At 43.5% G+C, this 60,948-nt stretch overlaps 1 protein-coding gene across 1 annotated transcript; it reads right to left on the bottom strand.

Annotated features, from left to right (window-relative positions):
* Positions 1–16,928: 16,928 nt before the first annotated feature.
* Positions 16,929–27,924, bottom strand: LOC135517065 (S-antigen protein-like). Its single transcript, XM_064941088.1, has 3 exons — positions 26,894–27,924; positions 19,559–20,590; positions 16,929–16,944 (listed from the first exon to the last, which is right to left on the bottom strand). The coding sequence occupies exons 1-3, from the start codon at positions 27,922–27,924 to the stop codon at positions 16,929–16,931; spliced, it is 2,079 nt and encodes a 692-aa protein (XP_064797160.1).
* Positions 27,925–60,948: the final 33,024 nt, after the last annotated feature.

Here is a 60,948-nt window from a genome sequence, read left to right as displayed (position 1 = left end):
GAAAGGAGATGAGGAGAGAAAGCCACCTTAGAGTTAAGAACATACCCACTAAAAAGGCTGACAATGGATGAGGCGTTTACAGTATTTCCCTTCAGTTCTAAACACTTTGACTTTAACAAGTCCTTCTATCCGATCAGTGCTCTTGCAAAAGCATTGCATAATGCTTAGATGATGAGAAATGAACTGACACTCAGTTTGTACACTCATCGGTATGACAGTCCCCAGATCCAGAACAGAGGCTGGGAAACAGACAGTGTTAAATAGTGTCATGACTACATGGAACTCTCTGGTAACCCAGGTAACTCAAGCTAGCTATAAAACCAGATTTAAAAACCATAAAAATACCACCCTATGGCAGGATGGGGACTGTGAAGAGCCACACAGAAATGTTGAACCTTTTTTTATTGTATTTTTCATTGTATTATTATGTCACTTTTGATGGGAGTGTCTGCTGAATGGCTAAATTTCAATGTAAATGTGTGTGTATTTATTTATATTATTTATTTGATTTGTTATGTTGTTTCCTGTTTGGACTCCAGGAAGAGTAGCCATTGCCTCAGCAGCAGCAAATTGGGGATCCTAATAAATATCAAAATACAAAATGCTAAACTGTACAGAAATCCGACTTAGAATAACTCTGAAATGATCTAGGCATTTCCCATGGCTGAAAGACTCTAGGTATTGTACAGAAATCAGACTGATACTTGACTGCATACCTGGAACACCCTGACCTGCCCAATCATGTTGTTTGGCACACAGAGGTAAATAGCACTTCCTTTTAACTGATACTGATGCCGCACCCTTACAGAACATTCCAGAACACGTCTTGCCGCTTTCTGTCTTCATCTTTCTTTCTTAATGCTGTCATTAAGTTACTTGACATTTGCAGAATAAAGGACAAACGCTCACATAGGGTATTTATTGGTTTTGCTGAGTTATGGACCTTTAAAGGCTCATACATTGCCTTCAGAAAGTATTCATACCTCTTGACTTATTCCACATTTTGTTGTGTTAGAGCCTGAATTCAAAATGGATTAAATAGATGTTTCTTCTCATCAATTTGAACATAATGTCCCATAATGACAAAGTGAAAACGTGTTTTAAGAAAGTTTTGCAAATTTATTTAAAATGAAATACAGAAATAGCTCATTTACATAAGTATTCACACCCCTGAGTCAATACATGTTAGAATCACTTTTGGCAGCGATTGCAGCAGTGAATCTTTCTGGGTAAATCTCGAAAAGCTTTGCGAACATGAATTGTACAATATTTGCATATTATTATTTTTTTAATTCTTCAAGCTCTCAGTTAGTTTTTGATCATTGCTAGACAGCCATTTTCAAGTCTTGTCATTGATTTTCAAGTCAATTTAAGTCAAAATGTAACTAGGTCATACAGGAACATTCAATGTTGTCTTGGTAACCAACTCCACTGTATATTTGGCCTTGTGTCTTAGGTAATTGTCCTGCTGAAAGGTACATTTGTCTCACTGTGTCTCATGGAAAGCAGACTGAACCAGGTTTTCCTCTAGGATTTTGCCTGTGCTTAGCTCTATTCCGTTTATTTTTAAAGAAAATCTAAATCCCTAGTCCTTGCAGATGACAAGTATACCCATGCGTGATGCAGCCACCACAACGCTAGAAAATATGAAGAGTGGTACTTAGTGATGTGTTGTGTTGGATTTTCCCCAAACATAATACTTGGTATTCAGGACATAAAGCATTTACAAGCATTTCGCTATGCCCACAATAACATCTGCTAAATATGCATATGTGACCAATAACATTTTATTTGATTTAAAGTGAATTTCTTTGCCACATTTTCAGCTGCTTTACTTTAGTGCCTTATTGCAAACAGGATCCATGTTTTGGAATATTTTAATTCTTTACAGGCTTTCTTCTTTTCACTCTGTCATTTAGGTTAGTATTGTTTAGTAACTACAATGTCGTTGATCCATCCTCAGTTTTCTTCTATTACAGCTACTAGACTCTGTAACTAATCACTGAGCAGTTTCCTTCCTCTCTGGCAACTGAGTTAGGAAGGACACCTGTATATTTGTAGTGACTGGGTGTATTGATACACCATCCAATGTGTAATTAATGACTTCACCATGCTCAAAGGGATATTCATTCTCTGTGGGGTTTTTTGTTGACCAATCTACCAATAGGTGCCTTTGCGAGGCCTTGGAAAACCTCCCTGGTATTTGTGGTTGAATCTGTGTTTTGAAATTCATTGTTCGGCTGAGGGACCTTACAGATAATTGTATGTGTGGGGTACAGAGATGAGATAGTCATTCAAAAATCATGTTAAACACTATTGCACACAGAAAGAATCCATGCAACCTATGTCTTGTTAAGAAAAGTTTTACTCCTGAACTTATTTAGGTTTGCCGTAACGAAGAGGTTAAAAGCGTATTGATTCAAGACATTTCAGCTTTTCAAAAAACATAATTCAACTTTGACATTATAGAGTATTGTGTGACACAACATTTTTAATCCATTTTAAATCAGAATGTAACACAACAAAATGTGGAAAAAGTAAAGGGGTGTGAGTGAATAGATAGACACTGTAAGTATTGCTCTGGTTGTGTACAGAACAACCATATGTCTGAGCCAGCTAATGGAATGTCCGGATTTGCCACTCTAGCACTCTGCTCCGCAATGGATGGAACCGGAAACTTTGTTGCAGAAACAATGGGCTTGACTGGGCGTCTTGCCCTGCACTGCGTTGCACAGGACTTTGTGGTTTATGGGATATCTCTCTCTCTCTCTCTCTCTCTCTCTCTCTCTCTCTCTCTCTCTCTCTCTCTCTCTCTCTCTCTCTCTCTCTCTCTCTCTCTCTCTCTCTCTCTCTCTCTCTCTCTCTCGTACCAATGGACGTCGGCTTTTAATTTGCATCTCTCAAACCCAGCAGATTTAATGAAGTTAAAAAATATTTTCCTTAAGAAGACACACTCCTTTACATTGGGGACCCGTGAGGTCCCCTTTGAACATGGAAAGGGGGATACCGATGCCTCTCTCTCCCTGAGTAGTGTGTGTACCAATGGACACCAGCTTTTAATTTGTATCTGAAATGTGTCTGCCACATTTAACCCAACCCATCTGAATTTTAACCCAACCACATCTTCATCAACCAAGGAACAGTGGGTTAACCGCCTTGCTCAGGGGTAGTTCAACATATTTTTACCTTGTCAGCTCAGGGAATCAATCCAGCAACCTTTCGGTTACTGGCACAACACTCTAACCACTAGGCTACCTGTTGGTTCAATTGGAACCCATTGAACTGAGCTGTGGAACATGTAGGATCTAAATTTGATCGCCATGTTATTGCAGGACTTGATTTGCCGTAAATAAAATATATCAACCCCTACAAAAACGTCCATTAATTATAATCCACTCAATAATTCACATTTCCTGTTGCTGCAGGATTATTTTCCTGCTGTGAGAAACTGGTCAAATGAAGATCCTAAATCTGTTAGAAGTGTGTAACATGGGTGCATCAGCAGACGTTGACATATTGTTCCATCTAAATCACCTAATGTGAACCTATCCATAGGTTCATCCGCCATTGCAGCCAATCATGATGATGTATGTTTGGTTTTATATCTACAAGGCAATAAGTATAATATGATCATTAAAGATAATTGTTGGCAAGGATTAATTTGATCTCTGATAGAATGATTACATTTACATTACATTTAAGTCATTTGGCAGACGCTCTTATCCAGAGCGACTTACAAATTGGTGAATTCACCTTATGACATCCAGTGGAACAGCCACTTTACAATAGTGCATCTAAATCATTTAAGGGGGGGTGAGAAGGATTACTTTATCCTATCCTAGGTATTCCTTAAAGAGGTGGGGTTTCAGGTGTCTCCGGAAGGTGGTGATTGACTCCGCTGTCCTGGCGTCGTGAGGGAGTTTGTTCCACCATTGGGGGGCCAGAGCAGCGAACAGTTTTGACTGGGCTGAGCGGGAACTGTACTTCCTCAGTGGTAGGGAGGCGAGCAGGCCAGAGGTGGATGAACGCAGTGCCCTTGTTTGGGTGTAGGGCCTGATCAGAGCCTGGAGGTACTGCGGTGCCGTTCCCCTCACAGCTCCGTAGGCAAGCACCAAGGTCTTGTAGCGGATGCGAGCTTCAACTGGAAGCCAGTGGAGAGAGCGGAGGAGCGGGGTGACGTGAGAGAACTTGGGAAGGTTGAACACTAGACGGGCTGCGGCGTTCTGGATGAGTTGTAGGGGTTTAATGGCACAGGCAGGGAGCCCAGCCAACAGCGAGTTGCAGTAATCCAGACGGGAGATGACAAGTGCCTGGATTAGGACCTGCGCCGCTTCCTGTGTGAGGCAGGGTCGTACTCTGCGGATGTTGTAGAGCATGAACCTACAGGAACGGGCCACCGCCTTGATGTTAGTTGAGAACGACAGGGTGTTGTCCAGGATCACGCCAAGGTTCTTAGCGCTCTGGGAGGAGGACACAATGGAGTTGTCAACCGTGATGGCGAGATCATGGAACGGGCAGTCCTTCCCCGGGAGGAAGAGCAGCTCCGTCTTGCCGAGGTTCAGCTTGAGGAGGTGATCCGTCATCCACACTGATATGTCTGCCAGACATGCAGAGATGCGATTCGCCACCTGGTCATCAGAAAGGGGAAAGGAGAAGATTAATTGTGTGTCGTCTGCATAGCAATGATAGGAGAGACCATGTGAGGTTATGACAGAGCCAAGTGACTTGGTGTATAGCGAGAATAGGAGAGGGCCTAGAACAGAGCCCTGGGGGACACCAGTGGTGAGAGCGCGTGGCGAGGAGACAGATTCTCGCCACGCCACCTGGTAGGAGCGACCTGTCAGGTAGGACGCAATCCAAGCGTGGGCCGCGCCGGAGATGCCCAACTCGGAGAGGGTGGAGAGGAGGATCTGATGGTTCACAGTATCGAAGGCATCCGATAGGTCTAGAAGGATGAGAGCAGAGGAGAGAGAGTTAGCTTTAGCAGTGCGGAGTGCCTCCGTGATACAGAGAAGAGCAGTCTCAGTTGAATGACTAGTCTTGAAACCTGACTGATTTGGATCAAGAAGGTCATTCTGAGAGAGATAGCGGGAGAGCTGGCCAAGGACGGCACGTTCAAGAGTTTTGGAGAGAAAAGAATGAAGGGATACTGGTCTGTAGTTGTTGACATCGGAGGGATCGAGTGTAGGTTTTTTCAGAAGGGGTGCAACTCTCGCTCTCTTGAAGACGGAAGGGACTTAGCCAGCGGTCAGGGATGAGTTGATGAGCGAGGTGAGGTAAGGGAGAAGGTCTCCGGAAATGGTTTGGAGAAGAGAGGAGGGGATAGGGTCAAGCGGGCAGGTTGTTGGGCGGCCGGCCCCCGTCACAAGAAGCGAGATTTCAGTTGCATGGCAGTTGCAAAATCTCTATTATAGCATTGACTATCTCTTCATCATTCTCATCTGTTGTTATTGTCTCAGACATAGCACACAACGTAATTATCAACGCAGAGCAACAGAGTATTGATTTTGGCTGTGTCCCCAAAAGAACACCTTGCAACACCTTGGTAACACCCTTGATAAGCAGAGAGAGGAAGGGAGCAAACATTGTGGTTGAGAACAAATACAAAGTTCTGTTTATTTCCGGCGGCTGCACCCTGGTTGAAAAGGGCTCCACTCAAACTCTATCTAGCCTCACATTTCACCACCTTAATGAAGTCACAGGGCATTCGTCAAAGTGGGGACAGGAGGAGAGGAGGAGAGGGCAGACGTGTGACCGCCAAAGGGAAACGCAGAAACAGAAAGTATGGATGGAGTCCCCGAACTCCAAACAACTTCTATAACAAGTTCTAAACACCGTATGTAGGTGGCATTGGGAGTGGTTCTACTGCTAACAACATTGTATCACATATCACAAGTTTTTCAAAAACATTTGGAGATATAGGTCATAGTTCATTTTAATGGACACACACACACATCATTGCAAATCTCTATCATTGCAGGTCTACGATCCAAGTGAAAATGTATATATTTTTTTAGCTTGATTGAGTAATTGATCCATATGGGGAAGCTTTGAATCAGAATTGACACATTTATTCACGTTCAAATTCATCCACTAACTACGCACCGTTGCATTCCACACTGTTGTGGGCAGGATGCAGCATGTGTCTCTCACGAGATCCTGCACACTCAGCTCTGACACCACCCTTGTTTAACTAATGTAACATTTACAGAGGGATTGGGAGTTCTTGCGCTAAATGCCATGAATCATATAAATAGTGGCAGCGGTTATCCGAGGAGTGAAAGGATCACAAGGCCTAGCTTACAGTGCGAATGCATAATAACATCAGTTCTCACCGAAAGTAATTAGTCATTCATTGGTAAGCTTTATATTTTGTTGATGTGCCCATATTTGTACTGTATCAGTGAACCCATTTGAACCCTTAATTACCATCAGAACTATTTAACACTGTTAAACTTCGTGTTTAACCTTTGAATGCATCAGCTCTCACAGAAAATAGTAACTCGGAAATTGTAATAATTTAGATTCTACGGTATATGTCCCCCTAGCTGTACTGTATGAACTGTCACTGAACATAAAACACTAATTCATTCTCACCCGGACCTGCTAAGCACTGGTATGCTTCCTGTTACCGAGGAGGGAAGCTTTCTAGACTACATTACATATCCACGTGACAAACTGGTTAACAAATTACATTTTCACAACACAGCTGCAATGCAGTTTTATCAAGGTTTTAAAGCACTATGTAAAAATCCTGCTGGATAGTTAAAAGGACAGTTCACCCAAGTTACAATATGACAAATTGGTTTCCTTACCCTGTATACAGTCTATAGACAAGGAATGACAGCAATTCATGCTTTGGTTCAGTTTCCCTGGCACTGTTTCCACATGCTTGCGTTGTAGCATGTTTTGAGCATCATGTCCTAATCATCCTAAAGTATCTCAAATTGATTGTGAAGCCCAACAAACTCACTTATAGATGATTTGAAGATGATGCGCGGAAATTACTCAAATCAGCCGCATTATTTGAATGGGATTTGTGCCACAAACCAAAGCATGGATTACTGTCATACCTTGTCTATAGACTGCTTACAGGGTAATGAAACCAATATGCCATTTTGTAATTTGGGTGAACTATCCCTTTAAGAGCTCTGTGGGAACATACATCTTAGGTTAATGGATGCATGATGAATATACAACATTGTCATCGGTATATGTGGAGTTTATACTTATTCACAGCTGTCATTTATATAAATGGTGAAGAGAGCAGGCCTTTGAATAGTACCTTGTGGTACTCCTTTCTAAACAAATTACACTTTGTTATCCAGAACCTGCACAAAAGCATTAGCTAGCCCTCCATTGTGTGTCTACACACCAACATCAGGGAAAGGATTACATACAGTATGTACTATTGTAGAACACTCAGCTTTAACATCATTAGGCCTATTGCTATAGATCAAACTCTATACTAAATGTACAATATTTAGTTGTTGTACCAGTCCTGTAATTTAACCCTCCCTAAATTAAAAGTAATTTCTCGTGATTATAATGTTTTCAATGAGCCAAATAACACATTGAAAGAAAGAATGGGTCTTTTAACGCTCGGCCTAAGATTACCCGCGTCACAAGGAGGATGCTCACTGACAGTAAGTAACAGAGACTGTGGTAGACTGCAGCTGAGCGACTAAAGCTGGCATGCGGAAATTTGCATCCCCCCACGTCTGACAGAGAGGGAGAATGTCACACAGAGTCCGGATGGAACTGAGAAGCTGACTGTGGGTGAGAGACGTGTTTATGTAGGGCTCCTGCTTGGTGAGTAAAGCTTGGCTGTGTTAGAATACAGTCGAAGAAGGCTTACGCTGTGGGCAAAGCTGGTTGAGATGACGTCGTAGTGAAGGTGTCACAATGTAATGACGCCATTACTTCATGTTAGTATTCACAATGTGTTTTTGTTTAGAGAACTGTGTTTCTCTAAAATATCACATTTATAATGAATTGATTTATAACATATTCTAACAGATAATGTTTGTTTAATAGAGGGCATGATTCTGGAACTTATGAAATTAAAGGTAGAATCAAAGACAAGTGTAATTCATTTGACCTTGAAGTCAAAAAGCAATGGAGTGACTCAAAAATCATGTTAAAACATTTTTTTAAACCACAATGTAAACAGCTACCAACCCTTTCAAAGAACCCTTCTGTGTAATCAGAAAGTTAAGGCCTGTGATAATTTTATCAACACCCTGAGTCCACGGCCAAGGCCTCAGTGCCCAAGCCTTTAATCTCTGTGTATACGGTGTATTGATCGCCAGAGCTTTTTTAAAGTGTGTGTTCAGTCACACATTGATCTGGTTAATGACCACAGACCTGCCTCTGATGAGAACTGAAGACTTGGGTTACGATCCAAAGGGGCCATAGGGTTCTGGTCAAACGTAGTACATAGGGAACAGGGTGCCGTTTGGGATTCATCCCAAGGCCTCAAACATTGAAGATCAAACCGAGGTCAGCAAACGTAGAGCCAATGGGTTAACTAAGGTGATAGAAGTAGCAGGCCGATAATTTGCATTGAGCTATTCATGTATTCAAAAGTATCCAAGAAGCGATTCATGTTTCACAATGGGTCCTGTTCAAATTATATCCGTGGTCAAATAAAGCATGCCCTGCTGCAAAAACTTGTGGTAGGAAATGGATTGTTTGACCAAGTGCACTTCATAGGAAGAGTGAGGAAGCGGGGGAGGGAGGGAAAAAGACAGAGAACAGATAGAAGGACAGAGAATAGTGAGAAATAGAGATGCTTAACAACTTGAAATGATCTGCCATAGTGGACCTCTAAAGTAGATAGTGAGTCTTTATCTGAAATGTCCTGACACTACCCCGACATAAACCCTGTTACAATGATAACAACCATGTGACAACTAATTCTAAAGTGGCATGACAACATGTTTTTGAATCAGCTTGTGTGAGAACCCTGCAGCAACAACACTAAACAACAACAACAAAAAATAGTTTTTTTTGGCGTGCAACTATTCCCTTTCTCAAAGAGATGTTTTTCAGCTTACCTCTAAAAGGTAGGATGTGTGTCATTCAGAGGGTTACAGAAATAGAAACAGCGTGACCGTCAGTAGATAAGGCAAATAAGCCACAGACCTCTTACAATTGAAAGTAAAAGAAAACAAGCAGATAGGCCTGGTAAAATGCAAACATTCACGCAGAGTCATTAGGAGAGAGCCCAGCTAGCACATTTGGTTCCTTGGAAGTTGTGGGAACATATGTTTTTGGATTACCATTGGTTGTGGAGTGAAGCCATACGTTTCCTACATTTTAAATACATTCCAACAGTATTTAAAAAGTATATATAAAAAATATGTAAAATTCATCAAAACCTATTATTCAATCTATTTCAAAATAGATTATTTTAGAATGCATTTTCGCATGTGTTTATCAATATATTTTAAAATGTATTGTATAAATATATTCCAACATGCATTTGTTAATAAATAAAATTATTAAAATGTATGGCAAATACACAACATTGGACAAATCATATCATAATGAAATGGTGACTGGCTGAACAATGAAACTTTAGTAGGCAGTTTGGCATCACATGCACTTATGTCAGTGTCATTAAGACTGCAGAACTGGCAGAGTAGGAACTCAACCTCCAATCACAGAACACAACATAACACATGACAATCCGTCTCATTGCAGGCCTAAGAGCACTAAAACAAAGCCACATACCAAAAGCACTAACATGCATTTAAATGCATTTAAATGATTACAAACATACATTATATTGCAGCCTACGTCCAGCGGGCAGAAGTTGTTCCACAAAATGTGGGTATTTTGCATCCCTTTGATATGTCCCTTTGATATGTTAAGTAGAAGTTCTGCACCAATATTGGATTTAAAAAGCCTGTTATATGAAATGAAGTGCCCTTTAATATAGACCACATGGCGAATTAATTCAGCATTTTGACATGTCCTGCTGGGCAACCTCTGTGACTCTTAGGAATATTTGAACCCACTAACTCCCCCAAATCCTTTTCGCCATCATTGTAAAGCCTTAGTTATTTCATTGCTTTGACAGTTACTTCTGAAGGTTATTTTTTTAACGTGATTTAGTGAATCATTTACTTCTGTCCCTCATTTTAAGGTCAACTCTGTTACGTGAACTGAACACTCATTTTAAAAATATATTGAAACTATTCCTTTTAAAATATTGATTTCAAAAGAAACATTGATTATCTAATAGTCAAGTCATAGTGTAAAAGCAGGTGAGATGATTCTACTTTTTGGCCATTTTCTGGTGTTTTGCAGTGTAAAACTGAGCGGTCGAGAATAATTTGTCAACCCTGTTACCCATAATCAGACAGACTAGAAACAATAAAATAAATGCATTCAATTGCCGCTTCCTGTTGCGTACAACAAGCTTTCACAAGACGATTCATGGCTGATTTAACTAGTTATAATTACCAGATGGAGACTGATGGCGCTGACAGATAGGGCAGCTCTGCTTCTAGCTCCCAAGCAACTTTGCAGCATTTTTTTTGTGTGTTATTTGTTACATTATTATGCCAGGATTTTTTTGTGTTATTACTTACAGCCGGAAATACCTTTTGGATATCAGAGTGGCAGTAACTCACCAGCATTACAACCAGGAATACAACATTCCCGAATTGGATCAGGGAATGTAACATACTGGGGTTATAATGTCCCTGTCCATACAGCCAGCTGGGTTCTTAGTACATCGCGCAGACAGGAATAAAGAACTCTCTGGGAAGAAAAAAGGTGGCGGTGTATGTTTCATGATTAACTACTCATGGTGTGATTGTGATGACATACAGAAACTCAAGTCCTTTGGTTCACCGCACCGAGAATACCTCACAATCAAATGCCGACTGTATTACCTCCTAAGAGAATTCTCTTTGGTTATAGTCACAGCCGTGTATATTCCCCATCAAGTCGATACCACGACAGCTCTCTACACTGGACTTTATGCAAATTATAAACCACGTATCCTGAGGCCGCATTTATTGTAGCTGGGGATTATAACAAAGCAAATTTAAGGAAACCGCTACCGAAGTTCTACCAACACATTGACTGTAGTACTCGCTCTGGTTAAACATTGGACCACTGCTACTCAACTTTTCAAAATGCCTATAAGGCCCTCCCCCGCCCTCCCTTCGGTAAATCTAATCACGACTCCATTTTGCTCCTCCCTTCCTATAGGCTGAAACTCAGTACCCATGCTAGGGTCTATTCAACGCTGGTCTGACCAATCGGAATCCATGCTTCAAGATTGTTTTGATCACAAGGACTGGGATATGTCCCGGGTAGCCTCTGAGAATAACATTGACGAATACACAGATACAGTGACTGAGTTCATCAGAAAGTGTATAGGAGATGTTGTACACACTGCGACTATTAAAACCTACCCAAACCAGAAACCATGGATAGATGGCAGCATTCGTGCAAGACAGAAAGCGCAAACAATCGCATTTAACCACAGAAAGGTGACTGGGAATATGGCCGAATACAAACGGTGTAGTTATTCCCTCCGTAAGGCAATCAAATCGGAAAAACGTCAGTACAGAAACTGAGTGGAGTCACAATTAAACGGCTCAGACATGAGACATATGTGGCAGGGTCTACCGACAATCACGTACCTCAAAGGGAAAACCAGCCACGTTGCGAACACTGACGTCTTGCTTCCGGACAAGCTAAACACCTTCTTCGCCCGCTTTGAGGATAACACAGTGCCACCGATGCGACCTGCTACCAATGACTGTGGGCTCTCCTTCTCTGTGGCTGACGTTAGTAAGACATTTAGGCGTGTTAAACCTCGCAAGACTGCCGGATCAGACGGCATCCCTAGCCGCATCATCAGAGCATGCGCATACCAGCTGGCTGGAGTGTTTACGGACATATTCAATCTCCTCCATATCCCAGTCTGCTGTCCCCACTTGCTTCAAGATTGTTCCTGTATCAATAAAGCAAAAGTAACTGAACTAAATGACTATTGCCCCATAGCACTCACTTCTGTCTTCATTAAGTGCTTTGAGAGGCTAGTTAAGGATCATATCACCTCTGCCTTACCTGACAACCTAGACCCACTTTACCACCCCAATAGATCCACAAACGATTTAATCGCCATCACACTCCACACTGCCCTATCCCATCTGGACAAGAGGAATACCTATGTGAGAATGCTATTCATTGACTACAGCTCAGTGTTCAACACCATAGTACCCTTAAAGCTCATCACTAAGCTAAGGATCCTGGGACTAAACACCTCCCTCTGCAACTGGATCCTGGACTTCCTGATGGGCTGTCCCCAGGTGGGGAGGGTAGGTAGCAACACATCTGCCAGGCTGATCCTCAACACTGGAGCTCCCCAAGGGTGTGTGCTCAGTCGCCTCCTGTACTCCCTGTTCACCCACGACTGCATGGCCAGGCACGACTCCAACACCATCATTAAGTTCGCAGACGACACAACAGTGGTAGGCCTGATCACCGACAACGACGAGACAGCCTATAGGGAGGAGGTCAGAGACCTGGCCGGGTGGTGCCAGAATAACAACCTAGCCCTCAACGTAACCAAGACTAAGGAGATCATTGTGGACTACAGGAAAAGGAGGACTGAGCAAGCCCCATTCTCATCGACGGGGCTGTAGTGGAGCAGGTTGAGAGCTTCAAGTTCCTTGGTGTCCACATCACCAACAAACTAGAATGGTCCAAACACACCAAGACAGTCGTGAAGAGGGCACGACAAAGCCTATTCCCTTTCAAGATTTGGCCTTGGTCCTGAGATCCTCAAAAGGTTCTACAGCTGTCTGCCATCCAGGACCTCTACACCAGGCGGTGTCAGAGGAAGGCCCTTAAAATTGTCAAAGACCCCAGCCATAGAGTGTTCTCTCTACTACTGCATGGCAAGCGATACTGGAGTGGAAAGTATAGGAGAAAAAGGCTTCTCATCAGTTTCTACCCCCAAGCCATAAGACTCCTGAACAGATAATCAAATGGCTACCCAGACTATTTGCATTGTGTCCCCCCCCCAACCCCTCTTTTACGCTGCGGCTACTCTCTGTTTATCATATATGCATAGTCATTTTAATTATACATTCATGTACATACTACCTCAATTGGACCGACCAAGTGCACCTGCACATTGGCTAACCAGGCTATCTGCATTGTGTCCCGCCACCCACCACCTCCTATTTACGCTACTGCTACTCTCTGTTCATCATATATGCATAGTCACTTTAACCATATCTACATGTACATACTACCTCAATCAGCCTGACTAATCGGTGTCTGTATGTGTTCTCGCTACTTTTATAGCCTCGCTACTGTTTTTCACTGTCTTTTTACTGTTGTTTTTTATTTCTTTACTTACATATTGTTCACCCAATACCTTTTTTGCACTATTGGTTAGAGCCTGTAAGTAAGCATTTCACTGTAAGGTTGTTGTATTCGGCGCACAAGACAAATAAACTTTGATTTGATTTGATTCCTGTTGTAGTGATAAGATTATCTACAGATATGAGAATAAGTATGTAGGAAGTCTGTGTGTACAATGATCTGCACCTACACAGAATCAGAATGTGGACAAGATCAGGACAAAGGACACAAGTTAGAACCAGGTATTAACAGGGCTTGAGATAGATTGTTAGTGAAGGAAGCAGAGGGTACAAGGTATCGTGTAAAAATATTATACTAGCACACACAGACAGATTGAAACACACAGACACAAGCGTACACACGCACACAGACAGATTGAAACACACAGACACAAGCATACACACGCACACACACACACACAGACAGATTGAAACACACAGACACAAGCATACACACACACACACACACACACACACACACACAGACACAGACACACACACACACACACACACACACACACACACACACACACACACACACACACACACACACACACACACACACACACACACACACACACACACACACACACACACACACACACACAGTCTATATGTTATTAATCCTTGTTGTAAAGAATGTCTTGATACATTATGAGGAGATAAATTACATGATACAATACAGCATTAAATCTAAACATGCATTATATTGCACTTCTCAATCATGGAACTTCAAAAAATATTTATAGATAAACATGAATACATAACAGTGCATTAAATGCCTTTGGCTAAAATGACCTTGAAACCTCATTGGTATTCCAAGCAGGTGAGCGCAATATAAAAACTTATTGGGCTTGACTATAGAGACTAGACCACACCAAAGTGACTGTGAAATGATCTTCCATCACAAAAATATCAAGAGTAGACAAATTGCATTTGTAGATGAGAGACAGAGAGAGGGAGGATACTGAGAGATTTGCATATTCTCATTTGCAAAATAAAATGGTATGAGGTTATTTTTTACAATGACTTATTTTCATTACAGTACTACTTACATACTTCTGTCAATTATACTATTGTTCTACAATGTAGAAGACAGTACAAATAAAGAGAAACCCTTGAAAAAGTAGGTGTGTCCAAACGTTTGACCGGTACTGTATGAGTGGTCTGGTTCAGTCATCCAGGAGGATGCATCTACTCTTTTTGAAACTCTTCTGTTGCATATAAGCATTGGCAAATCCTGCTTAGACTCACTCAGGCCTGAACATTGACCCAACCCCACTCTGCCTTAGCCTTCACCCATTGCTCAGTCCCTACAATAGAGATCGCAGCATGGTGGGATTTTGAGCTACAGTTTGATATGCTAATCCTATTGGTTTTGGACTGGGATAACAACACCCTCCATCAGTCAACACGGAATGGTCCAGTCTGAAATAACTGGTGCCTGTAGCCTAATAATAGTAATAATCAGTCAACACGGTCCGGTCTGAAAGAACTGGTGCCTGTAGCCTAATAATAGTAATAATCAGTCAACACGGTCCGGTCTGAAAGAACTGGTGCCTGTAGCCTAATAATAGTAATAATCAGTCAACACGGTCCTGTCTGAAAGAACTGGTTCCTGTAGCCTAATAATAGTAATAATCAGTCAACACGGTCCTGTCTGAAAGAACTGGTTCCTGTGGAGTCAATCACCACCTTCCGGAGACACCTGAAACCCCACCTCTTCAAGGAATACCTAGGATAGGATAAAGTAATCCTTCTCACCCCCCCCCCTTAAATGATTTAGATGCACTATTGTAAAGTGGCTGTTCCACTGGATGTCAGAAGGTGAATTCACCAATTTGTAAGTCGCTCTGGATAAGAGCGTCTGCTAAATGACTTAAATGTAAATGTAAATTATCAAATCTCTCCACCAAGCACCTTTCCTCCAGGCAATCATCTGTGAAATAGGATTAATGATGCATTCGAGTAGGCCTCAGAATCTTGTATTTCCCAGTTGGTGAAGACATAAACAAGACATTAATGATTTCAAGTGCTTTTGAAGTCTTAAATACTCTTCAATTAGATTTTAGATAGACCACATTTTGATCGAAAAGGTGAAACGTCTGTGATGAAACTCGGAAACTTGGGTATCTTTATTCTGGCCCAAGTGTCCGACTTGGAAAGTCATTCTAGAGGTTATTTACGAATCATTAACTGGTACTTCCAAATTTACGACAGCACTCCAATGCACGATTACACCCATACCTTTGCTCATCCTTTCATAAAACACCAACATTTTTGCTTGACACTTTGATTGTATGCTGTGATGTTTCTATGGATATTTGATCATTTCCCCCAGGGATGAGTACACTTAGAAAAAAGCCTTTCAAAAGTGTTCTTTGGCTGTCCCCATAGGATAACCTTTTTTTAGTTCCAGGTAGAACCCTTTTTTGGTTCCAGGTAGAACCATTTTGGGTTCCATGTAGAACACTTTGTGGAAACCAAAACGGTCCAACCTGTAATCAAAAAGTGTTCTTCAAAGGCTTCTTCATTGGGCTTGGCTACTGTATATATTCTAACAGTGATATAGTAGTACATGACCTGATCCCATCTTTCAGGACATCTAGAAGCGTTCCCAGGACCTCTGCAGTGCTAGAACAACACTTTCACGAGATGTACCTCATATATTTTCCATGATGGAAGAAGACGTCTGAAAATAGCAGGTCAGTGCGAGTTCAGGTTCTGTATGAAATGGCCCCATTAATTAATAAAAAGGTCTGAGTTTTGGGACTAATGTTGAACTTAATGTTGAACTTGTCAATGTCTCAGTCCATTATTTTAGAGCTATCCCTTGTCAATGTCTCAGTCCATTATTTTAGAGCTATCCCTTGTCAATGTCTCAGTCCATTATTTTAGAGCTATCCCTTGTCAATGTCTCAGTCCATTATTTTAGAGCTATCCCTTGTCAATGTCTCAGTCCATTATTTTAGAGCTATCCCTTGTCTCCCTTATAGAAATAACAAAAAGCCGAAACATGAAAATAATAGTTGACATAACATTTTGACTGTTCTTTTTCTCTTGCTCTATGTGAACTGTAACTTTAGCTTTTCATATACTTTATTCTGCACTTAAGTTTCTCAGAACATACACATCCTGGTTCAACTAGTCCTCAGACACACCATGAGTAGAGTGAATCAGGTGAATTAGTGCTGGGCTGGAACAAAAACCTGCACACCTTTCAGAGACCGTGGTTGCTTTCCTCTGCCTTCAAACATGCCCAGGCATGTCTCTCTGGTAGTTTAGAAACTACTGTGACCAAGTGAAATCCTGATAATGGAGGCTTATCTATCTGCATGAGCGGCACATGGGTTTTATAGACGCTAATTAGACTCAACGGTAGACAGTGGCACCTTCAGCCCCTACAGGCTATTTACAACTCAGGAGGGAGATTCTACATAACGAGATCCACTTAAGAAGGATTTTACGATTCAAAAAGATTGCAGAATTTGTTCACGTTAGTTAACCTCACTAAGACTGGCAAGATCATCAGTCAACCTTATTGCTAAAAGAGATAGAGAACGAGACTAATGACCAGAGCCTGACACAGACAAAGAGAAAAAGGAAATACTATCCATCCTTTTACCAGTATTAGTTTCTGTTCATGTACTTTCTAGTAGAATTATTATGCATAACACATAAACACCGGTCTCCATTTCCATCAAAATGTCAGAGTAATAGGGAAATTATTATTTGATTATGCTTGGGCACGTTGAAGGAGAGTTGATTTTCTTTACACACACACACACACACACACACACACACACACACACACACACACACACACACACACACACACACACACACACACACACACACACACACACACACACACACACACACACACTGACTTTCCCTGTTACCCTAGAACAAGATGACTAGTGTTGTTGTGGTTAGGCCTCTCAGGTTTACCAGGGCTTGCATCAGTTTCGGTGAGAGTGCTCTGTGGTGCTTTCCATTCCATGGAATGTGTATCATCTGGGAGTGTCACGTGGATCACCTGACCACATGGACTCCAGATCAGAGGCTACTACTATATTTGTGTGTGTGTGTGTGTGTGTGTGTGTGTGTGTGTGTGTGTGTGTGTGTGTGTGTGTGTGTGTGTGTGTGTGTGTGTGTGTGTGTGTGTGTGAATTGTCAAAGTTCCCCTAACTACATAATAAATCCCTTAGACATAAAACACTGACTGACTGGGTATTACTGACCTTTGAACTGTCTGCGATATTAGTAAAGAACACATCATGTTAACCTATTCAAATGATTGGTCAACAAGTTCAATTGTATTTGGGTCAGATCTGGTACAGTAAATGCCACTGTAGATGGAAGTCAATCAAGTGTGGAGTGACTGAGAGCAGATCCAACACCATGGATGGATTGTACTCTATACCATCTACTGTATCTTGCCTATGCCGTTCGGCCATCGCTCATTCATATATTTTTATGTACATATTCTTATTCATTTCTTTACACCCGTGTGTATAAGGTAGTTGTTGTGAAATTGTTCGATTATATTACTTGTTAGATATTACTGCATGGTAGGAACTAGAACCACAAGCATTTTGCTACACTCACATTAACATCTGCTAACCATGTGTATGTGACAAATAACATTTGATTTGATTTTGAAGAGTTTATCCACTGTATCCACTAGATCTAGGTCAATATTTTACAATTCATGATCTGGGCTTGATTTAGTACGCCTTGTGTAATGGAAACAAACCAGTGGATCAAACTGCAACCTAAATCCAGTGCACCCCTAAAGACAGGTAAAGGTGTGCTGCCTCTGCAGCTGACCCTATGCTACTACTGCAGTAGTAGTACATACTATCAACATACTATCACCACATTCAGGTCAGACATAATGTGGATCATTTTGTCAATATGTACGTAGTATAACCATAGGCCATCTTATTTATACATCCCTCCAAACATAGGATACATCTGAAATGGCTCCCCTATGGGTCCTGGTCAAACATAATGCACAATGTAATGCATAGGGCTGCTATGCCAGACGTAGCCATAATCTTGCCTTGAGAAAGCCGTGGTAATTGGTCCTCAAGGCTCAGTTTACCAGGGGTACGTCTGAACGCATTCTACCAGCAGAATTAATGTGGGCTAGCCTTGTTTCTTTGCCAATCACTTGGACTTCCAGGAATTGTTTCACTTGGCTGTGCTTACAGGGGGTGTCCGCACTGCTTTAAAACAATCCTGATTCACACTGGCACGGCACCCTGTTTACCCTGGCCAACTAAAGCCATCATGAAATGACGGGATAAATCCTTGGTGTTTTCATGACTTGGTCAACAGTGCAACCTGAGAGAAAACATTTAGACTCGACCCCCACCACTCTACTCCACTCCCCACCACACCACTCTTCTCCCCTCCCCACCACACCACTCCACTACACTCCCCACTCTCCCTTCTCCACCCTTCCTTTCCCCTCCCCTCCCCTCCACACCACTCCTCTCTGCTCCACACTACCCTCCCCTCCACTCCTCTCCACTCCCCTCCACTCCCCTGCCCTCCACTCCCCTGCTCTCCACTCCACTGCCCTCCACTACCCTCCCCTCCACTCCTGTCCACTCCTCTGCCCTCCACTCCTTGCCCTCCCCTCCCCTGCCCTCCACTCCTCTGCCCTCCACTCCTCTGCCCTCCACTCCCCTGCCCTCCACTACCCTCCACTCCTCTCCACTCCCCTGCCCTCCACTCCTCTGCCCTCCACTCCTCTGGCCTCCACTCCCCTGCCCTCCACTCCCCTGCCCTCCACTCCTCTGCCCTCCACTCCTCTGCCCTCCACTCCCCACCACACCACTCTCCTTTCCCCTCCTCTCACTCCCCTCCAATCAACTCCCCACCACTCCCATCTTCTCCCCTCCCCTCCCCTCCCCACCACTCCTTTCCCCTCCCCTCCACTTCACTCTCCTCCACTGACTGTTGGCTGAGTGTTTCTGGGCCTGATTCAGATATCCCAGTTGACGAACCACTGAAAAAGACCAATGGCCATGCACTGATTATTCCTCCACCATTCCTAATTTAGCCAACGGCAAAAAAAAGCTTGTGTAAGAGGCCAAAAAGACGCTGCGCTTTGAGCTGCCGTTGGAGAAGAGACTCTGGTTGACAGCAAGGCCAGGGTTTTGTCGCCTCTCAAAGCCGGGGTTTTGTCGCCTCTCGAGGCCGGGGTTTTGTCGCCTCTCGAGGACGGGGTTTTGTCGCCTCTCGAGGCCGGGGTTTTGTCGCCTCTCGAGGCCGGGGTTTTGTCGCCTCTCGAGGCCGGGGTTTTGTCGCCTCTCGAGGCCGGGGTTCTGTCGCCTCTCAAAGCCAGGGTTTTGTCGCCTCTCGAGGCCGGGGTTTTGTCTTCTCTCGAGACCGGGGTTTTGTCGGCTCTCGAGTCCGGGGTTCTGTCGCCTCTCGAGGCCGGGGTTCTGTCGCCTCTCAAAGCCAGGGTTTTGTCGCCTCTCGAGGCCGGGGTTTTGTTGTCTCTCGAGGCCGGGGTTTTGTCGCCTCTCGAGGCCAGGGTTTTATCGCCTCTCGAGGCCAGGGTTTTGTCGCCTCTCGAGGCCAGAGTTTTGTCGCCTCTCGAGGCCGGGGTTTTGTCGCCTCTTGAGGCCGGGGTTTTGTCGCCTCTCGAGCCCAGGGTTTTGTCTCCTCTCGAGGCCAGGGTTTTGTCGCCCCTCGACGCCAGGGTTTTGTCGCCTCTCAAAGCCAGGGTTTTGTCGCCTCTCAAGCCCAGGGTTTTGTCGCCTCTCGAGGCCAGGGTTTTGTCGCCTCTCGAGGCCAGGGTTTTGTCGCCTCTCGAGGCCAGGGTTTTGTAGTCTCTCAAAGCCAGGGTTTTGTCGCCTCTCGAGGCCAAGGTTTTGTCGCCTCTCGAGACCCGGGTTTTGTCGCCTCTCGAGGCCAGGGTTTTGTCGCCTCTCGAGGACAGGGTTTTGTCTTCTCTCGAGGCCAGGGTTTTGTCGCCTCTCAAGGCCAGGGTTTTGTCTTCTCTCGAGGCCAGGGTTTTGACGCCTCTCGAGGCCAGGGTTTTGTCGCCTCTCGAGGCCAGGGTTTTGTCGCCTCTCGAGCCCAGGGTTTTGTCGCCTCTCAAGGCCAGGGTTTTGTCGTCTCTCGAGGCCAGGGTTTTGTCGCCTCTCGAGGCCAGGGTTTTGTCGTCTCTTGGCGGTTTGAATAAAGCGTGAGGTCACTGCAGTGCCATTCACCCTGTTTTGATGTTCAGTTATATTTAGGTTATTTTGCGTCAATGATTTGGGGTTGTTGTTTTTCTTGTGAGTGTCAGCGCCTATGCCTGCTTCTAAGCTTGCTACTATGCTCCAGGATCACTGGTCCTGTGTTGAAATGAGTACAGTGAGATTAGATCAATTATAATAGTTTATACCATGGCATTGTTGAATACTAATTTCTGATTGGCTTGAAGGGCAATCTAGAGGGTGCATTATTTTCCTATAATACATGGTATATTTGCACAGTAGAATTCAATGGCTATAGTTCATTCTTGCATGGTCTATGTTTGAGCTGCTTTCGAAAACAAAAGTCTATATCAAAACAATCTTGTTTTTGCTCAATTAGATTTTCATAAAAGCAAACTAGGACTGATGGTTTGGTTAACTAAACTAGCAAGTCTGTTTGTTTGGTTACCGAGGCAACTGCTGTCGCTATCTAGTAAACTTGCTAACCTCTTCAGTGGATGTTGAACATGTTTCTATTGGAAAATGTGTTAATTTATAGCCATGGTATAAAATAAATAATCAACGAGGGGCTTTATGCGTTCTCTGGGAAATACTGCAACTCAGTGAAAAGTCAGTTCCAGTCTGCTAGCGTGTACTGGAACACACCTTCCATGTCGTTCATTATTTTCCAGAGAATGCACACTAGCCCCTCGTTGATTATCCCTTACATAGTCACAGCATCTTGTTTAGTGAGGGTGTACCTTATCTCAGACAACCAATAGGAAACAGAGAAAAGGGAAGATAAATTAATTAGGTAAGCTCATCATTTGAAAACAACAAATAAGTAATTAATAGTTGACATATTTTCACTGGGAATGGTATGTCTGGGTCAAAATGTGATCATTAGACTTGGAAAAAAGATGAATGTACCTACAAAGTACAGAACTGGAACACGGTAAAGGAATACTTGTCTTGCTACAATAAATGTCAGTTTGTGAAAGTCTATTGACATTCTCTAAGAAGTTACAGTAGGCTATGATATTTTGGGTGTTTGGTCAAATCATCAGCATTACTGTAGGTTGGTAAACTATAGGGTTAGCTACAGCATTTGCATGAGGGGCTGTAGAGTTGGACTTGAGCTGAGGGATTAACATTAGACATGCTTGGGGAGTCAGGCCCAGCACCAGCCGCCATAGCCTGCTGAAGGACCTCAAACTTGTTTTGGAAAATGAGTGAGTCCATCAGTTTGCTGCCTCATTGGGTCTTATGAAGTAGTCTGTCCTACAAATTGAACATGAGGAATACTCCCTTGATATTTCAGAACACAGCTCTGATAATTAAGGACATCAGGACTTTGAGACATGAGCAGGTGATTTTTAAGTAAAGATGCTGTGTGGTCATCTAAAAGAGTTCAAATTGTACTTGAAACCACCAGCATCCAGTAACCAGTTGATCTCCCACTTGACGTTGGCCTGCAAGGGATTTGAACAAGCAACCTTCAAGCTACAGATTCTTCCAGCCTCTCTAACCTCTGTGCTGCTTATAGCCCATATGAGATTATACTAAAACATTATTAGAGCATCATCAATGCTAATGCGTCACAGCATGTTCCGGATAGACTTTCTGACTGGCCGCCCCCAGGTGGTGAGGGTAGGAAACAACATCTCCACCCCGCTGATCCTCAACACTTGGGCTCCACAAGGGTGTGTTCTCAGCCCGCTCCTGTACTCCCTGTTCACCCATGACTGTGTGGCCATGCACGCCTCCAACTCAATCATCAAGTTTGCAGACAACACTACAGTGGTAGGCTTGATTACCAACAGCGAAGAGATGGCCTACAGGGAGGAGGTGAGGGCCCTCGGAGTGTGGTGTCAGGAAAATAACCTCACACTCAACGTCAACAAAACAAAGGAGATTATCGTGGACTTCAGGAAACCGCAGAGGGAGCACCCCCCTATCCACATTGATGGGAGAGTAGTGGAGAAGGTGGAAAGTTTTAAGTTCCTTGGCGTACACATCACGGGCAAACTGAAATGTTCCACCTACACAGGCAGTGTGATGAAGAAGACGCAACAGTGCCTCTTCAACCTCAGGAGGCGGAAGAAATGTGGCTTGTCACCAAAAACACTCACAAACTTTTACAGATGCACAAGCGAGAGCATCCTGTCAGGCTGTATCACCGCCTGGTACGGCAACTGCACCGCCCTCAACCGCAAGGCTCTCCAGAGGGTAGTGAGGTCTGCACAACGCATCACCGGGGGCAAACTACCTGCCCTCCAGGATACCTACACCACCGATGTCACAGGAAGACCATAAAGATCATCAAGGTCAACAACCACCCAAGCCACTGCCTGTTCACCCCGCTATCATCCAGAAGGCGAGGTCAGTACAGGTGCATCAAAGCTGGGACCGAGAGACTGAAAAACAGCTTCTATCTCAAGGCCATCAGACTGTTAAACAGCCATCACTAACATTGAGTGGCTGCTGCTAACATACTGACTCAAATCTCTAGACACTTTAATAATTAAAAATGGGATGCAATAAATGTATCACTAGCCACTTTAAACAATGCCACTTTATATAATGTTTACATACCCTACATTACTCATCTCATCTCTTCTCGGGGCGACAGGGTAGCCAAGTGGTTAGAGTGGAACCGGAAGGTTGCAAGTTCAAACCCCCGAGCTGACAAGGTACAAATCTGTCGTTCTGCCCTTGAACAGGCAGTTAACCCACTGTTGTTAGGTCGTCAGTGAAAATAAGAATTTGTTCTTAACTGACTTGCCTAGCCTAGTTAAATGAAGGTAAAAAATAATAATAATAATAAATAAATATGCATATACTGTACTCCAGGGGTGTCAAAGTCAAATGGACGGAGGGCCAAATAAAAAATTTAGCTACAAGCCGAGGGCCGGACTGTTCGAATGTTCATTGAAAAATTTTTAAATGACGCATATAGTCTAGTGAACCTAATTGAACCTACTGAAAACCTAACAAATATATTCCAATATGATCAGATAAATAAAGCAATATTTTCTTATGGCTCTGTCAGTAATCTTTAATTTTCAACAGACACAAAAGACAAATTTCCTTTATATAAAAATCCCCATAACATGAACATTAAATGAAAGAAACCGGTATTCAAGGCACCATCAGTAGCCTATATTTTCTATTTTAGCAAAAGTGGGCTAAATTTACTTCAAAGAAAAAAACAATAATAGCAATTTTCTATCATCCACTCAACTGAAATATTTTTAAAATATAATTGGATTGAAATACAATAAAATAAAGTGCAAAAATCTATTAATCAAAAACAACACTTTGTTTAAGGAGAAGTAACATGCAGTGAAAACAAATATTAAACTTTAACTTTTAAACTTGAACTGAGTAAAAACTCTAAATATGTGATTGCACAGTAATGTTCACTTGTTTGAGGTTGAGGGTGATACTTGGTGGTGTCCCATCTTTTCCACAAGTTCATCAATGTTCGGGGTAAGGCTCTGAGCTGAGGAAATCCTCAGAATTGAGTGGAGGTGTTCAGCAGTAAGTCGACTTCTGTGTGATGTTTTGTTCAGGTTCATCAAAGAAAAAAGTTGTTCACACAGGTATGTGCTGCCAAACATAGACAACGTTTGAGCAGCCTGGATGCGCAGCTGGGGCATTGTGTCGGGGAGGAAACGGGCGAACTCCGCAGCACCCACTGCCGCATATTTTGCCCTCAGTGCATCATTGCATTGGAGGTCAATCAACTCCATTTGGAGGTTTGGTGGTGAGCTTTCCACGTCAACAGCAAATGGGTTACCGAGCAGTTCCAACCTGCTTTTTTGTGCTTCAAAGTCAGCAAATCGGCGTCGAAAGTCAGCGGCAAGCATACCTATTTTATCAGCCAACTGTGCGCTCGGGAACGCACTGGTAGAGAGCTTCTCTTTCATGGTCTGGCAGCTGGGAAAGTGGCTCAAATTTTCTTTCCGCATCTGCGTCTCCCACAGAGTCAGTTTGGTTTTAAATGCCTTCACTGTACTGTACATATCAGAGATGACATGATCCCGACCCTGCAGCTGCAAGTTCATTGCATTCAGATGACTCGTAATGTCACACAGAAAAGCCATTTCACACAGAAACATTTCGTCTCGGAGTTGTGTTGTGTCTTTCCCTTTGCTGTCCAAGAACAGACAAATCTCCTCACGAAGCTCGAAACATCTTTGAAGCACCTTTCCCTGGCTTAGCCATCGCACCTCTGTGTGATAAGGCAAATCACCATGCTCCGTTTCTAACTCCGTCAGAAATGCCTTGAACTGGCGGTGATTCAAACCTTTGGCTCTGATAAAGTTAACTGTGCGCGTGATGATGCTCATTACATGCTCCATTTTCAAGGCTTTACCGCACAACGCTTCCTGGTGTATGATACAATGATAAGCTGTCAGCTCACCTGTCGCGTTTTCCTCTTGCATCTTTTCCCGTATCTTCGCCACCAGTCCGCTCCTGTGTCCACACATCGCAGGTGCTCCGTCGGTTGTCAAACCCACGAGTTTTTCCCAAGGCAGCTCCATCTCATTTACACATCTTGACACCTCTTCATACAAATCATGCCCCGTAGTTGTGCCATGCATAGGACGTAAAGCCAAAAACTCCTCTGTCACGCTTAGGCTGGAGTCCACTCCGCGGATGAAAATTGACAACTGGGCAATGTCAGAAATGTCGGTGCTCTCATCCACAGCCAAGGAATATGCAATGAAATCTTTTCCCTTTTTCACAAGCTGCTCTTTTAGATTGATGGACAACTGGTCTACTCTCTCGGCAATGGTGTTTCTGCTCAGACTCACATTTAAAAAGAGTTGCCTTTTTCTGGGCAAACTTCGTCACAAACTTTAATCATGCAGTTTTTGATGAAATCCCCTCCGTAAATGGCCGGGCTGATTTAGCGATCTCTTCTGCCAAAATAAAACTGGCCTTGACAGCAGCCTGGCCTTGTGATTTGGCTTTTTTGAACAGAGCCTGTCGAGATTTGAGGCCTCGTTTTAATTCCTCTGCCTTTTGTAGCCTTTGTTCCATGTCCATATTCTTGTTTTTGTCCGCGTGTTTCGTTTCATAATGTCGTCTCAGATTATACTCTTTCAGTACCGCCACACTTTCTCCACACAGAAGACACACAGGTTTTCCAGCTACCTCCGTGAACATATACTCCGACTCCCACCTTGTTTGAAACCCCGGTTCTCAGTGTCCACCTTCCGTTTTGCCATTTTTGATGGGTATCTGAAAGTTAATTTTACTGTGATGCTGACGACTGCTGTGCCAATAAATATTGAAATGAAGCAGCCTACTGCTCGGTGCGTCACCGTTGCATTGTGGGAAATGTAGTATTGGTGCGTGTAAAAGATCTGCGGGCTGCCGGCTTGCTGCGGTCTGCGGGCCGGTTCTAATAATAAATCAAGATCATCCCAGGGGCCGTAAAAAACCTTCTCGCGGGCCGGATGTGGCCCGCGGGCCTTGACTCTGACATATGTGCTGTACTCTATACCATCTACTGGATTTTGCCTATGCCGCAAGGCCATCGCTCATCCATATATTTATATGTACATATTCTTATTCATTCCTTTACCCTTACACACGTGTATAAGGTAGTTGTTGTTAGATATTACTGCACGGTCGGAACTAGAAGCACAAGCATTTCGCTACACTCGCATTAACATCTGCTAACCATGTGTATGTGGCCGACACAATTTGATTTGATTTGATTTGAGGAAGGATCTATATTCCATGTTAGCGCTCCCCTAGCTTTAGTGCAAATGCTATAGCTGTGGTCGATAGCTGCTGATCAACAGTGCGGTCTCACACACAGCCTCTCCCACAGTCTGGAGTAACCATCTAAATGACACTTGATGGATTAGATCAGCTGGAATTGGTTTTTCCTATGGTGTTCAATGCTCTGAAAAGCCACAGCAGAAAAATAATCCTGCAGCAACAGGAAAATTAAGATCCTACATCTGTTGACAAATGCAAAGTTTGCTTGGAGATGGATCTTATCTGTGCTCCATTATCTGTGTGTGTTTGTGTGTGTTGTGTGTCTGCATGTGTCCCTGTCCATCTGTGCGTGTCCGTGTCCATCTGCATGTTTCCCTGTCCATCTGCGCGTGTCCGTGTCCATCAGCGCGTTTCCGTGTCCATCTGCGCGTGTCCCTGTCCATCTGTGCGTGTCCCTGTCCATCTGTGCGTGTCCCTGTCCATCTGCGTGTGTCTGTGTCCATCTGCACATGTCCCTGTCCATTTGCACGTGTCCCTGTCCATCTGCACGTGTCCGTGTCCATCTGCGCGTGTCCGTGTCCATCTGCGCGTGTCCTTGTAAATCTGCGCGTATCCCTGTCCATCTGTGCGTGTCCCTGTCCATCTGCACGTGTCCGTGTCCATCTGCGCGTGTCCGTGTCCATCTGCGCGTGTCCTTGTAAATCTGCGCGTATCCCTGTCCATCTGCGCGTGTCCTTGTAAATCTGCGCGTATCCCTGTCCATCTGTGCGTGTCCCTGTCCATCTGCGCGTGTTAGTGTCCATCTGCGCGTATCCCTGTCCATCTGTGCGTGTCCCTGTCCATCTGCGCGTGTTAGTGTCCATCTGCGCGTGTCCCTGTCCATCTGCGCGTGTCCCTGTCCATCTGCGCGTGTCCATCTGCGCGTGTCCCTGTCCATCTGCGTGTCCCTGTCCATCTGTCCCTGTCCATCTGCGCGTGTCCATCTGCGCGTGTCCCTGTCCATCTGCGTGTCCCTGTCCATCTGCGCGTGTCCGTGTCCATCTGCGCGTGTCCCTGTCCATCTGCGCGTGTCCCTGTCCATCTCCATCTGTCCATCTGCGCGTGTCCCTGTCCATCTGCGCGTGTCCGTGTCCATCTGCGCGTGTCCCTGTCCATCTGCGCGTGTCCGTGTCCATCCATCTGCGCGTGTCCCTGTCCATCTGCGCGTGTCCGTGTCCATCTGCGCGTGTCCCTGTCCATCTGCGCGTGTCCATCTGTGTCCATCTGCGCGTGTCCCTGTCCATCTGCGCGTGTCCATCTGTGTCCATCTGCGCGTGTCCCTGTCCATCTGCGCGTGTCCGTGTCCATCTGCCCTGTCCATCTGCGCGTGTCCGTGTCCATCTGCGCGTGTCCCTGTCCATCTGCGCGTGTCCGTGTCCATCTGCGCGTGTCCCTGTCCATCTGCGCGTGTCCCTGTCCATCTGCGCGTGTCCGTGTCCATCTGCGCGTGTCCCTGTCCATCTGCGCGTGTCCGTGTCCATCTGCGCGTGTCCCTGTCCATCTGCGCGTGTCCGTGTCCATCTGCGCGTGTCCCTGTCCATCTGAGCGTGTCCGTGTCCATCTGCGCGTGTCCGTGTCCATGCGGGTGTGTGTTATTAAGACCTCATCCAAACCCATAAGGCAGAGTACTCAGGACTCCTGACTCAGCTTCCTTGCCCAGAGGAAGTGAAGGGGAAGGTCCCATTGTCTCTGCTTCCTCCTGCATGCAGGTGCAAGGTCCTGCACCCACTGCCACACCCCTCTCCTTGTATCGTCATTTCACCAATGAATGATTCATGATGCAGGTCTTGTCTGTGTGACTAGATCAAGGGGGGGAGAATATATATCTTAATATGTCTTGATAAATCTCAAAATAAAGGTTTGGGATATTGTTTGAAACCTGATAATTTACCAACAGTTGGGGGATAACCTTGAGAATAAAGCTTATAAGATTAACTGTTAGCCCATAGGCTACAGGAGGGCTGAGCACAGCTTGCATCGTCTACCAGGAAAGGTCCTTTTTTTTTAAATGTCTGTGTCATCCACCTCATAGATACTACTGCACTGCTGGAGCTAGGAACACAAGCATTTCACTACACCTGCAATAACATCTTCTAAATATGTGTATGTGACCAATACAATTTGATTTGCTGCCCCTAAAAAGGCTTGCATCTCCCTGAAACCCCCATAAAGCCTTTCCTCACTCTTTTCGCCTATGTGATCCACAAATGCATTTCCTTCCCCAGGAGAGCTCAATCTAATCACTATGTTTTAATGGGTGGGTCTCACACTTCAAGGGAGAGCAGAAAATTGCAACAAATTGTTTACCACAAACAAACAGTGCAGTCCCTTGATAAGGAGAGGCAGGATGAAGCAGGAAATAGAGACTTCAATGCTAGCTCTGCTCTCTACACCACTCCAAAATCCAAAGGAGGGTCTGATTGGGCTACAGGGCCTGTGGTTTACCGGAGAAGCCTCCACAGATAACATCATGTTTGGGCTTCGGTAATGAGTCCATGGGATGGCCAGATAGCAGGGGTCAAAGCCAAGATGGCTGACTGTAGGGCCAGGAAGTCAACAATGTACAGTATGAAGAGAGGAAAAAGGCAGTTAGCCTGGGTGCCATTAATTTCCTGTTCTATCCATCCTCTCTCTGGTGGGTTTAGCATAGCAACAAGAGCCTTGACAGTAGAAACAGTGAGGATCTCAAGCTAAGCCATGGTTCGAGATGTTCTGAGATATCATAAACATTTGATGAAAGAGTAAGCTTATGTTTGTGTTGACAGTGAGTGAAAAGCATGACATGTCAACAGAAATAAAGACAAGTTGGAGATATTTTCCAACTGGGGATGGAAAAACCATAGAGAGCTATGGAGAATGTCGATCCGATCATCGCAATGTCTTCCGATGCGTTAGCAGGGAGAGAACTGGTCAGGCACATACTGTAATAGACACTGAAGAGGATGTAAGCAGCAACCTCGGGAGTATATTTACAGACTGCTGAGCAACTCTTTTCTCTGTACAATCTTCTTGTTCTGTGCTCGAGCCTTTAGAGCCTTGGCCTCCAGACATTTCTGCTTCAAGACATTTCTGCATCAAGACATTTCTGCTTCAAGACATTTCTGCTTCAAGACATTGCCGCTTCAAGACATTGCCGCTTCAAGACATTTCCGCTTCAAGACATTTCCGCTTCAAGACATTTCCGCTTCAAGACATTGCCGCTTCAAGACATTGCCGCTTCAAGACATTGCCGCTTCAAGACATTTCTGCTTCAAGACATTTCCGCTTCAAGACATTGCCGCCTCAAGACATTTCTGCTTCAAAACATTGCCGCTTCAAGACATTTCTGCTTCAAGACATTTCTGCTTCAAGACATTGCCGCTTCAAGACATTGCCGCTTCAAGACATTGCCGCTTCAAGGCATTGCCGCTTCAAGACATTTCCGCTTCAAGACATTTCCGCTTCAAGACATTGCTGCCTCAGGACATTGCTGCCTCAGGACATTGCTGCTCAGGACATTGCTGCCTCAGGACATTGCTGCTCAGGACATTGCTGCTCAGGACATTGCTGCCTCAGGACATTGCTGCTCAGGACATTGCTGCTCAGGACATTGTTGCCTCAGGACATTGTTGCCTCAGGACATTGTTGCCTCAGGACATTGTTGCCTCAGGACATTGCTGCTCAGGACATTGCTGCCTCAGGACATTGCTGCTCAGGACATTGTTGCCTCAGGACATTGCTGCCTCAGGACATTGCTGCTCAGGACATTGCTGCTCAAGACATTGCTGCTCAAGACATTGCTGCCTCAGGACATTGCTGCTCAGGACATTGCTGCCTCAAGACATTGCTGCCTCAAGACATTGCTGCCTCAGGACATTGCTGCCTCAGGACATTGCTGCTCAGGACATTGCTGCTCAAGACATTGCTGCTCAGGACATTGCTGCTCTGAACATTGCTGCTCTGAACATTGCTGCTCAGGTCATTGTTACATCAACAGGACATTGTTACATCAGGACATTGTTGGGTTTGACTTACTGAAATACAATTTGACCGTTTTTTATGTGTGTTTCTAATGTAAAGTTTTAGTCTACAAACACACAGTTTACCGTTACTGCATCACACCTCTTCGTGGACTTTCAGTGATTGTAAAGGTTGTCATCTGGGGAAGGAGAGGAGGACCAAGGTGCAGGGTGGTCAGTGTTCATGTCTTTTTAATAAACAAACTGAACACTGGACCAAAACAATAAACGATGTGAACAAAACGAAACAGTACTGTTTGGCCCAAACACTCACACGGAAACAAACACCCACAAACCAAAAGTGAAACCCAGGTTACCTAAGTATGATTCTCAATCAGGGACAACAATTGACAGCTGCCTCTGATTGAGAACCATACTAGGCCGAACTCAAAAACCAACATAGAAAAACAAACATAGACTGTCCACCCCAACTCACGCCCTGACCATACTAAAGCAAAGACAAAAACAAAGGAACTAAGGTCAGAACGTGACAGTGATTGTGAAAGTCAAATTATGTTGCCAGATTGTATTAATTCTGAACATCTACCGTATGTTTCAGAGTATCAGAATTACTTATAAAACTGAGTTAGAAAATGGTTTCATATGGTTAAGTTTTATGTAGGTTAATTACAAAATAAACCTGTTTATTCACACTGTTTTAATTATTTGACCAGGTACATGACTGAAGGTAGGTTGCACAACTGAGTGTATAACAGAAGGAGGGTTGTTTATTAAGCAAACGATAATGAGTTGAGCGTTGTCAGGCCAACAAAGAAAAAATTCATAGTGAAAACAAGAAAACATTCACAAGAGCACAAACCGAGAGAATGAAGACAACAGAGAAAGAGAGTGGGAGAGGGAAAGAGAGAGATTAAAACCGTGAACATTTGTGTGCCACTCCCCTCACATTCCAGAACAATACAGCAGTGTTAACATCTGAAAACAACACCTTCTGACCCTCAAGGTTTTTCTCACGTTATCTTCAAACGCTCGTCTCTTCATGGCTTTGAGGTCCGGGGTGAACAAAGCCAGCGGCTGATATCAGTCGTGTTTCTGTATCTGTTTGCTCAGGAGATGAGAGACCATGAGAATCTGCCCGCCACAACGGCAGGTGCCTCAGACACCTGAGGCGAAGGCCTTGACATTTCATACAGCAGTCCTCCTCTTGTCGTCTCTCAAGACACAGGCAACAAAAGCACATTCCAAGCACTTGCTTGGCATGTTCAGTATCAGTTCTCCTCTTGGGTCCAGAGCTGGGAATGTCTCAATTCCAGCAGTAGTGCTCCATACCTGACAGCATCATTTTATATTCCACAGATGGAAGATCACACACCCTCAATGCCTTTTAAAAACCCCTAAAGCCGATTGATGCACCCGTCCATCACAAGGTGACGTCATCTTGAATATTGAATAGCTTCCTGTGTGTTTATTCTAATGCCTTTGTTGTTGGCTGGAGCCCAATCCCCTCTTTCCCCATATAAAGTTTGTGCCTGTTCCATAACATGGGGCTTGTAAAAGTGAACTTTTCCTGCATGAGAGTATCTGGACAAGAAAATTGTCAAGAAATCGTCTGTAAAATCGAACCGTGTGAGCTACAAACTAAATATGTCACAGATATCGAAAGGGGAGACTCACAAACATGACAGTGTCGGTTGTTTGGCTCTACGACATCGACAAGCTTACAGCCATCATCTGAACTCTCTGTCGCGAATGTACTCATTTCGAAGAGGTCTTCACACAAAACCAACTGTCCAGACTGAACCATGTGAGTTACAAACCGATATCGAAATGGAAAAGTCTCACGAACACAAAGTTGTTGGTTGTTCTGCTCTACGATGCACACAAGACTCAGGGTTGTCATCTGAAGGTGACTCAGTACCGAGCTGTAAAAATTGCAAAAAGTGCATAATGGGTCAAATGTTCATAAATTAACGTGACCAAACATGAGAAATATATATATCTATATACAGTTGAAGTCGGAAGTTTACATACACTTATGTTGGAGTCATTAAAACTTGTTTTTCAACCACTCCACAAATGTCTTGTTAACCAACTATAGTTTTGGCGAGTCGGTTAGGACATCCACTTCGTGCATGACACAAATAATTTTTCCAACAATTGTATACAGACAGATTATTTCACTGTAATTCACTGTATCACAATTCCAGTGGGTCAGAAGTTTATATACACTAAGTTGACTGTGCCTTTAAACAGCTTGGAAAATTCAAGAAAATGATGTCATGCTTTAGATGCTTCTGATTGGCTAACTGACAACATTTGAGTCAATTGGAAGTGTACCTGTGGATGTATTTCAATGCCTACCTTCAAACGCAATGCCTCTTTGCTTGACCTCGTAGGAAAATCAAAAGAAATCAGCCAAGACCTAAAAATGTTTTTGTAGACATCCACGAGTCTGGTTCATCCTTGGGAGCAATTTCCAAACACCTGAAGGTACCACGTTCATCTGTACAAACAATAGTACGCAAGTATAAACACCATGGGACCACGCAGCCGTCATACCGCTCAGGAAGGAGTCGTGTTTTGTCTCCTAGAGATGAAAGTTCTTTGGTGTGAAAAGTGCAAATCAATCCCAGAACAACAGCAAAGGACCTTGTGAAGATGCTGGAGGAAACAGGTACAAAAATATCTATATCCACAGTAAAACGAGTCCTATATTGATATAACCTGGAAGGCCGCTCAGCAAGGAAGAAGCCACTGCTCCAAAACCGCCATAAAAAAGGCCAGACTACAGATCGTACTTTCTGGAGAAATGTCCTCTGGTCTGATGAAACAAAAATAGAACTGTTTGGCCATAATGACCATCATTATGTTTGGAAGAAAAAGGGGGAGACTTGCAAGCCAAAGAACACTATCCCAACCGTGAAGCACGGAGGTGGCAGCATCATGTTGTGGGGGTGCTTTGCTGCAGGAGGGACTGGTGCACTTCACAAAATAGATGGCATCATGAGGGAGGACAATTATGTGGCTATATTGAAGCAACATCTCAAGACATCAGTCAGGAAGGTAAAGCTTGGTCACAGAAGGGTCTTCCACATGGACAATGACCCCAAGCATACTTCCAAAGTTGTGGCAAAATGGCTTAAGGACAACAAAGTCAAGGTATTGGAGTGGCCATCACAAAGCCCTGTCTTCAAACCTATAGACAATTTGTGGGCAAGGAGGCCTACAAACCTGACTCAGTTACACCAGCTCTGTCAGGAGGAGTGGGCCAAAATTCAACCAATTTTCACCCAAGCTTGTGGAAGGCTAACCGAAACGTTTGACCCAAGTTAAAGGCTTTTTTTTTACATCAGATAGCTAAATGATACATTTTCTGACCATCTTAAAACAATTCCCTACAGGGAATTGTTCTGCTCATTCAATATCTACATATAGTTACAGTACATGTACTGTAAATCTACTGTGATGTATGTGATGTATGTTATCAGTGTAGTGTTGTGATGAGTCATGGATGTTAATGTATGCCTGAATTCAATCCCAAACCTCGGAATTTAAAGGTAATTTCAAATTGAGCCGATATCTGCAGCATTTACCTTGAATGTGATCTCTGCATACACGGTAACATTTCCTTTAAATGCGGAATTGTCTACAAGAGCAATCGGACTGAATATGGTTAAAAATCAGCAGATGAAAACATTGTTTGAAAAATCAGGATATCGATTCAACTCATAATTATAAACCCAGTGCACACATTTCACTGCCAATGTTTCCTCTTCTAAGGTGTAATAAACAAACCACTGGTGAGAGAACATAAATATAGCTAGGGATAATTAAACATAGAGTAGACTAATAACCCATCATGAGAAATCATTCTTCTGTAGTCCAACAGCTCCTGGAGGTGTTCCCAAAAGACCAGACCGATTGAGCCCACTGGATCAGTATACTGGGAGGGAATAAAGAAAAACACAGATTTGTTTTATAAATTGATACCCTTTTACATAACAATGTAGTGAGAGAGCAAGACAGACAGACAGACAGACAGACGGACAGACGGACGGACGGACGGACAGACGGACAGACAGGCAGACAGACAGAAATAATATATAATAATATATGCCATTTAGAAGAAGCTATTATCCAAAGAAACTTACAGACAGACTAGACGAACAGATAGAGACCAGACAGACGAACAGAGAGAGACTAGACAGACGAACAGAGAGAGACTAGACAGACAGAGACCAGACAGACGAACAGATAGAGACCAGACAGACGAACAGAGAGAGACTAGACAGACGAACAGAGAGAGACTAGACAGACAGAGACCAGACAGACAAACAGATAGAGACCAGACAGATGAACAGAGAGAGACTAGACAGACAGAGACCAGACAGACAAACAGATAGAGACCAGACAGACAGAGACCAGACAGATAGACAAACAGAGTCCACTCTGGAGACCACCCAGTGTGCTGACACTCAACTCTGCTCCATTTCATGGTCGCATGATCCGATTACCCAGCAGTCTCTCTTGAGCGGCCATATTTCTCATCTGTCTCAGCTAAAACAACATATCGGTCCCTTTCAAAAATGACCACTAGCCCCTTACCCCCAGCCCAGGCAATATAAAACCAATTCTACCTGGCCTATCTAATTCTTTCTGATCCTTATCAAGTGCCTATCCATCCACTGCTGCCCCCTAGGGCACATAAGGAGAGGATAGAATATCAAAGGGTTTTGAGTTTATTACAGCACACTCCCTCACCCAGACACATCAGACACATTGAGTTGAATGATATCGTACCCCCGATGAGTCTACCATGACCTACCAGCTACCCCTGGAACAACTGCTGTGGCTCAACACATTGTCAAATCAGTTGGCAAGGAGTACATAGAAGACTCTGCCTTTTCATGACCTCTGCGGCAATCTGTAGGGAATTACAGCCAAAATCATTACTTAATATTCACTTCATGTAGTGGCTGAGATGCAACCAGGCAGATACTGCAGATAGTGTAGCCAAAGAGATTTGACAGAACAGTCACTGTAGTAATGGAGGGGTACAGTCAGAACATGTAATTTACACTAACCAATCCAGCACTCCAGTAGCTATTTATAGTTTAAGAAGCTAAGCCCATTGGAGGGTCACATGGCAATGAATTTGCATGTCACTTGTCTATTAGGCCATCTATAGTGTGATAAATAACAGACAACAAAAGGTCCTCGTGGTCAGGTAGGTGGAACAGACAGCCTTGGACAAGTCCTCAGTTCAAAAGGAAACAGAAGAGGATTGAGTCCCAGCGAGCTCATCTGACATATGCAGGAATGCAGGAGGTCAGGGAGGCAGCCCACTCAGTACGGAATGACTGCTGTGTACGGTATCCATTTTAGGACACCCTCAGCCTCAAGTCTCACCCCTTCTTGAGTCAATTGGGTTGACGATTGACTCAAGGAGGGTTGAGGCTGAGGGTGACCTGAAATGTACACCGTAGCACAGACTGTGGTCTTCTCTGTGTTGGATGCAACATCCAGACTTCGAACAACAGCCTCATATTTTATATTATACAAATAAATGATGTTGATGATGTATGTCAGTCAGCCAGTTATGAAAGACTGACATCAGATTAAATCAAGACCAATCTTTGCTCGTCCAAATGTTTTGAATGTGTTGAATATGATTAATATTATTATGGGGCATCAACGAAATCGGCACTAAGTGTCCTTTTTGTACATAATGTGGATGTTATATGTTGCCATGGCGACCCATTTGGGCATCACGTAGCACAGCTGCACATGTTATCGGTGTGAAGTGCCCTAGTCTCTGTTTCCACAGAAACGCAATCGTGTTTTGCATGGTGGTGACGGTGATGGCGGCGGAGGGTGGGGGAGGGGAGGGGATGTTCTCAAAGATACTGGATATTTCTGCTTCGTCAATTACTCACTAAAAATGGTTTTGAAGGAAAGTGCTTTTGCTCGTTCTGTATTGCATCCATAGAAACATGTCAGAAAAACTGTGGTGATGGAGTCTGTGTATGACATTCAATGTGGAGATGACATCGTCAAAGGTCATCTGTCATCTTTTGTGTGCAAATAAATAAGGTCACGAGGTCATCATAAACACTTACGATTAGAATCAAGAGGAAGTGGTGAAGTGGTCCTCAATATCGAACTAATCACCATTGCCTAATCACACACCCGTGCGCTTACACAAGCATCATTATGAGATTGGGTATTATATGATTGAGCCTTTGTGTATTGTATAACAGTATTTTTGCACCTTCTGCCACTTATCACAATTGAACCGACCCACTGGGTACACACTGGATGAATCAATGTTGTTTCCATGTCATTTCAATTAAATTACTTTGAAACAAGATGGAATAGATGTTGAATTGACCTCTGTGCCCAGTGTGGGAGGTGGTAAATGAATGTGGTTTATTTTACCAATGGTTTTTACTGTACTGTAAGTTTACATCGCCCTGTGTCAGTATCAATTATCAATACAATTATGATGTTTCGGGACATTTTTGGGTGAATGCGCAGCATTGGTTTTGATAAGCATATTGAAATCAGCAAATGCTCCTGAGTGGTGCAGCGGTCTAAGCCACTGCATCTCAGTGCTTGAGGTGTCACTACAGACGCCCTGGTTCAAATCCAGGCTGTATTACAACCAGCCGTGATTAGAGTCCCATAGGGCGGTGCACAACTGGCCCAGGTTTGGCAGGTGTAGGCCGTCATTGTAAATAAGAATTTGTTCTTAACTGACTTGCCTATTTCAAAATTAAATGTCTCTGTGACATAACAGCCAATGACCCACTCTCCTTCCACACTGATGTCTGACCACGTCTGTATCACAAATGGCACCCTATTCCCTTCATAGTGCACAACTTTTGACCAGGAGGGCCCATAGGGTAATGCACTATACACTGTAGGGAATAGGGTGCCATTTGGGACCGATACCATTTTAATTGTGTTCTCCCATCGAATATGTCTCTGAACCACAGACAGCAGGACATTTCCCATGGCCTTAAATTACCTCTACCCACAGAACACTATTACCACTATGGTACAAAGGGTCTGCTAGCTTAATCAGAAGAACATCTTCACTCTGAACCTCTTTCAACTGGTCATTTTTATAAGGAAACTGTCCTCAATGAACCAATATATCCAGTACTCTATGTTCTTTCACAAAAAAAGTATTGAAAACTTTTAAAATTGTATTAATGTGCTGTGTGCACAAAACTGGTGCAATTTGATGTCCTTACTTCCCATTTAGGTTGAATTTGAGAAACGTATGTTATTTCCAAACATATAACTATTTGTCCACCCTTCATTGTCAAAGTAAAAGGAGGTTTAATCACTTGGGAAATATGTAATTCTTTGAAGAGCCGATGCATAGTTACATAACGTGCCAATTACGTTTTCTGCGGTTGTTCACGTTCAACTGCCCATCAATTCGCTCCATTTTACTGCAAAAACACCTGTCGCGTCTTTGGCTATGCCGGGATTAAATGATATGACACGCTATTCTATAAAATTCTTTCTCTGTAATTAATATTACCTGATTGAGCTAATAATGTAAATGTAATTAACTAGAAAGTCGGGGCACCACAAAATAATATTTATAGAGCAGTTATCTTCCGAATAAACTCTTAAAGACCTAGTAATATTTTACATCAATAGCAGTCAATATCAATCATCACCTTATTTCAGTCTCATCTGAAAGTTGTAAATTCTTGGTTATCTTCACGAACCCTGGCTAACAAGTTGAATCAGCAATACAAAATTGGGTTTAATTATTTATTTACTAAATACCTAACTAATCACACCGAATTACATATACACAATGAATCATATCTTGATTACAAATTATGTCATAAAGGAAAACGTCCCTAGCGGACGGAACAGATATGACAGCTGGTTACACAAAGAAAAGGGGGCTAGGTTTTAGGGAAAGAGCGGGAAGACTGAAGAACAAAGGGGGAAGCGATGTCTCTATCAGGCCGTAGGCAGCTACTCTACTATAAATAGAGAATCTTATGCATTCTAAATCACCGCCCATTTGGAAAAGGAAAATGCAATAAATATTTACTCTGAGCTGCGCTTCGGTAGGTTGGTGGTAGATGGAAGACCGTGTTGCCAAACAGAGTCCTTTGTCCTTTGAAGAATGTCTCTGGTGGTAAATTGGATATGTTGTAGCAACGTTGTTGTGTGGTAGACGGGATAATCTGTCTGTTCTTTCCTAGCCCACGTTTGCAGCTGATGTTGCTAACTCAGCGGCTCAGAGGTATCACTTCTGTAGTGATTAAGAGTTCAAAGTTCATACCATTCGCAACCAAAGATCACACTGAGGTTGGCTTTGTTCTGTAGTTATTATCTGAACCCTTCTGACATCGGATCGTCATCGTAGTGTACCCGGAACAGAAAGTTATATTGTCGTCAAGGCTTTATATAGGAAGGGAGAGGAGGGTGTGTTTCATAGTTTATAACCAATGTCTCTTCACGTGGGCGGGCCACTGAGACGGGCCTAATTCACTCATGAAAACCCAATTCTCACATTTTAGAAGCTAAAATCACATTTCATCCCGTCCCAAATAAATTCATATTCAAACATTTAAATTGCACAACAATTCCATGTGACTATAATGTGTAGACATTCCAAGGTACCGTTTTTGCCATCCTATCATTGATGAGAATGTCTCAGATGACAACCGAACTGACATCGTATTCATTAAGTACCAACGCATATGTTCAACTGGTTGGATTACCAAAATATGGTTAATTTCCACCCCCTCCTTCCGATGTTCCCAGAATCTCTGTTTAACAAAGGCTATTCAAGAGTCCCTCTGTAGAGTCAAGAGAGAAGGAAGGGAGAAAGGTATTTATGGGGGGGGTCATAAACCTTACCCACGGGGGCCAACGTCATGACACACCACAGAAACATCAGCATCTTCTCCTTAGATTGAGGAACTGAAACAAATGTATTTTCAATGCTTCTATACCATGTATGTTTTCATTCTTCTTACACGCATTCACTGGTTTGTAAGACCGTTTCCACACCAGGAGAATACGGCTTCACACAGTATTGAATAGATATTGTACGGTATAATATTGAGACATTGTTTTAGATATTGAATCGTTTTCTCAGCATTGAGTCTTCCACAGCTAAATAGCTGTTTCCTGAAGGGTGGGCTGTGTTAAAGCTGGGTTCACCCTTCACACCATTGTCCTCTCATTCTCTGGCCTGAAGGGGAAAACTCAGGCCTGAAGTTCCTGCCTCTCTCCATTCCCAGTATTCAAACACTGGCTTGTCAAAACACAGACTAACAAAGCTAGTAGCAGCCATTAAACAACGGGCATTTCAATGGCTACCACGGTGAGCGAGCCAAATGACTGTAAACATGGCTGGAAAACACCCCCACGTTGTTGTGACAACATGCAAACTATTATGACAGTATGCACACTGTAATGTATGCACGGGTCAACACACCTGCACTGCAGTTGTTTTGATGGCCCTCTGCATAAACAAATAGATGATGAAGAAGAGTCACTGTTTTTGGCCTCTTAAGTTAGCTGACCTTGACGGACTGCAAACAGATGCTGGGACCGAATGAATAAGCATCACTTTAGAACAGCTGTGGAGAGTCCTGAGGGACAAAGAGAGGGAGAAAGAGGGAGAGAATGAGAACGAGAGGTAGAAAGAGGGAGAAAATGAGAGCGAGAGAGAGAAAGAGGGAGAGAATGAGAACGAGAGTTAGAAAGAGGGAGAAAATGAGAGCGAGAGAGAAAGAGGGAGAGAATGAGAATGAGAGGTAGAAAGAGGGAGAAAATGAGAGCGAGAGAGAGAAAGAGGGAGAGAATGAGAACAAGAGGTAGAAAGAGGGAAAGAATGAGAACGAGAGGGAGAAAGAGTGAGAAAATGAGAGCGAGAGAGAGAAAGAGGGAGTGAATGAGAATGAGAGGTAGAAAGAGGGAGAAAATGAGTGAGAGAGAGAAAGAGGGAGAGAATGAGAACGAGAGGGAGAAAGAGGGAGAGAATGAGAACGAGAGGGAGAAAGAGGGAGAGAATGAGAACGAGAGAGAGAAAGAGGGAGAGAATGAGAATGAGAGAGAGAGAGAGATAGAAAGAGGGACAGAGAGAGAGAGATACAGATAAAGAATTAAAGCTTGTCCTTTAAAAGGAAAGCTGTAGGCCATCACTTCCTAAGGACAGAGAATGTTTCATCCATGTCAACCTACAAATAAACATTTTCCAGTACAATTCTGAACTTTTTCTTACCAAAGTGGTTAACCCGCATTTAATTTCCATGACACATTACATAGTCACAAAAGTCGCATAGAACCCTCTGGGGACAGAACACTGTGACTAGAACCAATGTGTGAAAGCGTGAAACCTCAAACAGAGTTGGCTCATTTGAAATCTAATCTGACCCTAAAGCCATGGGCTGCTGCTGTGAGGTGAGAGTAATTAAAAAGCAGATCGAGAGGGAAGAAACGCAATATTAATACTACAGCTTCCATGCAGCAGAAGCAACAGGGGGAGCCTGGCCAACACCATTGGTAACACTGTACGTGTCTTGTGTTGAGGTGTAAAATAGAATGGTGATTTCACGGATCTATCTAATGCCAGCATAATGCGGCCATGATGCTCACGATCTGTGAAAAAGAGAGTTGAATAAATGGTGAGTAACAATTGGTGAGTAACTGTATCATTTTCAGAATATTTTTTTAAATATTAACATGGCATAGTTGTTATACACTGGGTGGATAAAACTTTAGGAACACCTACTCTTTCAATGACACAGACTGACCAGAGGAATCCAGGTGAAAGCTGTGATCCTTTATGGATATCACTTGTTAAATCCACTTCAATCAGTGTAGATGAAGAGGAGGAGACTTAAAGAAGGTTAAAGAAGGATTTTTAAGTCTTTTGATTGAGACACAATTGAGACATGGATTGTGTATGTGTTCCATTCAGAGGGTGAATGGGCAAGACAAAATATTTAAGTGCCTTTGAAACGGGGTATGGTAGTAGGTGCCAGGCACACCCGTTTGTGTCAAGAACTGCAACGCTGCTGTTTTTCTTTTGGGGGGGGGGGCACTCAATATTAAGAAGGTGTTCCTGATGTTTGATATACTCATGTACTCTGCACCCTGGGATCTGAGTAAACTGGTTCACATAACTTTTGTAGAGTGTAATAAAACTGGAAATGGGAGAATGGAGGATGAAACACAGTAACCAGTTCACATTTAACTGTCCATCAATTCGTTCCATTTTACTGCAGAACGTCTCCCAAGTCAGATGGCAAAAAAACACAATATAAAACACAGCATTGTTTTATAGTCCAACTGACAACTGTACATCCCCCTTGGTTTAACCAGGACCACAAACTGGGACTCAAATGGCCTTCAACATCCCCCAGCCCTTGATGATGTCACTTGTGTAGAGCTGCCTCTATTGTTTTTTAATAAAAGTAATGGCTTTCCAGAGCCAGTAGGTCATTTCCACATCTCTATTCAGACAACGATAACACCAAAGGGCAGAACTAAAGTGGCTGTGTTTTTCCATCCATTCTATCCAAGCTACCCCTCTTTTCCAATTCCCAGAGGCCTACAGTTTGTTTATTAATCCAGAGGATTCTTGGCAACCAGGAGCTGGTGGAAAGGATCCTCTTGAGGTCTAATATTCCAGGACAGAGAAGCTGGAATGCCCCCTGCTCCTTCCTGGGAAATCAGGGCTGGCGAAGGAGCCTCAGGTTACCACTCTGGGTTTGGGCAGGCACATAGTCATTCCCTGACTGTTCTCTCGCCTGGAACTCGCTGGGATGCAGAAGACGTCATAAAGGCCAATAAAAAAAAGCACTTTTTCATGTTACTTTTCTGTATTGCTTGTCACAAGTGTATTTTATAGAAAAAAATAGAAGAGAATATGAAAAGCAATTCCCTCTAGGTCCTTACTTACCAGTCACATTTCACTTACACATCTGCAGTGGATCACTCACCAATGGTATTTGCTGCAGGGAAGCGGGTTCCCTGGATGAAGGTTAGAGTGGTTATTCACAGGAGGAAGAATGCACCACAAACCACAACTTTTGAAGAGCCAAAAATATGGCACTAGCAGCTGTACATCCAATTACAACTGTAGCTTAAACTGTATTCTTAAAGTACAGATGTTAGACCCTCAAGGAACAAGCTAAATCACTACGGTAAAATGAATATATTTCACTGATCCCAAAAGGGAAAAAGATTATGATTTGGCTACAGACAGACAATATAATTTCACAAGAGCAACCTTATCACTACACAAACTGTACAACCTTGCTCATGAGATTCTTTTCACCCTACAGCTGCAAAAGTTTCACCTGCACAGTGCATACTGACATCAATCACCACTGTTTATTATAGAGAGCCTCCCCTAGGTTGGTGGTCCATGCTTGAGTACATGCTTCCCCTCTCTATGCTCTCAGCTAGCCTTGAGCACTCAGGGTTAGTCGTCTGTGGATAATGTTATGTTGTGTGTTTCGAATCAAATCAAATCAAAGTTTATTTGTGACGTGCACCAATACAACAGGTGTAGATCTTACAGTGAAATGCTTACTTACAGGCTCTAACCAATAGTGCAACAAATGTATTAGGTGAACAATAGAAAGAAATAAATAAAAGCAACAGTAAAAAGACAGTGAAAAACAGTAGCAAGGCTAAATACAGTAGCAAGGCTAAATACAGTAGCAAGGCTAAATACAGTAGCAAGGCTAAATACAGTAGCGAGGCTAAATACAGTAGCGAGGCTAAATACAGTAGCGAGGCTAAATACAGTAGCGAGGCTAAATACAGTAGCGAGGCTAAATACAGTAAGGAGGCTAAATACAGTAGCGAGGCTAAATACAGTAGCAAGGCTAAATACAGTAGCGAGGCTAAATACAGTAGCGAGGCTAAATACAGTAGCGAGGCTATAAAAGTAGCGAGAACACATACAGACACCGGTTAGTCAGGCTGATTGAGGTAGTATGTATATGTAGACATGGTTAAAGTGACTATGCAGATATGATGAACAGAAAGTAGCAGTAGCTTTTGAACAGCAACCACTGTTGAGTCACTGCACGTATTACAGTGCATATTTTAGGACACCCTTGACCTCAAGCGTCACCCCTCCTTGTGTCAATCATCAACCAATATTTTCAACGGATTTCGCATACCTAAGTCAAGACAATGATGGGTTTAAGACTCTTTGAGGTAGAAGAGAGGGAACGTAGTGGCATTCTCTTCAATTTACCCAGTCAAGGTTTCATAGAGTGTGATTTCTCCACAGTTGGTGCAATCTACAGTGAATCATCTGAGGAAAGAAGAGTCAGATACCGGGGGTATCATCGCATGGGGCCTCAGTGCCTCCTGACCCCTCCTGTCTCAGCCTCCAGTATTCATGCTGCAGTAGTTTGTGTCGGGGGGCTAGGTTCAGTCTGTTATATCTGGAGTACTTCTCCTGTCTTATCCAGTGTCCTGTGTGAATTTAAGTATGCTCTCTCTAACTCTCTCTTTCTTTCTTTCTTTCTTTCTCTCTCTCGGAGGACCTGAGCCCTAGGACCATGCCTCAGGACTACCTGGCATGATGACTCCTTGCTGTGTCCTGTGTGAATTTAAGTATGCTCTCTCTAATTCTCTCGCTCTTTTATCTTCTCTCTCTCTCTCTCTCTTTCTCTCTCTCTTTCTCTCTCTCTCTCTCTCTCTCTCTCTCTCTCTTTTTCTCTCTCTCTCGGAGGACCTGAGCCCTAGGACCATGCCTCAGGACTACCTGGCATGATGACTCCTTGCTGTCCCCAGTCCACCTGGCCGTGCTGCTGCTCCAGTTTCAACTGTTCTGCCTGCGGCTATGGAACTCTGGCCTGTTCACCAGACGTGCTACCTGTCCCAGACCTGCTGTTTTCAACTCTCTAGAGACAGCAGGAGCAGTAGAGATACTCTCAATGATCAGCTATGAAAAGCACATTGACATTTACTCCTGAGGTGCTGACTTGTTGCACCCTCGACAACTACTGTGATTATTATTATTTGACCATGCTGATAATTTGAGTTCCAGTTCTGGTTGGGTCTGTGTGCTGCCAGAGGTATTAAGGCCAGAGCAGGCCTCAGAGGCGGACTGGGATCAGAGGCGGACTGGGATCAGAGGTGGACTGGGATCAGAGGCAGACTGGGATCAGAGGCAGACTGGGATCAGAGGCGGACCGGGATCAGAGGCGGACTGGGATCAGAGGCAGACTGGGATCAGAGGCGGACTGGGATCAGAGGCGGACTGGGATCAGAGGCGGACTGGGATCAGAGGCGGACTGGGATCAGAGGCGGACTGGGATAAGAGGCAGACTGGGATCAGACGTGGACTGGGATCAGCTCTGGAATTTAAAAAAAAAATTGGTAATGCCCCCACACCGGCCAATTGTTTTCCCCCGAGGCCTTCACACCGGCCCATTTAGCTAGACAGCCCCACTAGGCTAAAAATGGACCAGCCCATCTGGCATTTGCCCAAAATGCCAGATGGCCAGTCCGCCCCTGGCAGTCCTCCTCACCTCTCTTCCCTCTGTCTCTCTCTTCCTCTGAGGGGAGAATAAATGGCTCTTTAATGGCCAGCAGGGTGTTCTGCCTGGCCAGTAATGGTCATAAATCTAGGGGGAGTGTGATCTACATCACGCAACACTTCCTCTCTGACAACAGTTCCTGACTCTATTAGGCAAATGGAGGAGGCAGGGGGAGAGAGGAGGAGGGTGGAGGCAGAAGGGAGGGAGGAGGAGGAAGGAGGCGGCAAGAGACAGGAGGGTGGGAGGAGGAGGGAGGGAGGAGGAGGCAGGAGGGGAGGAAGAGAAAGGAAGATGGAGGAGGCAGGAGAGGGGAGGCAGGAGGTAGAACATAGGAAGAGGGAGGAGGGAGGAGGAAGGGGGAGGCAAGTATGGCAACTGCTCTGCATCCGACCGTAAGGCGCTACAGAGGGTAGTGCGTACGGCCCAGTACATCACTGGGGCCAAGCTTCCTGCCATCCAGGACCTCTATACTAGGGACTCCCAAGTGGCGAATTGGCCTAAGGCACTGCATCTCAGTGCTAGAGACATCACTACAGACCCTGCTTTGATTCCAGGCTGTATCACAACCGGCCGCGATTGGGAATCCCATAGGGTGGCGCACAATTGGCCCAGTGTCATCCGGGCTAGGCTTTGGCCGGGGTAGGCCGTCATTGTAAATAAGAATTTGTTCTTAACTGACTTGCCTAGTTAAATAAAGGTTAAATAAAAAATAAAGCTAGATGCTGTCAAAGGAAGGCCCCAAAAATGTGCAATGACTCCAGCCAGCCAAGTCATACTGTTCTCTCTGCTAGCGCACAGCAAGCGGTACCGGAGCGCCGAGTCTAGGTTCAAAAGGCCCCTTAACCACTTCTGCCCTGAAGCCATAAGACTGATGAACGATAAATTCATCAAATGACTACACGTACTATTTACATTGACCTTCACCTTTTTTTTACCCTGCTGCTACTTGCTGTTCATTATGTGAGCATTGGGGGGAGGAAGGAGGGAGGGGGAGGGAGGAGGCAGGAGGCAGGAGGAGGAGAAAGGAGGGACTGGGAGGAAGAAGGAGGGAGGAGGAAGGGTGGAGGGGGAGGGAGGAAGGAGGGAGGGGGAGGGAGGAGGCAGGAGGCAGGAGGAGAAAGGAGGGACGGGGAGGAAGAAGGAGGGAGGAGGAAGGGTGGGAGGGGGAGGAGGAAGGAGGGGGAGGAGGGAGGGAGGAGGAGGGAGGAGGCAGGAGGGAGGACGGAGGGAGCGGGGGGAGGGAGGAGGAGGTAGGGGGAGGAGTAAGGAGGTAGGAGGAGGAAGGAGGGAGGGGGAGGAGGGAGGGCAGCTGTAGAGGATGAAGGATGCAGCTCTCATCCTCAGGTGCTTCCTCTGAGACACTCTGATGATAAACCTGAGGAAACAGGATGTAGGAGTGACAGAGGAAGCTACGTCCATCTGCCTAAGTGTTCACCACCACCCATCCAATCCTCACATTGGGGTTCCCCCTCCCATCCACCCCTCACATTGGGAGCCCCAGGGAGGAAATGAAGGCTAAACATTTATACAGGTTGGTCCTCATTGTGCTGGGAATTTCAAAGGCCTGAGGTTGAGCTGAAATTCCAAAGGTTGAAATGACCTCAAGCTAAGGCTCGTAAGATATACAGTATATCCAGCGTTGAGAATGATGTATCGGTCTCAACCTTTAAGTCTTTACTGAAGACTCATCTCTTCAGTACGTCCTATGGTCGAGTGTAGTCTGGCCCAGGAGTGTGAAGGTGAGCGGAAAGGCACTGGAGAAACTAACCGTCGGGCGGGGCCACAGTGTCTTCCAACCCCTCCTGTCTCAGCCTCCAGTATTTATGCTGCAATAGTCTATGTGTCAGTTTGTTATATCTGGAGTATTTCTCCTGTCTTATCCAGTGTCCTGTGTGAATTTAAGTATTCTCTCTCTAATTCTCTCTCTCTTTTATCTTCTCTCTCTCTTTTTCTCTCTCTCTCTCGGAGGACCTGAGCCCTAGGACCATGCCTCAGGACTACCTGGCATGATGACACCTTGCTGTCCCCAGTCCACCTGGTCGTGCTGGTGCTCCAGTTTCAACTGTTCTGCCTGCAGCTATGAAACCTGACTTTTTCCCTAGACGTTCTACCTTTTCCCAGACCTGCTGTTTGCAAATCTCTAGAGACAACAGGAGCAGTGGAGATACTCTGAATGATCGGCTATGAAAAGCCAACTGACATTTAATCCTGAGGTGCTGACCTGTTGCACCCTCGACAACCACTGTGATTGTTATTATTTGACCCTGCTGGTCATCTATGAACATTTGAACATAATGGCCATGTTCTGTTGTAATCTCCACCCGGCTCAGCCAGAAGAGGACTGGCCACCCCTCATAGTCTGGTTCCTCTCTAGGTTTCTTCCTAGGTTACGACCTTTCTAGGGAGTTTTTCCTAGCCACCGTGCTTCTACACCTGCATTGCTTGCTGTTTGGGGTTTTAGGCTGGGTTTCTGTACCACACTTTGTGACATCAGCTGATGTAAGATGGGCTTTAAAAATACATTTGATTGATTGATTGACTGTATGTTATGTGGCAAACTCTAATTACTTACTGAAGAGAGAAAACTTTTAGTAGCCTTTCTGATAAGCCTTATATCACTGCATTACAGTTTTTACCTGTTTACCTGTATTGTATGACATTGTATCACATTTTCTGTATGTTTCTGCATATGTACCAAGAAATGACCTCAAGCCTCATTTCATATGTATATGTATATACTGTACTCTATCATCTACTGCATCCTTATGTAATACATGTATCACTAGCCACTTTAACAAGCATTTCGCTACACTCGCATTAACATCTGCTAACCATGTGTATGTGACAAATAAAATTTGATTTGATTTGATTTGATTTGTTCCAATATGTTCCAAGACTCCTCAACTAGAGGAGTTTTTTTCTTTAACCTCTTTCCACTAAGACTTGGATAGTGGCCAGAACAGAGAAGTGACCCGACTTTAAAGGTCACAGTTCATTTCACAGTGGCAAGGTAGAGAACTCAGGATGCCCTCAGGTCAGCAACATTTGCGTGGTGATGATGTCATTGAGGACAAAGGGTCAGCCAACAGGCCAGTCATCTGATAGTGAAGGTGTTAACAGTGACCCCTAACTTGCCGTCAGGCCTCAGAATGCCCCATACCACAATAACCTCTAACCCCCAGTGGGTTAATCTGAGCCCATTGATATATTACACTCAGGCCCTGAGGACTGTAGACTGTCAATTAAGAATGGGAGAAGAATGCATGATTGTCCACCCCCCAAATGGCAGGGCTATTGACAAAGACCTGAACTCAAACGTCAATACCTAGCTATTTTTAGCTATTTATTTTGTTTTGAACTATATTGCTGTAAAATCAGATTGTGGGCTCACTGCAAAAAGTAAATAGTAGTGTGTTTGAACTTGATGTTCTGTCAAGTTTTCTTTCTGTTTCCTAGTCCACTTGTAATTTATCTCATAGGCATGTTAGGATTGCAATCAGAAAATTGCATCTGCTGTTGAGCAGGAAGAAAGACATAAGCAAAGCTAATGTTGTGTTGCTGGGCAGAAGAAAGATAATGTATCCCTCTTCCTGATATGAGTTCTATTTAGTTCCTAGGGCTGGTTGGTAGCAGCAGAAAGATACTTCTATGGAAAGTTCTACATTCAAACATACAGTCATCCTGTACATTTTCCAGCCAAAGTGGGATGGTGGTGCGTGGAGTGTGTTCCGATGAGAAAGTCGTGTTGCATTGAAGTTTATCCATGTGTGAATGTGTGAGTGTGTGTGTGTGAATGTGTGTGTGTGTGTGTGTGTACTCTGTGAAATGAAATCGTTGCCATGCTCATAAGAGCTCATCTGAGCGTTCAAGAGGGATAATATGAGGGCTCCTAGGAGTGACAGAGTGACTCAGGAGTGAGGAGTGGGAGAGCTGTAAAACAACAGTTACAAATAGATGCCCCCATCAGACAGGGAGCGAGAGAGAGAGAGAGAGAGAGAGAGAGAGAGAGAGAGAGAGAGAGAGAGAGAGAGAGAGAAGGGAGAGAGAGAGAGAGAGAGAGAGAGAGAGAGAGAAAAGGGGGAAGAGAGAGAAAGAGAGAGAGAGGGGGAAAAGGGGGGGAGAGACAGCCTGGAGGAGAGTGCAAGCTAACTATGAGGATTGCTCAATGTTGTTCTTCATTCAGTTTGTACATGGGGAGTAGTAGCCATACTCTCAATAATGGAACATTTACACCCCCCCATTTTATATTTGCTTCTTACCTTGTGCAGGTTACAAACAGGTACACAATAACCACTGTATGTAACAATGTGTACCCACACTGTTGTTACAATCTACTTGCTAATGCATCTGCTTGGAAAGGGGATTCATCACAAACAGATCCACCCCATCAGTTGTGTAGGCAGCATTGTGTTTGTTGGTAAAGACTGTTGCGCTAGCTAACTATAACTATACATGAGTTAATTGTTAACAGATATAGTGAGTTATTATGATTTTGTTATAGGATTAGATGTTGTTATAGCAGCAAGCTACTTGTCCACACGCAATAGGGACAGAACTACATACATTTAAAATAAGAAATCAAATAAAGTACTGACAAAACACTGAGAAACAGAGACTTATGATCTAGATTTGCATACATATCAGTTTACATAGACATACAAGTTATTTAGGTCAGATAGGGGGATTTGCATACATATCAGTTTACATAAACATACAAGTTATTTAGGTCAGATAGGGGTCATATAACCATCAAGTTAGCCAAGTTAGTGAGCTATCTAGCTAAAGTTATTTACAGTTAGTGAGCAACCTTTCCTACACTCATTTTCTACAGTAGCTACTGTAACGCTGGTGTATCAAGAGCATGACTTGAGTCTGTCCTCATATGGACACTGGCATCCATGCATACACAAGCTGAACTTGAGCATATTGTTTTTTCAATGTCATTATTCCCCTTTCAACTTGGGGATGGACTGAGTGTTTGTGGACGTGCCACCTTTTGTACGGTAGAGATGAAAACATGATTTAATATTCAAATTCCCCACCAGCCCCTTGGTCCGTATGCCCAGACAACAGATGGACATTCGAACTATTAGACCGACTCAATGCTTGGTTGCCTGCCTGAATGTGAGCAAATGTTTGCATTTAGACACAACAGGTAACTGGGAGGGAGATTGAGAAATCAACTACGGCAAGTCAACAGCATCAGTGCTTTAACAAAGTCCTAGTAAACAGTAGGATTTCACTCAATTCTTTTCAACAAAAGGCATTATCTACTTATCATATGGTCAGATGTTTTGACAAAACTTAGTTAATATTCATAGTATATCCAGTGGAAGAGAGGATATGTTTGTCCTTAATTCGAAGGTCGTGTCAACACCCGACCCATTAGTCATAGACAAAACCCAAAGAAGGGATGGGAAATTATTTTCTCTGTTTTGTTTACTCATGTTGTTCTTGATAGTGATAGGAATTGAAAGTAAAAAAAACAAAAAACATTTGTGTGTCATTTGATGAAGTCCCTTTGCGTGTTTTCAGAGGCTATATATATAAACAGACTGCCATTAGCAGTTAGGTTATCAAGACCTATCAACACTAAACAAGATGTCTGGCTCTCTATCTTCCTGAGCACATCGCTGTCTGATCTCTTAGCTAATGTGGTGCTGGCTGCTTGGCATGCCATCTAGCTCCATGTCATTAAGCTCACTCCCAGATCAATTACATTTTACATTCTTGTCATTTGGTAGATGCTCTTACGCCGAACGAATTACAGTTAGTGCATTCATCTTAAGATGCTGTAGCTAGGTGGGATAACCACATATCTCAGTCATAGTAAGTACATTTTTCGTCAATAAAGTAGCTATCGGCAAAGGCAGTTCTATTAAGGGTACATGGTTTCCTTTCGGCTTTACTGACAGAAAGTAACAAATAACGTCAATGACTGTTTTATGTTTAGATGTTGACAAAATGTATAATTTTAGAACTTGGATTCTTTTTTGAGGTATTTGTGACCTCTCCATGGCTGTGAGGATTCATACTGACTATTGTCTTCTAATATAGTGGAGGATATGTCTTCAAATAGAATTGTCAACTATAACCTGTGAGCTACAATACTGAATAGGAAGGAATAACAAGGTATGTATAGCTGTATTACTGAATAAGAATGAATAACAAGGTATGTAATAGCTGTATTACTGAATTAGAATGAATAACAAGGTATGTATAGCTGTATTACTGAATAAGAATGAATAACAAGGTATGTAATAGCTGTATTACTGAATAAGAATGAATAACAAGGTATGTATAGCTGTATTACTGAATAAGAATGAATAACAAGGTATGTATAGCTGTATTACTGAATTAGAAAGGTATGTAATAGCTGTATTACTGAATAACAAGGTATGTAATAGCTGTATTACTGAATTAGAAGGAATAACAAGGTATGTATAATTACTGAATAAGAATGAATAATAACAAGGTATGTAATAGCTGTATTACTGAATAAGAATGAATAACAAGGTATGTATAGCTGTATTACTGAATAAGAATGAATAACAAGGTATGTATAGCTGTATTACTGAATAAGAATGAATAACAAGGTATGTAATAGCTGTATTACTGAATAAGAATAAGAATGAATAACAAGGTATGTATAGCTGTATTACTGAAGAATAACAAGGTATGTATAGCTGTATTACTGAATAAGAATGAATAACAAGGTATGTAATAGCTGTATTACTGACTTAGAATGAATAACAAGGTGTGTATAGCTGTATTACTGAATAAGAATGAATAACAACACAGGTATCTTTTGGTTATCACTACGGCAACAGCTTCCAGGAACGACACCATATTTACATCTTACAGTTATCCAGAAAATAAGCAAAAGGAATAAAACAAATGCATAGCTGTATTACTGAATAAGAATGAATAACAAGGTATGTAATAGCTGTATTACTGACTTAGAATGAATAACAAGGTATGTTTAGCTGTATTACTGAATAAGAATGAATAGCAAGGTATGTAATAGCTGTATTACTGAATAAGAATGAATAACAAGGTATGTATAGCTGTATTATTGAATAAGAATGAATAACAAGGTATGTATAGCTGTATTACTGAATAAGAATGAATAACAAGGTATGTATAGCTGTATTACTGAATAAGAATGAATAACAAGGTATGTAATAGCTGTATTACTGACTTAGAAGGAATAACAAGGTATGTAATAGCTGTATTACTGAATAAGAATGAATAACAAGGTATGTAATAGCTGTATTACTGACTTAGAAGGAATAACAAGGTATGTAATAGCTGTATTACTGAATTAGAAGGAATAACAAGGTATGTAATAGCTGTATTACTGTATTACTGAATAAGAATAGGTATGTAATAGCTGTATTACTGAATTAGAATGAATAACAAGGTATGTATAGAATAACAATGTTATAGTAAGAATAATAACAAGTTTTAGCTGTATTTCTTAGGAAGGCTTATAGTAAGTATAGTTTTATTTCTGGAGCTAGGGGGGGGGAAGTAACAGAATGGTTTACTGTTTCATGTTAGTTTCACTCCTAGACTGTTTACTGCATCTCTTTTGGCCCTATAACCTCTAATTTTCAAAATAGGCCCAATCCTTTTCCATCAATTGTGGCAGGATCTGGCAAGAAGTGAGGGAAATGGAGAGAGAGGGAGAGGGGCCATGTACGTAGCCAAGTTATTGTCTGTGTATATGTGTATATAGCCATGTTATTGTCTGTGTATATGTGTATAAAGCCAAGTTATTGTCTGTGTATATAGCCATGTTATTGTCTGTGTATATGTGTATAAAGCAAAGTTATTGTCTGTGTATATAGCCAAGTTATTGTCTGTGTATATGGCCAAGTTATTGTCTGTGTATACAGCCAAGCTATTGTCTGTGTATACAGCCAAGTTATTGTCTGTGTATACAGCCAAGTTATTGTCTGTGTATACAGCCAAGTTATTGTCTGTGTATATATCCAAGTTATTGTCTGTGTATACAGCCAATTTATTGTCTGTGTATATAGCCAAGTTATTGTCTGTGTATACAGCCAAGTTATTGTCTGTGTATACAGCCAAGTTATTGTCTGTGTATACAGCCAAGTTATTGTCTGTGTATATAGCCAAGTTATTGTCTGTGTATACAGCCAAGTTATTGTCTGTGTATACAGCCAAGTTATTGTTACTTGTTGTGTATTTATTCCTTGTGCTATTATGTTTCTATTATTGTTTTTTTCTTTCTCTCTGCATTGTTGGGAAGGACCCGTAAGTAAGCATTTCACTCTTAGTCTACACCTGTCGCTTACAAAGCATGTGACATATAAAATGTGATTTTAATCTCAGAAGATGTCCTTGTGGCCTGGGATCTATTTCCTGCTCATCATCCCCATCCTCTCATTGGCATGCCACAGGAGGGATCCGCCCACTCCGGCCTGTCAACATCTTCAACCACAATGCGTTGTGGGAGCTGTTGCCACACAGAGGTCCTGTATTATAGCTGTTTAAGGTTTACTTCAATGTACACATCTGCAGCTAAAATTTTAATTGCAGCATAGATACTATAGTAGACTAATCACAAACTAGCCTAAATAGTTAAATATATTAATGTTGTCGTTTCTCCGACGATGATATTTATAAACCAAAATAAATTGTTACTATTGTATTTCTAACATTATAGGCTCACTTCAAGTGTAGCTCAGTGAAATTATCTGGTTTGGCATGCAAACCAACCATTACACTTCATCTGCTCCACCGGGAGAATCAGCGATAGCATCCCAAATGGCACCCTATTCCCTATGTAGTGCACTACTTTTGACCAGGGCCCACAGGGCTCAGGTAAAAAGTAGTGCACTATAGAGAATAGTTTGCCTTTTGGGATTCACACAGAGAGCCAATAGATCCATGCAGGTTAGCCTATTAGCAAGACACATATGCGTCTATAACTTCAGGTTGGCCAAATCACCATTCTACGAGGTAGTCACATGCTCGCTAATGAGGCGATTAGCCACTGCAGATGGGAAGGCTATGACCAAATTGGTGTGTGTTTACCAAAAAAGTTACAATTGACAGGGTTTAAAACCGGCTTCGTCATGGCATATTAAGAAGATTCCCAGATGTCTGCAATTAGTGGCATCTATTGAAGAGAGGTGTAGCTATGGGTAGTTCATCATAAGTATGGAAAACGATACTTACTGGATGTGTCACTGTGCCATGTGTGAGAGTATCAATAAACTGTTCAGTCACAGCTTTTACTGTCAACATGTCTGTTCTTGTCTTGCATAGTGATTTGTATAATAGTATTACCCTGAAGTACTGTAAAAAAATAATTGTCAGTATTATTAGAGCAGTATCTGTGTAAACATCACATGTGGTCTTGGGAATCTACTGTATGTCTATACAGTACATATGTACATATGTGTGCTTCTTCTGTGCTTCTTGCTTCTTTGTCTTTTTTTTTTTAACCTTTATTTAACCAGGCAAGTCAGTTAAGAACAAATTCTTATTTTCAATGACGGCCTGGGAACAGTGGGTTAACTGCCTGTTCAGGGGCAGAACGACAGATTTGTACCTTGTCAGCTCGGGGGTTTTGAACTCGCAACCTTCCGGTTACTAGTCCAACGCTCTAACCACTAGGCTACCCTGCCGCCCTGTCTGCCCGTCTGTGTCTGTGTGTGTGTTTGTGTGTGCAGCAAATCCAGGACCTCTGCCTTGCTAACGCACGTGACCACCCTCCTGAAGGGTCTCACCACACAACTAGCTAGCTATTTGCTGGCACAGTGGGGGACACTTCAGGCTGAGGAGTAAGTTTCACACATCTCCATGTGGTACACACGCACGTGTGTTGTTGGTCATCTGTATGTGTGTCCACCTGTGTTTGTCTGTAAGTGGGTTTTGTGTCAATGTCTCACTATAAACAGAGGCTCAGACTGGTTTCTATAGCGACATTCTCCATGGCGTCTCTGGTGGTCTCTGCTTCCCCCCCTAGGGAGAGTGCAGCAGCTGTTGTTTAACTCTAACGACGGTCTGAAGTGAGAAATATGACCCTCAGAACCAATACCAACACGAAACATCAGAGAAGACAGTATGATGATTCAGTCAGAGAAGACAAATGCCATTGTTACGTTATTAGCAATATGGATGAAGCAGAAAGACATGATACAGCTGTAGGTACTGACAAGGTAATATTAGCATACGATTAAAGAGATGAGGGTTTGGATTCCACTTCTCACACCATTATTTTGTTATTAGCTATATGGAAGAGACATACAGAAAGTCAAGTTAACACGTTTACTGACAAATAATAGGGCTACAATATAGGTCATGCATCCTGTAACATGATCAGTGGTAAAGGACAAAGGCTGGGATTAAATCCAAGGTGCGTTACAGAGAAGCGCACTGGACAGCTGACGATGCGTCTGCCAGTGTAGTGTTACCTTTCTGACAGTGTAGTGTTACCTTTCTGACAGTGTAGTGTTACCTTTCTGACGGTGTAGTGTTACCTTTCTGACAGTGTAGCGTTACCTTTCTGACAGTGTAGTGTTACCTTTCTGACAGTGTAGTGTTACCTTTCTGCCAGTGTAGTGTTACCTTTCTGAGAGTGTAGTGTTACCTTTCTGACAGTGCAGTGTTACCTTTCTGCCAGTGTAGTGTTAGATTTCTGACAGTGTAGTGTTACCTTTCTGACAGTGTAGTGTTACCTTTCTGACAGTGTAGCGTTACCTTTCTGACAGTGTAGTGTTACCTTTCTGACAGTGTAGTGTTACCTTTCTGAGAGTGTAGTGTTACCTTTCTGAGAGTGTAGTGTTACCTTTCTGACAGTGTAGTGTTACCTTTCTGCCAGTGTAGTGTTACCTTTCTGCCAGTGTAGTGTTACCTTTCTCACAGTGTAGTGTTACCTTTCTGCCAGTGTAGTGTTACCTTTCTGACAGTGTAGTGTCACCTTTCCAGCAACCGACCTCAAATGTGTTGCTGTAGCTGTTACTGGACAGACGAATGTTACTGGACAGACGAATGTTACTGGACAGATGAAAGTTACTGGACAGAGGAATGTTACTGGACAGAGGAATGTTACTGGACAGATGAATGTTACTGGACAGAGGAATGTTACTGGACAGACGAATGTTACTGGACAGAGGAATGTTACTGGACAGAGGAATGTTACTGGACAGAGGATTGTTACTGGACAGAGGATTGTTACTGGACAGATAATTGTTACTGGACAGAGGAATGTTACTGGACAGATGAAAGTTACTGGACAGAGGAATGTTACTGGACAGAGGAATGTTACTGGACAGAGGAATGTTACTGGACAGATAATTGTTACTGGACAGAGGATTGTTACTGGACAGATAATTGTTACTGGACAGATAATTGTTACTGGACAGATAATTGTTACTGGACAGAGGAATGTTACTGGACAGATGAAAGTTACTGGACAGAGGATTGTTACTGGACAGATAATTGTTACTGGACAGAGGAATGTTACTGGACAGAGGATTGTTACTGGACAGAGGAATGTTACTGGACAGAGGAATATTACTGGACAGATAATTGTTACTGGACAGAGGAATGTTACTGGACAGAGGAATGTTACTGGACAGAGGAATATTACTGGACAGATAATTGTTACTGGACAGATAATTGTTACTGGACAGAGGAATGTTACTGGACAGAGGAATGTTACTGGACAGAGGATTGTTACTGGACAGAGGAATGTTACTGGACAGAGGATTGTTACTGGACAGATAATTGTTACTGGACAGATAATTGTTACTGGACAGATGAATGTTACTGGACAGATATTTGTTACTTGACAGATGAATGTTACTGGACAGATGGATGTTACTGGACAGATGAATTGACTGTCGTCCAATGAGATGTTTATCAGGCTGTTTTTGGTCCAATAGAAACCCCATATTGATAAGTGTTTGTCCAATGGCAGTGTGGTCATTATTGTGACATCAGTGTTTCACTGCTTAGTAAGTCAGTAACTCAGAACGGAGGTTATTTTTCCCATACACGGGTAATTGCATACTATTATCGTTTTGAACACCAAAGAAACCCAATGCATCTTTTGAATTCCAGGAGCTCATCAGAGTACGGGCAGAAAGAGAAATGAGTCTATCTTGAGTTATGGGAGTTGTCAGTTGATAGGGGTGAATGCCTCACTAACGTGCTTATACCTCCCTTGCCTGAAGCCCTGGTAATCTGTGCATGGCAGAAATACATGATTGTAGTTTTCCATAACCACATCGCTTTGAAGGAAGCTTGTTGTGTTTAAATGGGGACATACAGGTATATACAAAGGCATGTACGTGTGCGTTTGTGTATATGTGCCCGTGCGTGCGTGTCTGTGTGTGTGCGTGCGTGTCATCCACTCATATACAATATGGGTGACCCTGCATACCCCAACCCTCCTTCATTCAAGTGCAGTCATCAGAAGCCTTTCTTTTCCTTTTGGGTGGACACGTTTGGCTGCTGTGGTCTTCTCCTGTCCCCACCCAGAAAGCCTTTTAGCACCCGTGTTTGGCTAACTATTTTTCTCACCTCACAGCGCTTGAACTTGTCAGAAAGGAATGCCAAGGTTGGGTGTGCCCTTCCTCTGAGCAGAGAAAGAAGAGGTAGAGAGAGGAGAGGGGAGGGAGGGGGGCATGAAAGGTTTTATACTGTAGGAAGCCAAATCCCAATCAAATGAGTCCTCTCGCTCTCCATTCCTCCTATCTCACGGGTCAAAGGGTGGTCAGTGCTAAGGAGGAGTTTTCTCTGGAGAAAAGAGGCCCATGGTGTGTCAGGGAGGGTAGGAAACGCGTGCACAGGCCTGTGATGTTCTTCTCAGATGCCCCGAGACACAGACCATAAAGAGCAGGTCTCTGAGCCTCTCTCAAGCTGGGCCAGCTATAATAAAGAGCAGCCTTTCTTGGCACGAGGCGTGAGGTTGATCCTTGAGACTGTGCCAAACTCCCTGACACGTTCCAACATTCTCCACATGGAAAAGTCCCTACAAACAATATCAAGGAATGTTGTTGGGTTGTTGGGTTTACCAGAAATTAGTTAACAATGGGTGGGTGGTGTTTTAAGTTTTACTCACCTGAAATTGATGTAAGTTTCATAGTTTATAGCTTTTGATCTCCTTAACACAGGCCAACTCTCAATATGGGAAAGTCCCAACAAACAATGTTAAAAAATGCTGTTGAGTTTACCAAAAATAAGTTGGCAAACCTGAAACTGAAGTAATTTGCATTGTATGTGTTTGAATCTATGCTTGTGAGTCCCTAAGATGTTTCAATACTCAAGGAAAACCCTGACAAACAATAAATTAATTTAGTTAGGTTTACCAAAATAAAAAAGCCACCCAAAACCACTCTTTCCTATAATTTACAGTGTTATGTGAGAACAATATTTGAGAACAATATTTTTTGTGAACAAATGTTTCATTTTGGCGTTATACTGTAGTAAGGTTGGTAGCAACATGGACAATCGTTGTGGAAATCTGCAGAATCCACAATGCAATGCTCTCTATGGGCTGGCTAGGTAGCAAACGTAGCTACACACAATAACACTGTAGAAAAGGCCCATGGGGTTGGTGGAATAATCCTTTAATTCATTGCCATTTACTCAGCTGGGCCAGGGGAGCTTTAATTAGGTCAGGTGGAAATGTCCGACAGATCTCAACTCCATAAAAGGAGGAAATTGCCATTGCCTGATCTCGCTGCTTTCTCTTCCTTAACTCCATCTGATCCAGAAGTTCTGTGCGTCCATGAATCCACGTAAGTCCACCGACTCTTACCTTTCATCTAAATGATCTGTGGTGATCGGGAGAGTGGGCCATTCAGTTATTGTTTATAGTTATCACCGCGGAGCACGGCTTGGAGCGCACACTTCAAACATATTGTGTAATGTGAATTGTCAATTATCACGTCCCTACAGATCCTCATAGGCCAATTATGCAATCGATATGGTTCATGTGTATTGGAATTAATTATATGTACACATGAAGACAATTGAAAGAGTGAAATGAGAAATGTCATTGTTTGCTAACTGATTGACTTTGATAATGGGGATTATAGATTGCATAACCATTCAGTGTTTGTATTCTTTCATGATTTATGATAAATAGTTACGAGCCTAAATGACTCGCGGATGATTACTATTGACTTCTTAATGAACTGGACTGTTGAATTCCCTAAATTATGTTAATAATGAATGATATGATTTGATCTTTGGTTATGAATTTGATTGGATACATGTTATTTGTTTCCTTTGTGATGCAGCACAAACTACTCAGTAAATATACCACTTTATGGTTAAAGGAATTCCTGCCTCAGTCTCATCCATTCCTCTGTCACCTGACACGTGACCACCTGTTCACCTTCACTGTCAGTCATCCTACCTGTCCAGCTACCCACACAGATTTCAATAATCTTTCATTGGTCCTTCGAGCCGGATGATGACTGAACCAAAGACAGGTGAAAAGGAAATGGAGGCAGAGAGGGAAGAATTGTCTCCACTGGAAGGAAGAAGAGAGGAGGAGAGAGCAGCTGAGGGAAAGGTCTTGGAACAAAGGAAATATTACATTCACTAGCCCTCAGCGATTCACAGACCGCTGTCCTACAAGAGAGGATGAAACTATTAGCTTTGGAAGAAATTGAGCGTCAGACTGAGGAGGAACGACAGGCTGATGAACGATGTCACCAATTGGATGTGCAGGCCCGTAGAGCTCTACAGGAAAGGGAATTCATTGCCAAGGACCTGGCACAGCAGCGATGGCACCGTCAAGCCAGAAGGGAATTGGAGGAGGCACGGATGGTCTCATCCTTCCTGGAGAGGAACGAACAGGGAGTTGACCTGACCACCCCTCCACATGGACCTGAACTGTCTGCCTTTCTTTCCCAATCTGCCCCTCTGGTACAGCATGGCACCCAGTCCCCGGCTCCGGGGTCAACAGCTAACACGGAGCACGGGAGAAAGGCCGCTCCGCCACCACCCTCTATGCCAGTGACACAAGTTAGCATTCCTCCATCTGGACAAAGCATCACTCCTTCGCCTTTCCGCCAATTATCAACCAAGGCAAATCGTTCCTTTCGTCCAGGGCCAGGCCAGTCCTCAAACGACAGGTCGGAGGGCTCTCCACCAATTCCGGCTGCCACAAATGGAGGGTCTGGAAAGGTAGGGGACCGGCCCAATGAGGCCACAGTGGGCTCATCAGAAGTCCCGGGTTTATCCTTCACGCAACCAGAAGAGGGAGCCAACATTATGAAACTTCTAGTAGCTTCAGCCTATGGAATTCCCAGACCCAAACTGCCATACTTTGAAAATGGCAAGGAGAGTGAATTTGTCCTTTTGGAAATGGCATTGGAGAGCCTACTGGGTATTCACAGTCATCTGTCAGAACGTTACAAATACCAAGTACTAATGGATCATTTGCGGTTTCCCAGTGCATACAGGCTGGCCCAATCCTTTATGCACTCCGCAACACCATACACTGCAGCTCTCCAGGCCCTGAAGGCGAGATATGGTGAGCCATGCCAGCTAGTCCAGAATGAACTAAACAACATCCTGAACACGTCTCCAATTAAAATGGGAGCCAATGCTGCCTTCCCAGAATTCTCCCTGGCTGTCCAATCCCTGACCTCGATGCTCCAATCCGTTGAAGGAGAAGACGGGAACGAGCTGAAATGTGACTCCCACGTGGACAGGCTTCTTAGCAAACTTCCAGTGTACCTCAGAGACAGTTTCATTGAACATTATTTGAATAAGGGCATCCTGAAAGAGGGCTCGAGAAACACCTATGCTCTCAGAGACCTGGCCGCATGGTTGGAGGTGAAGGCAAAGGCGAAGAGCATCGCTCACCAGGCCACAATCTCAGCCATAGCCACCGGGGGAAGGAAGGAGTTTGAACGCCAGGAGGGACAGAAAAGGCCGAATCCCACTAGCATGTACTTAAATAGTGAAGCCGGGGAGGAACCCGGGAAGAAGACCCCTCTCAAGAGCAAGAACATCAAATTCCAGCCTTACTGCCCATATTGCA

Source organism: Oncorhynchus masou, chromosome 28 (assembly GCF_036934945.1).
Source record: "Oncorhynchus masou masou isolate Uvic2021 chromosome 28, UVic_Omas_1.1, whole genome shotgun sequence".
NCBI lineage: Eukaryota > Metazoa > Chordata > Actinopteri > Salmoniformes > Salmonidae > Oncorhynchus > Oncorhynchus masou.
This window is presented reverse-complemented; position numbering and strand designations above follow the sequence as displayed.

Coding starts and splice junctions, on each gene's coding strand:
- LOC135517065 (XM_064941088.1), bottom strand. CDS start 27,924: ATGGACAGGGACACGCGCAGATGGACACGGACACGCGCAGATGGACAG. Junction 20,591..26,893: donor GCGCAGATGGACACGGACAC/GTGCAGATGGAC, acceptor CAAACCGCCAAG/AGACGACAAAACCCTGGCCT.